The 72,089-nt window shown below is 41.0% G+C and overlaps 1 protein-coding gene across 1 annotated transcript; it reads left to right on the plus strand.

The window, feature by feature from the left end:
- The first annotated feature begins 1,034 nt into the window (after positions 1–1,034).
- LOC148831450 (RNA polymerase II elongation factor ELL2) lies at positions 1,035–51,499 on the plus strand. The gene is made up of 12 exons (XM_088922179.1): positions 1,035–1,172; positions 8,178–8,225; positions 27,634–27,761; positions 30,352–30,515; positions 35,434–35,690; positions 38,243–38,367; positions 40,540–40,654; positions 41,426–41,891; positions 43,565–43,628; positions 45,066–45,237; positions 45,593–45,637; positions 46,326–51,499. Exons 1-12 carry the CDS (start codon positions 1,035–1,037, stop codon positions 46,434–46,436), a joined length of 1,833 nt encoding a protein of 610 aa, XP_088778305.1. The 3' UTR covers positions 46,437–51,499.
- Positions 51,500–72,089: the final 20,590 nt, after the last annotated feature.

Below are 72,089 nucleotides of genomic sequence, written 5' to 3' on the forward strand. Positions count from 1 at the left end.
ATGATCAGTGACAGAGCTTATTTTTCACTTTGGATCTTTTTACAATACCTTCTCAAATGAAAACAGATCAACTCAAAAGACAAGGTGTAGAACGCAGTATTCATTAAGTGGGAGGTAATGCAGATCGCATGTTTCTTGGGCACAGTCCATCGAGAATTAAATGGGGGGACGTTGAGGAGTCTTTGGGGTTAACTCTCTTCTCTTGTAGTGTCACAGTATGATGAACCACTGGGAACAGCCGGGAAAACAATGTGTTGGGGAGCAGAAGGGCTAAACAAAAGATCGCTGTCAATCTTACTCTCAAGATAAGATCATTTAAACTCTCGTCCTCGAATGTTTAACAGTGTTACACAACTGCAACAATTTGTTGTTATTTTTTTCCATGTTACCGGTGTGAGGGACGTCTGTATAGGCATCTTGTTTGAAGCAAGCCTGTTTCAGGCACGCTTGTCACCCTGCTCAGAATTGCTTATAAACAAATTCAGTCGGCCCCCTCTCATTCCACTGAACATCGGTTCTACAGTGGGTATAGTTCTAGGATAGTTTACAATTAAGGAATTTAAACTGGGAGGAAACTGCAGTTCTGTTTTACAATTAACTAGAACATTTAAATTCGGAAATGCACGTTGACCTTTCCTCGTAAATGCTGCAAACGTTTCGATTTGTTTTTAGAATGGACTTTTCAATCAATGTGACAATATCCCAGAAATAGTGTTTTTAAGCCCGTCCGTGAAACGAAACGTTCAGGAATAAGAGTCTCTAAAAAGGTCAGTTAGCCCCTCTGTCAATTGTGGAGGCCTGGTGTTTATCCACCCCCTCTCTGTGACGCCATGCAGGGAAATTCAATAGATATACATTGCATTGTGACGTCGATGTGCGCTCTTGTCTCGATTATTGATTTGTTCACGCTCGGGTCTCGGGCAGCGAGTGTGTGAGCAGTGCGTGACGTGCTCGGAACAACGCAGCCGTTCCACGCCCCGCCCAGGTACCGTGACGTTCACCGAGAATGTCCCCGATGCTGCTCAGTTCCAGACATGGCAGCACTGAGACAGGAGGAGCGATACGGGCTGTCCTGTGGTAAAATTAACAAAAATATCCCGAATAAAACGCTTTATCACGTCAAGCTCACCGACACCGCCATCCGAGCTTTGGAGGCATATCAGAACTTCAAGGTAACGAGAAAATCACGTTTTTCCCCATTTACTTTTTTGGATATATTTATTGTTTTCTTAGGCTAAGCTTTAAAGGGCTCTTCTGGAGCAGGTTTTATGCGCAAGTAGGCTTGGATAGAAAAGGGGGAAAGTTGCCGGTAACTTCCAGAAGTGACAGAATCTGTAGAATGTGAACTGGGGGCTGTGGGAGGAAACTGTAGCGCTTTGCTAAAAAGTGCATCGTATTAATGAAAAAAAAACTTACGGGGGCTATAATTATGGTTTGAATACCTGCGCAAAAATAAACACTGTAACCCCGTGCAATTTTATTAAACACCATGAAAATTTTAGGGAATGAACTGGGAATGTTTCGCTGGTATAGATTAGGAACTACTTTTTTTTTTCTCGGAGTAGAATGATTTTAGCTAGCTGAGCTTTAGATACTTGGTATACCATATCTTTCAGATCTGTTTTGCGCTGTCAACAATATTTCAGTTCTGTTTTGAAATCATTATCATATGTAGAAGCCTTAAATCTCCTTTCAAAGATTATGGAAAGCCTACTGAAAATTAGAGGTATGGGTTAGAGGTATATAGTTTGTACACAAAAAGAGCTTTTTATTATTAAACAGTTTAAATTGCAGTTTTTCACGCCGTGTCTTTTGACTGTGTCAATTGTGTAGCAAGCAAGCAAGCCTTTAGGGAAATAATCTGAGTGCTTTTCTGTATAAATATACGATGAAAGGGATCGTACGGTGTGTGTGGCGCACAGGGTTAGATTGTGTGATATTGGTTACTCTTTAGACAGCTGTATACAACTGTAGATTTTGACTTTAGTCGTGCTTCAAGAATATTCGTGTTTGAACTAAGATACCAGTGCTTTCTTTTAATTCTATGTAAAGTCGACAAGTCGCTCTTCATCGTGGTCCAGTCGGTGTTGACCAGCTCTTGTGGTGTTTAAAATGTGTATATTAAGCGTTCTGGTCTACTAGATAAAAGTAGTATCATCAAACATCTCACGCCGCTAATCTCCTTTCTGCTTCAGAAATCTAGGGTAGAAAGTGTCCTGTAATCTTATCTCGAAACAAGTGGAAGATAACCACAAATTTACGGGCTGATCGTTTCTATATTATGCTACTATTGTATCCAAACTAAGGCAAGTCAGTTACATATATTTCTTATGTAGAACGGTTAGGGAGATGATTAAAATCAAAGGAAATGCAAGATTCGGATGTTAATCACAAAAAAAGATGCATTTTTGTTCAGAAAATCGCTTTGTTACAAATGAAATGAAATGGCATAACCGCAATAAAGACCATTAGCGCAAGGGAACGTATGCATTCGAACAATTTCTGTAACCCGTCTTTCTTAATTTACTGCAGGGCAGATAGCGACGTAAAATGAGATAGTAAGTGAAAAGCTTTTGTGCAACAGGAGTCTTTAACAGTAGCCATAGCTTGAATTCCCATGCAATTAATGGCTCAATGGGAGCTCTGGACGCCAGCTGGACCGTGCGCCTGGTCAGTCTCCCCCAGTCGTCCCCCTCGGCACTCCTCTTCGCTGATTGGCTGCTGGCGCTGTGTTTTTGTGTTGCCGTGCTCCCTTTGTACTGTTCTGCCCTTTAAACGCTTTGTGCCACGCCCCCTTCGGCTCTCATTGGCGCAGAGGTGCGGATCGAAGCGCTCTGTCTGGGTCCATCGCCCAATCAGAAACAGCGGAGCACTTCCTTAATCTCCAGAGATAATTTATCCTGACATGCTGCAAGACCTTTCAACTGGAGCAGCCTGCTTCAGTGAACAATGCCGAAAAACAGAGTCGAATGTCAACACTCTCAAGTAGAAATGTGACGTTTTTGTGCGTGCCCTAAACTCATACGGATCTTATAAAAGCCGTTATTGTTTAGTATTTAATATTTCCGTGCAGGGCAATGTTGAGCAGCAATGGGTTCTCATTTTTTTCGTCGTTCAGTTCGTTTTTCTCGCTCCTGAACGATTACATTCTGTCGTCATGTAAGCGTTGTACTAAATGCAGACTGAGGATCTTCAGCAAGTAGCAAGACACATTCTGCCACATTGTTTTAAACTAATCAGAAAACAAGGTTTCGATAGCTCTGAGACTGACTAGTCAATTTGGTGTAGGTGAGTCGCTGCGCCGAAGATCTCATACCTTTTAGGAGAAACACCTTGGTTTAAGGAGATGAGGCAGTTGTCCCCTTGTAAGCGGTACATTCTTCCTACATTACATGGGGAAGTAGCCCAAGGAAGAATCTGCTCGTTATGTGCTCCTGGTTACCCCTGTAACCAAACCAGGTGACATCGCTGATCTTGAGCAACAGACAGCCACCCAGGAGGCTATAATAGAGCCCTTTTCAGCAAAACACTGAGTATAATCCATGTTCCTTCCACAAGACTTATGAGGCTGATTTACCTGTCAGGTGTGTACATACTGTTTGTATGTTGTCTCCACCCGCCTGAGAGCAGTGATTCACCGCAGGAGGTGAATGCTCTTTCTAATCGTGTCCTCAAGCTCTCTGACCAGAGTCCCCTGTCAGGTCATTCTGGCATTTCTTCTTTTTGTGTGAGATCTTTGTCTAAGGCTTGCAAATGACTTGCTCTGGGTCCCACTCCATCCAGTTTTGACTTTTAATTCTTCAGTTTGTTCATTAATTCCCTTTCAATGAAAACGAAGATTAATTATATCTGCACCCTTGACTGGAAGGTTGCCGGTTTATATCCTGCGGCCGGCAGAGGAATTTTGGGCCCCTGAGCAAGGCCCTTAACCCCAGCTGCTCCAGGGGCGCCGTATAAATGGCTGACCCTGCACTCTGACCCCAAGCTTCTCTCCCTGTCTGTGTGTCTCATGGAGAGCAAGCTGGGGTCTGTAAAAAGACACATTTCTCATACAAGAAATTGTATATGGCCAATAAAGTGATCTTATACAGTTTGTCAGTCTGTAGCTGTTTCAAGAGCGGGGAGGGAGCTAAAATGGAGCTGGCGTGTCCCTTTTGAAAATCAGCTGTAAAATCCAATCTGGATAAGAAAATCATGTCAAGTGTGATGGTGTCTAAACCTGCTCCTAAAATACAAATGGAGCCTCCATTTTCTACCTTGAGCACTTTTCCACCTTGAGTGCTGCCCATTTATCAAGTTGAGTAACATGAGAAAACATGTAGGCTAGGTGGAGCCTGTCTCTGCTCTTAAGAGATTTAGACTTGTCTTTTTCAGAGCAAGTCAACAAACTGTCCGATCAACAAGGCTGCTTTCTGTAAAAGAACATTTAAACTGGGGCATCGGCTTATAGCCAAAGATCATCGTGCAAAACCTAGGCTTTGCTATCGGTGCAGATTTGTAGATGATTGTGGTGTTTGCATGAACCTTCAATTAACAAAATTGAAGTGCACATTTGGTTCTTGGATTTTCTTTTTAACTAAAGACAAAATGTGGGAGTCTGTCTGCCAGCAAATCGTATCCTAGTAAGATGTGGAAAATGTTTGATCTTGCTCAGGAGGGCGAACTAATTCTTTGCTCTGCTAATGGTGGGTGTAGATAGGAGCTGTTTGCAGGTATTAGGCGTTCAGGCTAAAGCAAACTGCTTCTCCCGTTTACTCAGGAAATGTAGGCTTTTGAGGTACAAAAGTAACTAGAATATATAACTAATTACAGCAGAAACCACAGCTGCAGATGTTATTAGGAACAAATGGCATTTGATCTTCTCTATTAAAAATCCCCCTGTTCACAGCACTTGGGAGAGCATTTATAATCAGCAGTTCTTAAAAGAAGATGCACACTTTTTCCATGAGTGTTTCAGCCTCTTTAGACAGATACAATATACAGTATTTTGGTATCAACCCCAATTCTTATAAATTAAGAATATAATTAAACCTTGAAAAGATTTGTAACCTAAGACTAGTATAGAGGTTTGAAAATCCACATATTTATTTATTAAAAAATAACTTAAGTTTTTGATACAATGCTAATTTTGTGGACCAGAATAAAGGTGATTTTTATTTAATGTTAAAATATAGTACCTATCAACTCTAGCATTGGTACTGTTTATATTATTCTGTAATGTGCAGAAGCTGATATTGTAGAAGAAAATGAGTTATCTCCAGTCTTTTGAATGCTGGCAGTCATTGTTTTCACATTTGAGCCTGGTTAAACTTTGGGTGGGAGTGCATAGTAGTTATTGTTCAATACTAGGTGCTCCTTTTTAAGCTCAACTTAAGTCTGTTTTTGTATTTGTTTTTCTTAAACTATAGTTAGAAACAAAGTGCGATGGCTAGGTAACAAATGTAAATACCCTCTGGCTTTGGATGAGATTTAAGGGCTTCTTGCAAATAAATTGTTCTTCTCCTGAACTATCTCTCCCTCCCCCTCTCCCTGTATCTCCTCTCAAGAACCCCGCTGATCAACATGGACAGTCTTGTTGAAATCCAGATTGATTAATCATAGACATTCCAGTGCAGATTACTACAGCATCTTAGATTGCTGGACCACTGTTTAGGTTAGAATGTTAAAAAAGCCTTGTTTGGTAGGCCATTTGTGGAAAACATTTTAGCCAAGAAGCACTTCGGAAGGCAATGCAATCTTGAACAGGACAGGTTGCTGTTTTGAAATAAAATGACTGTTTTAAAGCACTGTAGGTCAGATGATTATTTTCAAGGTAGGATGTTTAAGGTGAATGTGAATTTTACAATAAGTGCCTGAAATGTAGGACAAAAAGTTGAACAAACTTGAAACTGCTCCTCTGTCTTTAACATTGGAGAGCTGACAGTGTGGCGGACACTGGGTGACACTGTATCAGTTTTACAGTCCTGGAATAATTGCCTCATGGGGTAAAAACAACCATGCAGGCTGTACAAAGCTGTAATTGTTATGGGTATTGCTTAGTCTATGCAACTTCCATAGCAGGCAGATGTCTTTCAACTCCCTGCTCTCCTGTAAAAGACCAAAAAGAGAGTGCTTTAATTTATTGTTTCAGTTTCTGCATTTGAAAGGAAGTAAAAGTCTAAATTCCGCCCTGCTGTTTCCAGCAGTAAGGTGAAAATGCTCACATATATTTGTGCAAATCTGTTGACAGGCCTTCAGGAATTTTCAGTGAGATTTGCACATGACATGCATTTACTTACTAAAGAGTTTAGTAGATTTATAGTGTCTTCACCTTAGCATTATGCATGCTCATAAATAAAAATAGCATGAACTGAAAAACACTTTGAAGAAGGTCTGTGTATTGTATAATAAATGCTTGTGTTCCTTTTCTCGTGCTGCATCTTGTTTAATTAGTTGGGTGTGTGGCATGCTAAAGTCATCAGTAAATTTACAGAGATTGTAATTTTCCTATTTGTCTTTTTTTCCAGGACTTTCATGTAAAGTGGTTCTATTTAATATAAACACAATAACCCAATTCCGTCTATAGATTTGCTTATTTTAAATGACACAGGATGAGATGTGCATGTATACAGTTAATCAGATTAGCATTTAATTGATTGTGCTGCTGAAATTCAGAGTTTTGTTATTGCATACATCGTTGCCCTGAGACTACTTAACTTTCAGCTGATATTTCTACAAACCTTTCGTTTGACTTATGAAAGTTACATTTGCATACTGAATTACTGCTTCCTGTTGTTATAGACACATACTCATCATTTTTTGAGAGCTGTTGTGGTAGAGAATCTTTTGAATTGCTGTAAGAAATGCTGCTTTGCCTACTTCAGTGCACATAATAAGTTTATAAAGGAATGCGAATACTTTCAAATATGCCTAATGAGGGTTAAAAGGCCAATATCACATTTTCAATTACTTTTTAAAAAACTTACAATTATTTATTTCCATATATTGTATCAGTTAAACTACTTGTGTGATTAGAGGCATTCTGGTGTTTATATCACCAGTTTTTGCTTATATAAAAGGAAGTTAATCATCAACTCAAGGAGACTGTTAACAGTAAGCATAATAGTTTTTTTACTTTGTATTCTTTTGTCCTGCCCATTATCACAAATCGAGTTCTAAAGTTGCACAAAGAAGGGAAAAGATACAGGAATCTAGTGGCATTCAGTATTCATGTTAAATTGCCATGTCAGATATTAAATGTTACAGGAAAATAGGCAAAATCAGAACTCTATCCAGATCCAGGAGAGCAAATGAGATTAAAGCAGGAAGACAGACTGTTTATTTCAGCCTCAGGGTAGCGACTAGGGAGGTGCAGCACAGTGTGGCGTTGTGAGTTCAGAACGTCTTATCACAAGAGAATTGTATCACTAGAACAAACAGGGCAGCAGTAGAGGTAGGGATCCGAGTTCAGGATGTTTCTGAAGAATGTGCGTGCTTCTGTGAAATATAAACCAGTTGGATAATGTCTTCACACCTTCCCGTTAAGGGGTGGAAAATCTATTTATTTCAAAAGCAGAAGCCGAAGTTCATATGGAAGTGAAAATATGAGGCCTGAAACATCTAAGCTAATTGTATCTACTGTCCAGCATGGACAGAAACCTTCGCATGACTGAAGTCAATTCCCAGAACATAGCTTTTAACCTGGCTTTGTCATAAACGGCTGTGCTTTTTAGAATGACGCTAGGCATGAGTGGATGGTGAACACATAATCGCTGCGGAGAAAAGGATCAAAGTGCCAGATTGCCAGCTGCAGTAGCTAGATTCAAACTGTGGATCTGATCGAATGTCTGCCTAGTGTCTTCCCTTCTCATAAACAGGGGAGGAGAATAATTAGAACGTGTTATTAATTCTTGAAGAAATAATACATGTATTGCTTAAGTGATGTATCCAAACTTAATCCAAAGATAATAATCGCAGCCCTGCTTCTTATTGGCATCGTTTGGAAGTTTAACCAATACGTTATGTCACTGTGACTGCATTTGGAACTGATGAACAGGGGACTTGATTTTGGTTTGGATTGTTCTAGATGTGAAAATCTCTGGGTTTTTCAGTCCATACTCACAATGATTCCTTTCAGATGATATCAGATGATTATACTTGAATATCCTGCCCTCATCTCTATTCTTTCTCTTCCACAGGCCTCGATACCCCATCAGCCAGTTATTTGCTTCAAGGGGAGCCAAGGGGTGAGATTTTTGGGTTTTTTTGGTTTGTTTTAGATTTTGCTGACATTTTAAGTGTCTCAATCAATTCTTTCACTTAACAGAAGCATTTAATTATTCCCCAGCATTTAGCTTGTTCTTGTAGTTTTTTTTAATAAGATTCCAATGTTAAACACAGAACTGTTTAGAGAGGCAATGTTTTTTTTTTACAGCAGCTAATATTTCTAAATGTGAACCATTGAAGAAATTTAGTCAACTTTGAAATGGTGTTTGTGATCATACTGTATGCTGAATTCACCCACTGCATCCAGAAGGAGACTGTGGTGGGTTTATACAATGCACAAACAAGCCACAAGCACATGGACGTTCCAGAGAAAACGCCAACACGCTGAAAACAATTTTTTTGACCGTGCACAAATGAGACCTTGTGTATGAGCACAGTCCTGGAAACCTTAGAATGAAAACTTGATTCCTCTGGGCTTGGAGGTGGGTTCAGGGGTCAAACTGGCCACTGGGAAAGCTCAGTTTCCTAAGGTCTTTCTTAACAAGACGGGAACCAAGTCACTGAGAGTCCCTGTAGTCTCTCTTTTACCAGAGGTGGCCAAGCTGCTGTTAGATCAGGAGGGTATGCGAGACCAGTGTAGAGAGTTTGCCGTTCTCTGCTGGTGGCAGTTCAGTAACAATATCTTTCTGGGAGATGGCTCTCAAGCCAGGAAAACTGGGTCTTCCCAGTGTCACCTAGCCAGAGGCATCTGATGATTTCTGATATACCCGATAACCAATAACCCCATTATCTTATTTCTAAGAGATATACTGCATATTAATAAATGTCGCTTTAAATATGTAAAGCAGAATAAATGGCACTAAATACTCACACTAGCATGTATGACAGTCAGTGTATCTCCTTCACCTTTGAGTCTGAAATCCCCACACTCTTATCTAAAATATTAACGCATTAAATATTCAAATTGCGTAACTTGAATGCACGCCGCAGCTCCTTCTACAGCCGACAATAAGCTGCTCCGCTGGGCCAAGTGGATATTAATGAGGACGGCAAAGCCGTAAGAGAAATTTGATTAAGTGGTTGTTGCGGGGGGAAATTGATGAATGTGGCAGACTTGAGCACGTGTGACTGAGCCCTGAAGTGTTACTAGCTAGGGTGACAGACAGCCCCACTGCTCCTGCATCCTAACAGCGGCTGTCCTGGCAGCTGAGCCAGCCGTCAAATTAAGCAATGTAACCTAGCTAAAGAAATAATTTCTGCGTCAACATCAGGGCGCTCTCTATTGCTGTTGATGATCGGCAGCGTTTGACTGTGCACTAAATAATGCAGTACCTGCGTCTCTCTTGAATTCATGCGCCCTCCAGTGCAAAGCCAGATAAAAAAGGGTTCAATGGAGGAATGCAGCAAAGTTTAAAAACAGGCCGCAGATGCACAGGGTGAGGAAATTCCCATAAACATTTTCCTGGCGGCTGGCCAGAATTTCATGGTGAAGGGGACAGTCCATTTCTGAAGCTGTTTCCTGCTGTGGGCTGGCAGCTACCATTTTCTGCTGCCGTCTTGATCTTCCGCTCCAAAACCAGGTCCTTATGATCCAAGGCTCTTGTGGTGATCCTGAATGAGGAGAAGCAACCTGTGCTAAACAGAGCTAGTGTATGTTTTTCAAAGGGCTGTGTGGTTCTTTGTAACTGAAAAAAACAGTAAAAAAGTTGTAATTATATCAGTTCTAAAGCTTTTTATGGAACAAAATGACCCTTGTACAACAGGAAAAGCACTTCAAAGGAATATAATACTTAGCAATTCTGGGAGATTTTTGAGATGTAGCATTAATAATAAAAAAGTACTCAATAAAAATGCCATTGACGTGATGAAAAGTTCAAGCTGTGGTGATTTTAATAGCTGTTGATTACATGGAAATGCCCACAAGGGGCTTGAAGCAATGATTCAGTTTAGTTTGTGGGTGTTCTCTGGGGCAGCACATGGGCATTCAGGAATTTCACATCTTAGTGCCCAGTTCTTTCATGCTGCTATAGTGTGTGCTGGAGTTTGCTTTAAGGTCATGTGCTTCCAGTGGGATTAGAAATGGTTTACAGGTCTTTAATACCTTTCTCCATAATTGGCTGATTGCTGTGGATGTTTGATAACATTAACAAGATTATACTGTTTCGTAATAAGAAATTAACTCATGCAGTTGCTCGGTAATACAGGTTTCTTGGGTGTAGTCTTTGTATTTTATTGAAGAAAAGTAAATCTCCTTAGTTACAGGAAGAGGTACATCTTAAAAACAATCTTGGGCAAAATAGAAGAAAAATTCAAGGTTTACAATCTAAACTGTGACAAAATACAACATGCACCCCTGCAGATTATACGGTTTACCACTCGCTAGAGTCTAAAAATAGTAATATTTGTAAACCGCAGATGCTAAAGATACAGAGGTTTTTAGGGGGGGCTCAAGCGTTTTGAATATTTTTTGTGTTGACAGTAGTACTCAGTGACAGGATGGTAACCGAATGTTTTTTTTATTTTGATTGTAGCCCTCTAATTCAGAGCACTTGTTGGAGGCCCCTAATTAATGCGGCCGGTATGTTTCAGGCTAAGACAGATCTGACTGGCTGACTGCACCAAGAACAGTGTTTTAATGGCGAGATATTTTTATATTATATCATCAGGCTCTGATAACAGGCCAGGGCTTCCTGTTCACTCCTGAAAATGTTCCTGTAAATTATGGAATTCCTGTTTCTCTCTCCAGATTATTAACAGTGGAACAAAGGACATGATCAAAGGCTTTGCAGCCTAGTCACCAGTATTTTACAGTTTACCACGAAGTGCAGAATGGTCACCTGCACCTGATGGTTAGGGCAGTGTTTTCTAGCCAGGAAAGTGTTCCCATTGGCCCAGATGAGAGAATGAAACTTTAGACTCTGAAGGTAATCAAGATTTCATTATACTCTTTAAGATTTTTTTATGTTCAGAGAAACGCTGGCATCACAAAGCATCCCTAGTTCCTCTCCATGGAAAAGAGAAGGAAGTTATGGTTACAGATTTGAATCTTTAAAAAATAGTATGTTATTTTAGGAAATGTCATAATATGTTCGAGGTCTGCTTACTTGACAAGCTACAATAAACAGTATTTATTGGAAGTAAAAAAATGACCACAGTGTCTTCTTTAATGTTTCCAGTTGGTATTTTCTGGACGCTTCACATTTATTAAAAAGCAAGCATGCTTGTTTTGTGCTTTGTAAGCTGATAAAAAGGGTGGACAATAAGACTGCTGCTGTAGTTTGATTTCGGTAGTATTCTTTCATCTGCTGGAGCTCTCTCGTGAGTGTTTGAATTTGTTCGGTCAGGAGCTGAGGAACATTGACAGGATACAGCTTTGAATATGCTAAGAAAATCAAAGACCGTGCTACGTAATTGTACACTCCTATTTCTACGATCACTGATTATTTAAAAAGTAAATTAGCATAATGTTTAACCACTGATCCAGTGGGTGAAATGTTAATTGCTGTGAAGGCCAAGAATTAAAGTATTTTAGATCATTGAGTTATTTTGATGAGTCTTTCCATTGTGGAGCTGCGTGTTAACTGGGATACATATTCACCGGAAAGAAGGACAAGGGGTCTTGTTTTTTACAGAGGCAGACAGAGTGGTCCTCGGGCGTTCATTGCAACTGTGGAGAACTGGCCTTCTCTTGCAGTTCCCTGCAGGGCCCCAGTGCGCCACCCCGTCTGAGCTCCGAGCGCCACACAGGGCCTCCTCCTTTCCCTCGCCTGGCCAAAAGCCCTAACGGGGTGCCGTGGAGTTGCCCGTCTGCAGGCGGCGGGTGGCTTTGGGAGAAAAAAGAAAGAGCCAGAAGTCCACTCCAGTGACGAGGCGCGTGGCCCTCCTGTTGACCTGGGAGCGCGGAGCGGGGCCTGAGCTCCTCGATGCAGCTGTGCAGGATCCTGCGCGCTCTGGCCACCCTGTTTGCACAGCGCCGTCAGTGCACTGCAGGTCATTCTTCTGTTTCTGCACACGGACCCGACAAGTGTGAGCCGACACTGGGCACAGGAAAGGTTTTCATCACCTCCAAGGCGAGTGGGTTTCCAAAACGCAGTGAGGCACAATAGAAGAACCCCTCTTGGGTTGCAGTGTGTGGGCGAGCAGCGCTGCGGTGGCCTGAATACAGGGCTCTCTTTAACATGAAAGGTTCACTTTGGGAGTCTGACGGTGGAACAGACTGCGATTAATTGCAGAATTTGACGCTGGTTTCATCTTCAAGCGGTACAGCTTTGATTTTTAAAGCGAGCATGGTTTCATAATGCGTGGCTTGTGCCATCCTTCAGAGAAGGATAAAAACAATAAGACAGGGTTGGGCCAGAATTCCTTTCCTCTCATCAACACGTTATGTTGTGCTCTTGTTGCACTGTGCAGTTTGTTTGAATCTTAGGTGTGAAGCAGTTTTAGGTTATCGCATGGCTGCCATTATCTTTCCATTATCTCAAATGGAGTTGTTTTTTTTGCATGCTTGAGGGCCCTCCAGTGGGATTAATGCATTTAAGAGCAGATTTTTAACAAATGCATTTTAACCCTTTATTGGTGCTATATGATGTCATATCTGGAATCAGCAGTATATTTCGTTAAAGTGTATTCCTGTAAGATACTCACGAGTAGATGGAGTGGCAGGTGGATGAGAGAGACCCCTGTGGGGGGTTTTAGTTTTCAGTCAGCTGCAGATCTTTATCTTCCTTTACTTTGAGGTGCTGGCACCTCTGATGGTTATTGAAGGTGGGCACTGGAGTGAGTGCAGCTCTGAAACGACTTTTGATTTTTGGTTCAGAGGAAACTAAACAACTGCAACCTGCATGACTGGTACAGTATCTGTTCTTCCTCTGGCCTGGCAGGGATAAGGATGTGTGTGCGCAGAGTTCTTTAGTTCTTCATAAGGCAGCAGTGGGGATCCTCTTCATGGAATAGTTTCCTCCACAGCTTACAGCTGCTCCCCACACACGCATTCCTCACGTTAATTGGTTGCTCCTCATCCTGATTGCCGGTAATACAGAGGAACTTGTTGGGGCGAACACATCCACTCCGCTTTTCTTTGGTATTTGTAACCCTAGGAAAGCCACCGTTTCTTCAGAAATAATTCCCACTCTGGTCTTTCCCCTGTGAGGAACTTGATGAGGAACCAGAGAAGATTGGTGTCTGTGAAGGATTTACTGAAATACGAAAGATTATCCTTATTGAGGTCCAGTATCTTCCGAGGACAGTTAAGAGTTCTTGCAGGGTATGTTGTAACCTTTTTTTAAGCAGCAATGTTACTCTTAGTCAATGTTCAGGCAATCATCTTTTAAAGGTTTTCTGTTTGAAGCTTTTAATTGTGCGAGTGTCAACAGTCTCCCAGGGTCGCTGAAGTCTTCTCACACATGTATTGTTCTCAGCCTTTCAAATCTACAATGAGGAGCTGCAGGTAATGTACAGTCAATGCTCCAGCCTGAAAAGAGTGCACACAGGGTGGCTGGCTGGAGGTGAACATGGTCACCTCACATGTAAATTCTACTGTTTCAGTTTTAATCATAATAGGTGCTGCCATTTGCTTCAGCAAGTAATTTTCACCCCAAAGGATTTCAAAGCATAAAAGTGCCACTTATGGAAAGGTTACATTAATTAACATTCATTTTTACTTTGCCTTCCTGAACTGCAAAAACTGTAATGCTAATTATCTGAAATGGTAAAAGCAAAAAAAAATGCTTATTCATTTTTGGCTTTTCCTGTATTGTCATCTCTTGTTTGATTTGAATCATTGGGAAGAACATTTGTAGTATGGGAGAAAAAAAAAAGTTTGTGAAAACTCCTCCTTTAAGTGTTTCTAAAAGGAGTACTAAACACTTTCCTGAGAAGAATAAAGGATTTTCAGGAAGTTTACAGCCCAGCGGGGGTCTGGATTTAACGCTGAATAATTTCTGAAGTTTTACTTTTCTCACTCAATAAGATATTTTCAAGTTATTGCATGTTCATACTAATTAAGAGTTATGCTTTGATAAAAGAAAAAAACTACAGCAGTATTATTTTGAGTATGAGTGAACTATAAGCTATAAACGTACATTTTTATTGCTTTAAAATACACCATCTTAAGGCTATTCTTCATTAGATTACTGCGGTGTGAATATTTGTGTTGTTAGTGGCTAATCTGAAAAGTTGTAAGATTCTTCAGGTTTTCTCTTTGCTGATTTAATAATTGCAAATTGCTCTTCTTTTTAATGTTATTTTTTCTGCTTCAGTGGGGCTTACTTTAAGCAGATTGGTTCAAACTTGGTTTGACAAGCACAAAAGCTTTATTGTTGAGGGATTATAAACCTTACATGTAAGGGTTAAAAGTTTTGTTACTGTGCTGCACTGAGGACGGAAAGCGCTGGCTGTTAAAAGAAAGTCTTGTGTAAGATCAGAGTGATTACTGAATGCTTGAAGTAAAATGTGGCTCCACTAAGCCTTTTAAAAGTTATTTTTTCTGCTGTATTAAAGATACATTGAAGAACCTTTTACACTGCTGGATGTTGAACATTTGTTTAGGTTCTTACCATCTTATCTGCAAACAGCAGACAGTCTCATCTTCTAATGGATTGTCTAGGAAGAGGCGACCATCGCCCTCCCTTATGTTGGACTATAACTCTCTTGTGCACAGAGAAAGGTGCTGCTCAAAGTGACCCATTATCTGTTGCGGTTGATAGATTAGCCTTGATGCACTTGAGCAAAAGGCACATTTCAGTTGGCCATTGATGTGGTTCATGTGGGAATATAAGACTATGTATTTTTCCCCTTAACTGTGTCCTGCATATGAACAGCAGCAAGAAAACCCATCCTAAATACTTGTAAATGGAAACGAATGGAATGTGATTACATACGCGCTTGATTCCATGCACTGTCTGCAGCTAATGGCAGCACCATTAATCACCCAGTACCAGTGCGAGGAATTCAGTGTTTCTGTCAAGGCAGTGAGGCTCATGAAGGTTTGTGCATTCATTAACATTATTGTTCTCGATCCACCGTCAAATAAACATTGTTTTGTTCTATTAGATTTTAAGACCTGGGAGAATGGAGAAGAAGGGTGCAGTTTTTGTTACAAATGCGGTGCGTTTTGAATTTGGTTTCCTTTTTGTGGCTGCGGGCAGTCAGTTGTGTAGCAGTGCCTTGAATGTGACCTTGTGGCTCATCTTGGACATCTTATCGCAGTGCAGTGTGGTCGAGAGACTACAGCTCTGAAGCTAGGCTCCTTCTCAGTCATTGACATCCATAGATACTCCACCTCTTGGCTGATTGGTAGGCTTTTGGAAGTACAGATATGAAATGTTGTTGTTTTTTCAGGCTGATTGTTTTGAGTCGCTCAACACAGGCCCTGTTCCAGGACTAAACTCTAGATGTGGAGATACAGTGAGCCAATGCATGGAACTGAAGCTCCACTCATAAACAACAAATAGTCAGAAACAGACACTTCAGTGTCTTTAGTCTTGCTAGAGGTACAAAGATTTAAATGGCTCATCAAGAAATGCAGATCAAAATGTTTAACCTTGGCACCCTCTGCAGTAGGGTCTGCCACTTCTGGGCATGGAGAGGTGTCAGGAGAGCCTATGGAGCTTTGCTTAGCTCAGCAGTTTTAACTGATCTGGTGAGGGGTTTAACACAGTGAGACACTGTTACTCTGCGGTATTAAATCCACATTCATTTAATGTGTTAAAAGTAGAGGGAACCGGGGTTTTCTATAAACAGTCCTTTGCTTAAGACTTCAGGACATGTTCCATCATGCTGTGAAAATCTATTATTGTTTATTATTGTTATTGTTGGTTGATTATTTAAAAAAAGTTAATGCTGTTCCTGGGGCCAGCGATTATTTTACCAGTATAAAGATCTTGCTGTGCTGGTCATTTTAATGTGCAGATACGAGGCTATACATTGATTTCACCGAGCAGATTTTGCTTCCTCTAATTTTGTTATTTTGAACTCAGTCACAGCTATCATTTCTCTGTGACAAAATGCAAATTTGTTTAATTAGCCGAAGTCAGCAATGTCACTACCAGACGCAGATGTCTTTTGTGGTAACAGGCTGCTTCTCTGAGGGAGACAATTAACCTCCATCGCTGAGCTGTCCTGTGAGTTTTCCTTTCTTTGGCAGAGACTGGAACAGCAGTGTTGGGGATACTGCTCCTATGTCAGCAGTCAACCTTGAAATCCTCCCTTTACGGTTAAGAGCACTCTACTCTGTATGTCACAGAGCTGGTAGTTTTGTTGCCCAAATGTAAAAATGTTCAGGGTTTCTGAGGAACAAAAGTTGCGCAGAGGTGCACGTTTCGTTTTCTGGCGAAGGAAGAACGAGAGGTTAAAATGAACTCTTCTGCTCCCTGTCGGTTTTTCTCTTTGGCTGTCTGCGGCGTTGAAGGCGTAGAACCAAGCTGAGCTGTTCTGCTGCACCGCAGTTCACGCCGTATTCCAGCCTGAGCGTATCTGACATTTCCAAACACACACTAGAACCCAGCAGATGTAGTTGCGCTGCCGCCAAAGAAAGAGTTATTGTATCTGACTTTGCGCCCAGCAGGAGGGTGGGGGCTTGACATCGTGCTGAGGATTGTGAATCTTTTGCCATTTGGCTCTGATGACACAGGCAGCAGTGAGGCCACTCTTAACTGAATGTGCTGATTTATACTCGGCCTCTCGATGGCCCTGCTGGTTTGGTAGGGCTGCACTGACAACCAGCTTGTAAACTTTCCATTTTAAAATAAAGGAAATAGTCCCGTTTGTTCTCGGTGAGAACCCCTTGGAACCATGTAGATTGGTGTCCGGATTTCATCAAGTACTTCTAGGTGGGCAGTCCGAGTCCTGTTAAGTAGGTGCTTTGTCATTCTATTTGGAAAGTTTGTTTTTTCCCCAAAAAAGTTTATTCAGCTGAGATATTCTTGTGAACTACCAGCCTGCCAGGTGCTAGCAGGGCCTTGAATTAAGAGTGTGTCTTCTGGCCGTTCCTCGCTGGGAGGACTGGGTGATGTTGAACAACATTTATAATGGATATCAATATCTTGATTTTTAAAAGCATGCCGCACAGATAATTGAATATAGTCTAATGTGAAGAAACATCAGTATATTGTGCCCCTCCCTGACAGAATGCCTACTCAGTAAATATTCAGCTGTATTCTGACACAGTCCTTTCTCTAGCAAAACCATGCAAAGTCTTTAGTGAACAAGCTGCATCACATTTGCACTGTTACAACAAATTGGTGAAAATTGCACAGTGAGAACCCCCCCCCCACACACACACACACACCTCCCTCATTTTCACTTGATTCCAGTTGAAAATTCCTGAGGTGAAGTGAACTTCAATAATGAGATTTTGCAGATCTTCAGTCCCTCCCATTTTCCAGGCTGTCATTAAAATGTAGGAATCTCGGGATAAGCCGTGGGAGGCAGTTCAGGCGCAGCCATTAGAGCCATGTGAGATGACGCACAAGCGTTCAGGGTTCAGATCCCCAGCTCAGGTGACTCGCATGCCCGGCCCGTGTTGTGTCTGCTGACCTTGTTGGCTGTCGGCCCCCCCGGCGGAGGGGATGGCAGAGCCCCGACCACACGGTGGCGCTCCGCGGAGGTCTGCCAGCCGGAGGGCACTGGCTCATCGAGGTGACCCAGTCACACTGCACTTGGGTTTAAACAGGCCCTGCGGGAAGAAGCAGTAAAGCACAGCCACAACACTGGGCCCACAGCTGAAACACGCACGTCAGAGCTGCTGGCTTTCTGGTATGATAAAGCATTGGAAAGAGCTGCAAAAAAAGCTTTGCTATATCTGTGATGTCATCAAGGCCTGGATTAAACAGGGACTTCTGCCTCGCCCCAATTTGCAAAATACGCATCTAAATCTTGAAGGCAGTTTTTTTTTCTTTAGATACCTTAGTTACTTTTAGGGGGAAAAGAAAACCTGCCGTCAGTGTGCCAGGTCTCTAATTCGTCTTCGGCAGATGGATCAAAAGTTGCGGTTTAATGCAGACGCAAGTCGAAGGCTGTTTTTTCCCTCTGGCTCCTACACCGTCTTGACTTCGCCGCCATGTTCTTGCACTGACTGCGGGTGTCTGTGGCTGTGAGGGAGGGGGAAAAAATGGACCTCATCCGTTGAAAAGGCTCACCGGTTCTCGTATTAAACAGTGCCCTCACGGGGTTCGGGGTTCAGGGGCGCGCGAGCCCACCGGTTCCAGGAGCCAAGCGACTGGAGGGGGGGGGGGGCGGGGGCTCCCAACGTCGGGCCCGCATTGTTTTGCCAGCCGCTCGGCCCACGCCGGCCCAGAGGTCTGGCATCTGAGAGACGGGGAGCTGGAGAGATGGAAAGTCCCCTGGAAGAGGAGCTGGGGACGAATGAGTTAAGTGACATCTGGTGACGATGATGAAGGAGGAAGCCGGGCGACAGGGATGTGAATAAGAATGGGGAGTGCGCACGCGGGGGCAGGGAGGAGGGGGCTGGGGGTTGGGGGCTGGGGGCCGCCGCGTTCCGGGGGGGGCTGGGGGGAGCTGGGTCACACTGTAAATTCCGAGCTGTCCTTCTGCCCGGGCGCACGCTGGGGTCTGGGAATGAGCATCAGGACGACAGGGGGCCCAGGCATTGCCATGAGGTGGCCGGGCCTGGACGGGCAAGGGCGCGAGTCTGCCTCCGCATGTCGGGCTGGAGTACGTAGTCTTCGCAATGAGCAGTCCTGCCCCAGTGACTTTTTAAGACTTTTTTGTAGCCGTCTCTGATTTTCAGATTTTTTTTTTTCCCGTTTTGAAGCGCCCCACTTTTAGGACAGCTAGGCCTTTCTGGGTTCTGGCCCCGATCCTGAAGTTCAAGAAGAAGAGAAGAAATCCAGTGGTTTGGGAAAATGGCTATTGATAACAGGAGGTTTTCTTGTTTGCGAAGACTGATAAGCCGGCTGTGGTTTCTCCAGAGCACCTAATGCCCTGATGAGGTGGTCCTGGCTGGAAGGTTGTGCTTAAAAGCAGAATAGCCGGAAAAGGGGGGTGGGGTGCTTTTCTTGGGGTTGCAGGGGGTTGTTGGAAGAGCAGTTATTGGCTGAATGCCAGTGAAGTAGCTTTTGATTGCACTGCATGACTGGGCATTTGAGACAGGAAGAAGCCTGCCTGCTACATCTGCTTATAGTATAACCTTCTCTGAGCCAGGCCACAATCAATAATTCACCTCAGATAACTGGGGGAAAGCTATGCAAATCACAAAGCTGCTGAGCACGAAGATCAGGAAAGCGGAACTTTTCATGCCGTGTCGCTGTGCGTTGCGCGGCAGCACTCGAGCCTGTCGTGTGCGGCGGGGGTCTGCGTGCTTTTAAAATCGAACCGCTAACTAAAAAAGAAACATGGAAAGTTGACTGCGTAGTTCAGTGTTTAGATATTATTGATGACTTTGCGAGGCGGTGAATTTATATCGTATGCAATGAATTTGCACAATAGCCAAAATGCAATTAGTCGGGAATAGTAATAAGCGAGAGCACCTGGTGTTGTTCATCACGAATATCAGTAAGGTGGAATTTCATATTTCATGAAACCCGCATCTAAGCAACATCCAACACTGATCTTAGTTTAGTCGTATATGTTTATATTGCAAAAATGAATTATTCAGTTCTGGGGAAAGGTGATACTTTTTTTTTGCTTACATCTCTTAAATTTCCTTTAAATTATAGATATTTATATTATAATAACTTTGCATACCACTGTAGGTTTAAACCTGATACAGATGGATCTTGAGTCCAGGTTGCTACTCATAGATCCTTTTTTTTTTTAGTCACATTAGTGGACGAAGAAAGATGAAATGCTAAACATGCGCACTGTTACCCGGTGTCATGTGTAAACGGTGTGCCCGGTGATGCTCTGTGTAAGTGCAGAAAGAGTGTTAGTCTTAAGAATATGACGATATTCCCGTCTCTTATGTTTTATGTTTTCTTGCACCTCACGTTGGACGTAAAATATTCAGGCGCGTTGCTTCGTCCCCCAGCCCTGTGAGATAGAATCAGATAGACTATTGACTAAGTGAGGTTTAAAGGGCACCCGTGTTGCGCATGTCTTATCTGCGGAAGTCGGGTGGATGACTCGGTAATTACCGGTATTAATGAATGTCTCCTGTGGGAAGCGACATGTCTTTGACTTTATGACCAGTCCTGGGAATGTTTTCATCTGTCAGTCTTGAGAGCGAACGGGCCTGTGTTGTGAGCCGAGCAGTCTAGAATGAAAGGCTGCGTGGTACTGTGGGTCCCCCCCCTCAAAACTCACTCACATTCTTGCTCTCTGCGTATTATTTTATTTAATATGCATTATTGAATCGATTTATTCGTAGCATATACTTTATGTGTATAAAGGAAAAAAAAGTACTCCTTTTTCATGAATTTAGAGTGTCGGGACGTATTCCAAGTCAATTACTAATTAGCCCACTGTAGCTAAAATGTTGAGAAGGAATTTGTTCCTTAAACCTTTCCACAAAACCTTCCGTAAACTGTTGTAGAGTGAAGTTCTTGATTTTCGTCTTTGCTCACGTGAGGCTGGTTTAAATGTTTCATTTCCTTCCCCGTGTTGATGTTCTAAGTAATACACGAACCGTCATTTCAGGAGACTTGTTTTGTTCCCGGGGTTTGCTTGACCATCTGTGGGGAGGCAGAGGCTGTGTGCAGTAAACAGGCACAAGTGCTAACTTGAGTCTCTTAGGAAGTCTCTTGTTCTTTGATCCCCAGACACGAGAGCCTTTGCTAAAAAAAAACACACAAGATCTCGGCCTTAAGAAGCCCCATTAACGATTTCTCTTGAAATGTGTAACTTTTATTGATACCCTTTCAAGGCTGCTTCCCTGATTAGTTTTAAGGTTCTTTATTCATTTAGTACCAGAAAACATGTCAATGTGCTTGTGTTTAAAACCACATAGTTAGTGGTGAGATGGTGCCTTGCAGACTTGTACTATCCAGTAGATCCTGTAGCTTTGCTGTTTTTTTGTTCCCAGCTAGACAGTTAGGCTTGATGTTGACGTGGCCGGCTGTAATTATGTCAGGCAATTGACTGGGACCTCCCCCCCCATAGTTCAGGTTATTGGTCCCCCTCAGCTGCGTCTGGCTCCGAGCTCTGCGGTGGCACCAGAACACTGGAGAGTTAATGTGGTCGTCTGACACACACATGGGCTTTGAGCAGGCCGGACAGCAAGGGGTCCCTGCCTGGGTTTCATTAATGAACAACACATCGATGTCGAATTAGTTTGCATCTTGGTTCTTGGAAGGTAGTAATAGGATGTTTAAGTTATTATGTAACAGTTTATTAGTACAGTTTTTTTTAAGTAAACGTGCTATAATCTGATTTTATAGCTGGAATAGACCAAAAGAATATTCAGAACAGCTGTGTTTTTTTTTCCCCAAACTTGACTTTAAAACGTCACGTTCCAACTTCGATGCCAAGATAATCTGTGGAGAGTTACTCTGAAAAAAACATTTTCCAGGATTTGCTCTTTCACTGTGTATTTAATGCGACACTGTTAGTGGGCATATAATTTTAATTATTATTTATAGAGATGTCATTTTTGTATTCACATGGAACTCACAGCAGTCATTCTGCTCCCCTTGTCTCTGTACAATTTGCTGACCCCTCCCTTCAGTGGCATTGCCTGTGAAACCTTTCCAGATTGAAGGCTTACAAGCAAAACAGGTCACACCTCTTGTTCTTTGCTTGCCTGTAGCAAAACCACCAGCTTCAGTCTGGTATTAGCAGAGTGGCCTACCTGCTCAGAACACCAGCCAAAGTGCAAATTGAGTTCAATAACCAGAATGCAATAGAAAGTGAAAAGAAAAAAAAATCTTTCTAGGCTCCCTTCTACCTGTAGAAGTCAAGGCAGTGAGAGTTGTTGAGAATCAGCTAGCTGTAGTCAAACGTGTTGCCAATTACAGGAAGGGAAAAGTTGGCAGGATTCAGTTGTTGGAAGGTGGGGATGTACTGTGTCACGGAAGACTGCCTCCGTGTCACGGAGCTCCAGGAAATTTCGCCTTAATGAGGGGAGAGGTTTCTTCACAAGCCTACTGACCAGTTTTTGATGCTTGAGGAGGTATCTTAAGTTTCCAGGTAAACCCCTCGCAGTTTGGAGGAAGCTAAGTGTACAGCCAAGTGCTCTCTCCCTGCGCTGCACCCTTCGAAGGCAGGCTGTCAGGTGAAGGTGAGACACGCCATTTGTTTTGGAGTGCTGTTACTAAGTTCCAGAGTTCTTAATCGGATCTGGCAGCTTTACACCTGTAAGACTCGGAACGCTAATTGAAGGAGTTGCTCGTGGTGGTTTAAAGATCCCACAGAGAGCCACCTAGCTTTCTTTTCCCCCCTAACAAACGCAAGAAAAAGGGAACATCGTGGACTCCTCCTCGATTCCTCTGGCGGAGAGAAAATGAGCGCTAATTGTATTAGTTTATGCGTTAGTGTTTGCCTTGACACACACCAGACATGCACAGCGGCTCACTGGACATCTGTGGAGCTCCGTGCTGCTGCGGAGGGCTGGGCAGCGTGCAGTCTCCTCTCTGGACAAGGCCCTGTCTCTGGCCCACCCCACTGGCCTCAGGCTTAAATGATGCTAACGCCTGTTCTGCAGGCAAGCCTGGCATTAAGACCTGGCATTGGTGACATGCACAGCAGCCTTTTAGCTTTCACTGTGGGGATCTTCTATTCTCTGCTTCTCTGTACTGAGGTTAGGCATGAAGGGCTGTGTACCCTGAACATGTGGACAGCATGTGTGTTCACGTTATACTGTAGGACTAGAAACATTTCTGGCAGTTTTCTTTGCACATTTTCTGGGGCGGGGGGGGGGGGGGGCTGGGTAGGACACTGGTTCAAACGCCTGTGCTTTCATGCTTTTTCAGTGCTGCAGTTGCAGTTATCATTAAATAACGTGTTGCTTTAGATCAGTATGTCTGTTTGGCTGCAATTCTTATCCGAATTGACTTACACTTGCTCCCATTGATACAGCTGGGAATTTTACTGGAGCTGTTTGAGTTCAGTGGTACAACAGCAGCGACTCACTTGTGATTTGAACCCACAACCTTCTATGGACATTATAATTCCACAATAACCATTGCCTCTCACTGCTGTCCACCTTTTCTAGGTTGTACAGTTACAATGTCTTTTCTTATCTACTTTTGCTCCACCATGCTGTAGTACACCTTAATAGTTTGGGACCTCCTAAGAAAAAAAATGAGGATCAAATAGCCTATATGCGCTCCATACATGCACAGTGTCATCTATGCTTTCATGCAACGGTTCAAAATGTTTGGCATTGTGAAGAGATCATTTGGTTACATATGTAAAAGCCATTTTGAATACAAGTATGATGTATTCAAAATGTATGATGTATGATGTATGATGTATGAAAATTGTATGATGGCTTGAACCAAATGTTTGGAGCTTGGTTTTGCAGTCGCTGTATCCCTCGGCCACATGGCAAGTCAGGTGAAGAGAAATTGAGAGAATTAAGTGCTGCATAACAACTAGATGACCAAAGAGCTGCCTGTGAAGTGTAGGGTGTCTGTTTGTGCAGCTTAATAGGAACCATGCACTGCTTCTTCCAAACTCAAAAAAACAGCTGAAACCCACAAATCGTGTGTATTCATGGGTGACTGGAGAAACTGAAGAAAAGAAGCCAGTTTAACACCTAATTACCGAGCACATTTTAATTAGCAACTTTTTAAAAAATGCAGAAGAGTTGCTGGCCGGGTGATAGTCGGTCCTCATTGTGTGAATTTTCAAATTACAGCTGCAGGGAGCAACACCTTTCGGTTTCTTGTCATAATGGAGTATATTACAGTTTTTTGACGTGGCATTGTTTGGGAAGCTGAAGAGTTTAAGAGTTTGTGTTCTACATCGAGAGATAATGTGCTGTTTAACTGGAAATGGAGGTTGTAGCTCCTCCGTCGTAAAGATTTTCACTGTGGTATTTTTCAGCATTTCACTGCATGTGACTTCCCTCAAGCCAGTTTGAACTGTTGTTGTGTGGTGTTGGCTTAAAACACTGTTGTGAATGCAGCTCTCTAAAAAGACATTACCGGTTCCCACTTTCTGCACAAAGCGTTAATGAAGAGGAAGTGCTAATGATTTCTTCTCCATAAATTAGGGGTCTATTCTCAGGTGGAAATTGGTTTTCAGGAGGAAAATATGGTACGTTTGCCTTCATCTCCATAAAATCCTCTAGTACAGCAGTTCCCAAACTTTGGTCCATGGAAACCTCATGGTCCTAAAATTACTACAGACTCCACAGACAAGAAATTATGTGACGTGGAATCTGATTTAAGACTAAGAGCGTTATTGCTTCAACCCGACAACCTGTCTTTGAAGTCAAAGTCAAACAAAACCGTCATCTCATTAAGTTACTCAGCATATACACATTTACACACTGCTGTGATTTGCAAGTATGTTTGCTGAGGTAATGAAAAGGAGTTTCACATAATTTAAGGTATATGCATTACATATGTTTACTGGATTGACTGTGGCTTATTTCTTTATGATGTATGATGTATCCTGTATGATATATTATTATAGATAATATAACCTCTATGTAACGGAATGTAAAAAAACAACTGGTAGCACACAGTGCCCCTTGAAACCTTTGGAAATTGAAAAGGGTTCCTTGTGCTTAAAACATTTGGGAACCGCTACTCCAGGAAAAATATGCATCCTCACAAACTGAACGGAAAAATAATGAACACTGTGTTCACACTTCTGATATTTTCCTTTCAGTGTTGTCTATTAAAAAAATGGAAATTGACCTTTTGACCGTGTTCAAATAACAGTCCTTTTACACTGACAAAAGTTATAATAATGCTTGAGGAACTTCCAGATCACAAATTTGTGATGAAATGAAATAAAACTGAGGGACATTTCACTGTCCGTATACTTGACCCGAGGATAGCTGTTTTAGGAATCCTTTCTGAATGTCTTCTGTAACCTCATTTTCACTTGACATTAAGTGCTGTCGCCTATACACTATTTGCAAATGAGCTGTTTAATTGCTTTTGTGTGTGCATTTGTTTTTAAATTTCTAACCTGACTCCAGAAAGCCTTCTTTTTCACTGAGCGTGCAATCCTTTAAAATTGGTTTGGTTTCCTGGCATTTGACCAGTCAGGGTAATTAGTTTGTTTATTCCTGCGTGGTGCGCGTTTTCAATAACAGGCAACATAAGCTGTTGCTTATTCCAGAAACTGATCCAACAAATGCTCCTGCGGCTTCAACCCTCCACGCGCGCATCAGCAGGACGGCTTTGCCTTGGAGAAGTTCCCCCTTTCTCCCTGGTGGTCGTTGCTGAGCCCTGCTACCTGTTTCCTGGAGAAATGTTGACCGCACAGAGCTTCTCCCTTGAAACAAAGCGAGGAGGGCTGGCCCCTTGCAGCGCGCTCGTCTCTGACGATGTGGTGCCTGCCTGTGCGGCAGCAGCGTGTGAATGGAGGGAGACAGGCTCTGATTATAGTGGAGGGCTCCAAGTGTTGTTTAGCTAATGGATTAAATGGGGAGCTTGTGCTGGTGTGCCTAATGAAAAGAAAGGAGCTTTACCCTGTGGCAGTCCTAGATGCTGGCTCGCTGGCCAAAGCTTTGGTGTGAGCGCCTCACAGCATGTTTACGCTCGGATATTTATTCAGCGCGGCGTAGGTGAAGTGCTGGGTAAATGCTCAACCCCACCCCGACACCGTGTGTGTTCCTGCAGGCTTGTCAAAGATGGGTCCGTTTCAAAACAGGTGAGGGAGGCGCTATGTTTATCCCCGTGTGGGACCCATGCCTCTGCAGGGGGGGGGATCAGTTCTGATTTTCCAATGTTATTTAGCTGTGCAAGAATGTGAGCTCTCTTGGGTAAAGATCCAATTGCCTGTGGAATATAAGTACAGAAGATGAGACTACAGAACAATATACAAGATAATGATGTGAGCAGTGCTCATTATTACCCTATCCACTGACTGAATCGATCGCAGCATCACTTGAGCCTAGACTTGAGTCTCCATCTGTACGGCGTGTCCTGATATTTCACTTCATGCATTGAAAACTCTGCTTTTTAAAAAAAAAAGTATTTGATAATATTAGTGTAAGATTTGATTTAACCAGTGCAGTTGTCCTTCTTTCTTTTCTGTTATTTTCTAACTTACTGATTCCCTTTAAAATCAGGTGACCTTAATTAGGGCTTCCTAAGTTTAGATTTTTTGAAAACTGGGACTGAAGAGATGAAGAACCTTCGGCTTGTCCTCATAACTCATCTGTTTAATCCTTTGTTGCTCTCCAATTATTTTTATCCCCAAATGTAAGGCAAAGAACAGAACTCCATGCAGTACTCCTGATGAAGTCTAATCCACTCTGCACTTTAAAATGGACTTCTTTAGACATAAACCCCAAGGATACAATTGGAAGCTGCAGTGGGGGGGGGGGGGGGTGACAAACTTTTAAAACTGAGAACAAGACACTTCTTTACCCAATGGGTTGTACGAATTATGGAACAAGCTAATCAGCCGTGCTGTGGACACTCTGATACTCTGGCTTCTTTCAAGAAACAGCTGGAGGAGATCCTCGGTTCAATCAGCACTAACTGCCCAACAGGCTGGATGGGCCAGAGCCTCCTCTCATTACACAATGTACTGCGTTACTGTTTGTGGCTGGGCTTGGGAACAGCAAGTTCTGTACTTGCACAATGCTAATTTTCAAAGTCATTCATTTCATTGTCTAAGGACAAGATGTCCACTAGCACATAGTGTGAGATTTAGAGTTATATTAGGATTTCCAGACTTGGATTTTTCTTCAGTTTTCTGCTCCTTCAATTTCCCTTCTTTGAAAACCTATTCCAAACCAAAGCTCTGCATTTTGTTACAACTGTCCACGTTTAACAGAATCTTACCTTTCTGATGTAAAATTGCGGAAATAATCTTAACATCTCCTGACTCTGCTTGGACGTCCGTGGCTTATATTACTAAAGCAATGCACATTTTTAATTATGAATGCGGTTTTCTGACTACATGTCATTGGCTAAATTCAAGTCTGTTAGAACTGGAATTATTTGGAAGGGAATGCAAGTTTTAAATATCCCAAAGATTTCAAGGGTTTGTAAAAATGCAGTAACTGGATTTATGTATTAGGCAAAACATTCCGTCATTTTATACTGTATTAAAAAACTTTAGTTGGCATTTTGGCAGCTTTTCAGAGCCTCAGGGTTACACATAAAACACTTAAAAGTGATGTTAAATACTGTCGAGGCTGAAATTTTGGCAGAGCTGACACCTAGTTGTTCTCTCAAGATTGAGGTACAGAATTGCATATTGGATTGATTACTGATATCTGTCATTTAAGAATTATAGCCCTTTATGCCTGCTTGGAGACAGTGCTTTGGAAAGCTGTTTAAGGCTTTATTGAAACCAGATCGTTCTCTGACATTGGGCCTTTTTTCTCTCATTTTACAGTACATCAAGATTCCAGTCCCTTCTGCTGACTCCTCGGGAGCTCTCCGTGTTTTCTCTTTCTACCTGTCCAGCGACAGCAAAGACAAACCTCAGGCCAGCTTTGACTGTATTCACCAGTATGTCTCAAGGTATGTCTTGTGCACAGCAGTTTGCTGCACACTCAGGCGGGTAGTTCATTTGAGATTCCTGGGATGTGTGAACAGAGAGAGTCCCACACTTGTGCATTCTCCACTCCACGGTCAAGTCACTGGGGTCACATCTCTGCAGCAGGTTCACAGAAAGCACCCCTTTCATTTTGTAGATTTTAGCAAATGCAAAACATGGAATCTTTTTGCTCTGGTAGGAAAAATAAAATGCTGGCAGCTATTCTGAAGTCTTCATTTATGTTTACGAATAAGGAGATTTGGGAATTACCAAGTTATGGGAAGCATTAAGTAACATGTTTGGAACTGATCATTTATTGCGACTTTGTACACGCAAAGTCAAGAATCCGAGTTTCAATGCCACTGGCAGGTCAGAAGCTCACATGTCTTTATGGGCCTCGTTAATTGTGAGACTTCTGCTGAAACAAAGTGTGAATTTAGTGCTTTCATTGTGTCTCCCATCACACGATGTTTCCTCCTGTATTAGAGCGTGAATATCTCATCACTTAATGAGCAGTAAGATGTTCCCGGAGAGGCCGGCGTGAGCTGTCTGTGAGACAGCCGTCTTGGCGACAGAAGCTACAGCTGCAGCCTGAACTTTGCTGTGCTGTACAGCTGGGAGAGCGAGCCAAGTGTAACATTAGGAATGATCCGAGTTCCTAATCAGATCCGAGTTCACCAGGGTCCTGTCAACAGTGTTGGTGCCTAGAGAGAGAGGTTTTAAAGGTTCCGAGGACTGTAAAAGCTTCATCAAATGCTGAATTTTGCAGGTTAGGATTGATGGTTATGCTTACCTGCTTTTCAGAGACATAAGTAAATGAATATATTTGTTTTTTGATAAACTACTGTTCAGAAGATTGCAGCATCTTTAATTGTAAAAACAACATTCAAACAAAGACTCAACCTTAAAACATTTTTTTTAAATCAGCTTTTCATTCTTTGATAATTTGTTTGGAACAAATTCAAGAGGACTGTTTAACCTCTTTTAATTCAGAACGGGTCATTTTGGATTTGTCAGCACTTTGCCATGAGGAGAACAGTTTGGCAGGGCTCTGCTGTTTAATCATTCCAGATGTTTGCTCTGTGCTGGCTGTTGATCTGAATGCAGCAGCAGAGTGATAAAAAAGGCTGAACTGTCCTCACATTATCCACACTGATAAAACATTTTTGCCATGCCTACAGGAAGCCAGCAGCCGAAAGGGCACATTTTCACAAGCGCAGCTCGAGCGTGTTGATATTTTTCTTAACTTCAACATCACGCGGCAGTTTTTATTCTTTAAATTCAGGACTTGATGCAGTTAATAGGTTTGTAAATGGTTTACTGAGCACCCTGCTGACGCAGTCTGGCGACCATTTCTTAAGATACAGATCAGTGCTGTTCACACTCTGGTCTTGACATTCACGGTGTCAGTTAATCATTGAACACACTATAAAGGAAGACCTCAGTCATTAATTGCTGCTCTGGTTAGGCAGGATGTTGGCACATTTCTTTTGCACTTTGGCTACCAGCTCCTGTTTTGCTTTGTTTTTTTTTCTCCGTCTTTTGCTTTACAATTTGGTTTAAGGTGTTCCATCCACAAATCATCCCTTAGTGCCCTTCAGACAGAGCAGCGGCAGAGAGGAGCTCCTGGCGGAGTCTCCTGTCTGTGGACGTGCAGCAGCTGCCCGAGTGGCTCTTGCTAATGGAAACAAAACATCAGCAAAGTTCTGTTTTGAGATTAAAGACTTAAGTTGCAGTGAGGGGGAATAACATGTCTGAACATGAAATGGATTTGATACAGATTCCACTTTTGCCTATTTTTAACCTCCCGGTTGGGAATAATTTCCCAGAATGATCTCTCAGATAAAGAGCAGACCGTGTTGATTAACCTGTGCCATGGTGCTAGCTGCACCGAGCCTGAAGAATTCCTGAAGGCCTTCCTAACACTTCACTCTTTGAATTCCTTTGTACCCTCTGAGAAAGGAGCTTGTAAGTGGTGTTCTGGAAGAGTAAGGGGCACTCTGTCCAGGCCAATGGGAAAGACCAGCAGCTGCTGACCTTCGCCCTGCAGTGCCATCACGGTATTGTGATGGTGGTGCTTGGTGTCAAAGGTCAGGTCAGAGGGCAGCAAAGCACAGTTCTGCTACCCAGCTGCCCAAAGGGCAATGGAATGCTAACGCTGTCTGATGTTCTTGATGCCATTCTCAGAATTCATGATGTATACAGTATGTGATTCATTTAAAAACCGAGAAAGACGGTTGTAGCACTCTTAAATCTGTTTATGTATAGAGCTCTATCCAGGAAAGCAACCTCTAATTAGATTTCTGAGGTCTGGTTGGCAACAGTCACCAAAGCGGAGCGCTATCAGAGCATTATCTGGTAGCACAGCCTCAGAAACCTGCAGGGCCTGCCACAGATTCTTGCTGTTTACCTGGAACAAGGGTGTGGTGCAGGATCTCGGGGTTGTTTCCTCTCTCGGGGGCTCGCTGCACTGTGATCAAGGACCTGGTGTGGGCTGTGTCCCCGCTGGGCTCGGACGAGATCAGCTTGTTTCAGGCGTCCGTTCCCTGACCGGCTCTCCCCCCATCCCGGCAGCGATGGCCGCGAGCAGCTGGAGTGCCAAGGCAGTATTCAGGACAAGATCACCGTCTGCGCCACCGACGACTCCTACCAGATGACCAGGGAACGCGTGTCCCAGGTGGAGAAAGAGACCTGGAGTCGGGCGGCGATAGAAATCAAGCCAGGGACGACACATCCGAGTAAGTGTTAGAGATGATCTTTCCATTCTGGTTGTCTTAGAAGCTTTTCACTAATAGCATACACCAGGATGGTAATTGTGCAGATTCCCAGAAGGAGGGCGGTCAAGGGATGTCAGATCCAACAATCTGTACAGTTCCTCGCAAAAAGACTGATCATTATATATTATCTCTCTTTTCACTGATATTGCACTCAGAACAGGGCCGTTCAACTGAGTGACTTGTCCAAATCATTTAGGAGTGCCTCATCAAAGGGCCCACATATTTGCATGTTTGTAATATTGTAGTTTTGGATTTTCCTTTGCAGTTTTTGCTTACATTAAAATTTCACCCAGTGTTCAAGTGTTTGAGCCTTCGAGATTTGATTACAATTGAAGTGTTTCCGACACTTGTAATTTGACGAAATGGGACATCATTGGAAGGGGGTGAATATTTGTGAAGGGTGGACTTTAGCCGATCTTCGGTGAACTTCTGGCCTTGATTGAAAGTGAAAAGTTTTTTTCAGTTGGCTTCTTTTGTTCTCAGGATACCTGCGCGACAACCCTGAAGTGTAGACATCTGTTATTCGCCATCTAGGAACAATCTGTTGTATTATAGACAGTTATAAAAGATTGTTTGGAGTGTGGTTCATGCTTTGGGCAGGATTAGGGTTTTATTATTAACCTGCAGTAAATCTGTTTCAGAAGTTTATCACCTTTATCACAGATCATATCACATCTCTATTCTTTATTTTGCTTACATACCATTTTGAGTCATACATACCATTTTCAGCCCCAGATCTCAGACAATGTCTGACTGTATATTTGTTCTTCTTCCGCTAGATTGCTTGGTCACTTTGGCAGTGTCCTAGTTTGATTAATGTGATTGAGATTGCCAGAAGTATGCACTAACAAGGATCATAGAATAGATGGAGTGTGCCTGAATTTAATGCGCTTGGTATTCAATTAGTTTTTATCTGTAAACTAATGAATTATACATGGGTTCATCTGATGCGGAGTCAGTAATTCATATTAACTCATTAAGACAGAGCTCTGGGACTGTCCTGAGCACCATATTTAGGGATGTTTTCTCTGTCTGATATTGTTAAGAGGAGGTGACCAGACTTTTCTCTAAAAAGAACCGTTTTCTGTGAATCTGAAGCTTTTCTGCTGGGGAAAAACTGACGCATGTTATATGGGGAAACTACTGTGAAAATACTAACAGGGTATTTCATAAGATGACTCCTTAGAGGAAACTGGAAAATCAAGTTCCCTTTACTAAATGTTTGTCTTCATTTTATTTCAGTTTATCTTTTCGAAGGTTCTTAGATTTGTGTACCTTTCTCATTAATCTGATCTTGAGTGACTGGAAATGTTTTGTTTATGCGCAGATTTCCAAGTATTGTGGAGCTCCTTCAGCTCACAAAAAAAAGCCAATACACAGGACAAGCTCGGCTGCTGAGCTTTGGTGTTCACAGGACTCTTGAGTTCAGTCAAAAAAAACACATGGCTCTACTTCCCTTTCAAACACAATCTAATTCTTCTCATTTTCATTTGCACATTCAGTCTTCTGCTAAACATAAATTACAGAACTTTTATTCTGAGCCCTGTTTTTGTGACACTGTAATAATATGCTGAATTCCTGCCGTGGCTCAAAATACCACCTCATTTTTCAAAAACTCCCACCCATGAATTAAACAAAATGCATCACAGTAATTTAAGACGGCGTGAACCTTTTGAAGGAGAAAAGAAAAAGAAACTTGTGTGCAATCATGGGAATTTTGAGGTCAGTGCTAGCTTGAGAATCCTCCCCAGTCTAAAGGTCATTACACAGTCTGAGATAGCTCACATCATCTTAACCCAGTGAACAGTGTGATGTGACGTACATCTTGTTTTCCACTGCGCAGTGCTGAATACCTTTGGTCGGTTCTGTTACACAAGATGTATAATTAGTCACTGAAGTTAGGTTAGCTCTAACCATACTGAATTCATGGTTGTCTGCGACTCATTCAGTTCTCTCCAGCCACTATGTCTTTATTGCACTTGGGCTTCTGGTCTATTTCCGGTCATTCCAATCAGGATGAGGAAGATGACCTGATTAGTGTTTAGCAATTGAATGCTCAATGCCCCCTTCTTACCCTCACCTTTCCTGAGAAAGTGTTCAGAAATAAAGTAGGAATAGATGTGTGTTTCAAGTCAACTTCACAAGTCAGTTTGTGACATTCTTAAAAGATTGCACTAAGCAAGTAGGAAGAAACTGTGCTGCCTTTCCAAGATAGGAGCACCAGTGACACTGAACACAAGGAGGTGATTCGGTGGTCAGTTTCCAAAGAGCACCAGCTTGGTCAAAAGGCTTGTCAATATGGAAAGCACAAGATTTTGCAGAAACCCATGTGCACATACTGTATGTGTACTAAAATATACTTAAAAATTGAATGTATACACTGTTAATAAACTCAGTGTCCAGTAACTTTCACTCAGGTCTAATTTATGACATTACAGGTTTTAAAGAACTTTTTCTTAAACAAATGAGGCCTTAATCTGACATCAGGATTTGGTTTTGAATTGAGTTGCTGTACTAACCTGTCCTGCTGTATGAGAGGTTCTGTTCTTAGTTCTGTTCTGGTACCTAGGTGTTGACAGGAAACAGTAGAGGAAGCTGTGGTTTGGCCGAATGGTTTCAGGGTGCAAATAAAACCTAACTTTGCTTCAGGAGCACAGCTGTTTATGAAAGCTAAAAATTCTTGATGGTTTGTAATAACTAATCTGCTATTTTAGAACAGCTTTTTTAGTATGAATGTTAGCACTCTAACATCCTCTTTCCAAATTTGACACCTTTTGGTGGATTTGACAATGTTCAGCTTTCAAAAAACGTAGAGTAAATAGAGCAAAAAATCTTTTGAGATCACCCTGATAATGCTCACGTCCTCTGTGGGTTTTGAATCATTTTAATGAGATGTACTGTCAGGCTTTTGTACTCTTATTTGGGGTAAAAAGTCCTGCTTTAATATAAATGTTGTTGCTCTTTTAGTGTGAGTAGTTTTCCACTTCATTTGTATGCTCATATCCATAGAAATCGTAATTAGATGCTGTAGATCTGCAGTGTATCATCCCCAGCTACAGTACACCTGAAACCAGCTTTTTGTAATAGTATATGTTCATTCAGGATGCCCTCAGCTCTGTGATTCTATGCTTTAATCTTAGAGACTATGTACGCATGCATTTAGTATCCATTATCATTCAAAATTCGAACTCTTCTTGTGAGGGCAGATTTAATCTGTGTACTTCAATAAAATGGGACTCCATGGTTACAGAAATCACTTTGGAAGGAGCTTGGGGCATGAACAGTCATGTCCATCATTCAACGAAAGAATGCATTTTGCTGCACTTGATAGAATAGTTTATTTTTTATTTTATACTGTAAATACAGTTAAGTAAATGCCTTGGCACCAAGCTATTGCCTTGACATGCTTTAGAACAGGATTTGAAAATGTGGGGTCCAGGATGTAGCTTAATCTCGTGCCTGCAGTGACACTGTCCCATCTTGTCTGCACTGCATAAGGGAAATGTGCCCATGAGCATCAATTTAATGTCACCTGAGTCCCTGACAATGTTGCAGTGATTGCATGAACTAAATGAACGATTCACTGTAGCAGAATCACCGTAGCTAGTCAGGAAGGCAGAAGCACACTCTCTGGTTTCTAAATGTTAGAATTAATTCACATAAGACATTCAATTTAAATGAAAATATAATAAAGTTTATAATAAAGGCTTAAAGCATCTGCATTCAAAACCTGTTATTGAACACTGGTAATTTGGCAGCGCACTTTAAATGCCCAAGTAACCCATTGACCTGCCAGCAATGAAAATAAAAGGTCTTTAACTCCCTGTATTTGTGTACCATTAAAGTGTATAACTATTTAATTAGGTCATATACAATAGTCCAAAACCAACTTTGCATGTTTTTTTTAGTTGTGTGGTGTTTTAAAGGAATGCCTTTGTAGGGACAGAATAAAATGGAGCTGCTCTGAAACACGAAGACTGAGGTGGGCCCAGAGTTCTGAGCCAAAGCAATATTCTGCCCAACAGTCCGAGAAGGTTCTGCCGGGCCTCTGTGTCCTCCGGTGACCTTCAGAGCAGAGCTTAATCTTTAATGAGATTATGACTGCAAGATATCTGTAAGAACTGCCTTGTCTCGTTACAGTGAGCAGCTGCCTTGAGTTCAGATGAATTAAATAAATGGTTTTGATGGAAGGAAAAAAGACCAGTGATTTAGTTGCTTTATTTGGTCTACTGTTTGCACTGGAATGAAAGGTAAATGGCACTGTAGACCCATTCTCACCTTCAGGTCTACAGTCCCACATGGTACATTACAGCCCTGTTTCACAGTTATTCAACTGCTTTCTAAATGTGTTTGTTCAGCAGTGTTTTCTTTGTCTTGCTGTGTTTGCATACTGTACTGCAATATAAAAGACCCTGTCTTGTCAAGGTAAAAGTCTAGAAGCCCCTGGTTACTGGGAATCTCGTTCTGTCTCGGGTTCATTCTTTTGGTTTGTGTAACAGTAGCTGAATCTTCGGTTCCTTTGTCATGCAATATATAGCTTTGTTTATTGAGAGCAAGCTGGACCAGTCTGATGAGAATAATCTCCACCAGTTCTGAGCACAGTCTGTTCTGTGCCCTGCACGGAAAAGAACCTCAGGAATTCTCCTTACGGACACCCCGTAACATTTTAGCTTTTTCTTTTCAGAGAGCTTTTCTGTGCTGGATTTTTAGAAGGTTGCAACACAAAAGTATAATCCTGTATTTCATGGACTTCTTTGGTTGAAAAGGTACCTTACCTTGGACTTTTATCTGATGCATCTTGACGCCCCGTTCTGTAGGAAAATGAAAGACCTTTTTGCATTAAGAGGAACAGGTCTTAATTTGCCCTCCCCCTTTTCAGGTAAATGTGTCAAAATTCAGAAGAAGCACGGCGCGCCCATGCCGGGGGACAGCTTCCCTTCCCACAAGCACTCCCCGACTGGCGCGGGGCCGAAGAGGAGCAGCGCCCCCAGCCCTGTGGCTCACAGGCCGCTGCGCGATCGCATCATTCACCTGCTGGCCCTGAAGCCCTACAGGAAGCCTGAGCTCATCCTGTGGCTGGAGCGGGACAGAGCCACGCCCAAGGACAAAGCCGACTTGGGCTCCGTGCTGGACGAGGTAAGGCCCGGCCTAGTTCGCCCCAGTGGCTGGCTGTTGCAGCGGAAGGGCCCACGTGAAGCCCCAGCAGCACACAAGGCCCTCTTAAGAGCTGCACTCTGTTGCATGGCAGGTGTGCGATCCCCGCGAGGTCGACAAAAGCAGTCACAAGAGTTAAGGGGGTTCCAACAGCTAATGCACGGTTCAACTTGTAGACTCTGAAGCAGTGGTGAGCATTGCTGCCTCGCAGCGCTGGGGCCCTGGGGTGCTGTTTGTGTGGAGCTGTATTTTCTCCCCGTGTTCTCGTGAGGTTCCTCCAGGTGCTCCTGGTTCCTTCCACAGACCGCAGGCATGCTGGCAGGCTAGTTGGCTTCTGGGAAAATGGGCCCCGGTGTGAGTGTGTACGTCTGTGTGTTCCCTGCGATGGACTGGCGTCCTGTCCAGGGTGTGCCCTGCCTTGTGTGCTGGGATAGGCCCCCGGTTCCCCCACAAGCCTGAATTGTATAAATCAATTAGAAAATAGACGGATGGAAATTGATGCATTACATATCTAATGTCTTTTGATCTTAATAATGACCACTGAAACGAGTGTCCGCCACAATGAACAGGACCGTGCATATTTGTCACGGCGTCGATTTTCATATTTTCGGCACTCAGATGACACGCACATTGCTGGGTCCAGATAGCCCTCAGAGCGCCGCCACCACGCCCTCCTGTCAAGTGTGTGAAAACCACAAAACCTGGTTTTAGCTGCACCTTGCAGCCAGACAGTAGTGGTGTAGGTTTTTTCTTTAGAAGGCAATGAGTACTGTCACTTCCATGTTATCTTGTGTACTTAAAGCAACACATTCTCCCTTCACCGCTAGGCAGTAAAGGAAACACTTGCCTGGTCATGTCTGGAGCATATTGTTCTGTTTATTAGTCTTTGTGGTATAGCTCTGTACAAAACACAGGCCTTTCACTCGGCAGACGTATCGGAATTGATTTTTCACCAGTATCTCCTGTCAACAAGAACGACATTAGAGCATGTGCTCTTTTGTCTTGTTAAGTAATTGGGAACATTTTCAGAAAGATGATGTCTGAGTACCTGAACAATGGTTGGAATTCTTAGATTTTTTTTCTAGAAAATATATTTTTTTTCCAGAAACAAATCTGCTAAGTTGTCTGACTCTTAACACAGCTGAACTGAGTTTAATACCAATATAATGATGCTCGGTTGTTTGCTACTGGTTTAATAATTGATCTTCCCCGTGTTACAAGTAAGGCTTAAAACACATGGTTTAAAATTTGCATGTTGTAATACAAGAATCAAATCATGCACTTAATGCCCAATATCTGTAGGCAAATTTTCATATTGATAAAAAAAATATAGTATGTGTATTGTTTTTGCATATACATTTTTAACAGCAGTCCATATTAAACTATAATTAGATTTTGAGCTCTGAAAAATAACTATTTGCTTAAAGGAGGAGATGTATTAGAGTTGTAACTAAACTCATCTGGGATGTGCATTTTCCTTATTTATTTTTCCTGGTTACTTTTAGTGAGCCTGCTTCTGTACTGATTAAGGGGAGGACTCATCTCCCTTAATTAAGGCTGTGCTTTAATTACCTCTAGAGGGGAGATTGTGTTTTGACAGAGGAGGGGGGTGTGTGCTCTACTGAAAACAGTGTCTCTCTAGCCACCAGACTTGTTTGCCTTGTGTGCACTGTGACACTGGGAGTTTGTAGAGATTAATGTTCACTGCTTCAGTCCCTTATTCTTCTGGGAGACCATGTTCGGGCTGTCTGGTTATCCTGTAAACCTGGGAGTGGAGGGGTGGCATTGTTTCACTAACTTAAAGGCAAGGAGCAAATCATATCTGGGGAGAGAGCTTGACAAAAGAGGCAATAATAAACAACATCATCTGTTAGCTTCCTCCTGCGAGAGATTTTCTTATTTTGAAAACGGAGATGATTTGGAAAAAAATCTCTTCTACTGAAAGCAAACATATGAAATGAGTTCAGTTTTTTTTTTTTAGATTTCACTCTACAATTCCTGATTTCTTTTTCAGGACACCATCTATTTTTGTTATCCAGCAAGATAATCATAAACTGTGAACAATGTAATCGCAGTGCTTGTTGTGCTGAAGTAATTCTGTACAGGCTGGTGTGATTGAATTACTCAGCAGAAGTATTAATCCACATTACACTAACATGTTTTTATAATCATAGCCTGAGCAGATGAAATACAGAATTTTTTACAGACAGAAGGATTCTCTCTCCATTTAGGTGAAAAAGTATCTGTGGTTTGTATTTGTTATTGTAATGTAAACCAGTTGCATAATGCTCAGGCCCTGCTGGGGGTGTCCTTGCAAGCTTTGACATTAGTGGAAGATTAAATTACTTGCACATCCAGTTATGGTAATGCATTAACTCATCTGTTCCTGTCATTAAGTCAGGTAGCCGTGCCAGGAACTGTCACAGAGAGCGTTTTCAAACTGATCAGCCAGATATCCAGTTTCTGCACGATCATCCTTCCAAGACACGGCTTCTGATGGCTAAACCGCATTGTTGATGTTCTTGTTGCTGCAGGTGGCGAAACTCAACCCCAAAAACCACAGTTTCACGTTAAAGGATGAGTTCTACCGGCACGTTCATCGGGACTGGCCCGGATACACAGAAGATGAGAGGCAGCACATCCATCGGCTCTTGGCGAGGTGGAGATTTTCTTTCCCTTTGCGTTGATCTTTCGGCTCATCAGAGGCAGGGGCCACCTTTAGGTTACACTGGCATCCCCCTATAATGGGATTAAAGAAAAAGCTTGCTTGCAAATTTGAAACAAACGTCATTATTGGACTATGTGTAAAACTTCAGTTCTCTGCTTTCCTTTTGCCATTACGGAGAAAGAAGGAACCTTCAGTTCAGTTTCTTGAGTGTCATTGCATTGTTATGTTTGTTTTTCTCATCTCCATTCCATCTGGTCCACTAGGGAAAGAGACAATGAACCATTTGCACTTAGGAATCCCACTGCCTGTGGCTTAAATCCCGTTTGTCTGTTCTTTGCAATGGAATAAGTCCCATCTTTCACTATTAGCAAAGAATACATTTCCACACATTGTTTTGTCAGACTTTTCGATCGTTAAGATGAGTGTTTTTTCCTTATTTTGGCGAGAGGTTTATATCAGAAATCAACAAGTGAGCAGAATCCAGGACTGTTCATCATGGATTGATAAATCCTGTTTTTGCTTACATGTGTTGTAAAGAAAGGTATGCAAAGATGGACTTTCTTAAAACCTATTACAGGAATAACATTTAAAAAACTATGAATCACCTAACTTAATTACAAAACATTTACTTATCGGATTTTCCAGTAGTCAGGCAGACCTGGGAGATGAGGAGAGGGAAATGCTACACTTGACGTAAATGTCTCTTTGTGCCAAATAAGACTTTGGCTTTATCTGCATTTTTAAATGCTTGCCAGTTTTTGCCCACTAACTGAGCTGTGCTATTTGTGCAAAGTCTTTCCTGCTTGTTAGCGCACAGGATTGTAGCCTGTGAACCTGCAACACGTCTCACAGGATGTTAATCACCTTTTATAATGATAATAATTAATTAATTACTACTACTACACTTAAAACTAAGCCTTTCTGAAATGAAAAAGAGTTTCGCTTATAACGTGCGCTTGATCCCTGTGTGGGCCGACATGAGTAGTGAGTTAACTTTAAAGGCGTTGCGAGCCCTGGACAAGCTGCTTAGCAATACTGTTGGAGCCGATAACGAGCGTCTTTTAAGCAGTGGCAGAATGAGATCCTTGGATCGATCTGATGCTGACTACTGAACAGGCTCGATGGTAGTCGGTATGAATGGCCTTCTCTGTAAGCTTTCGTATCTTCTTAACAAGTAAACCAGGAAAAGTGTGGCTTGCAAACAAGACAAAAAACAATTAGCAATTAAAAGCTACCGTCTGAAGCAACTTTGCTCCGAATGGTCACTCTGGAGGCTTTTTCACAGCCTCTCTGTTCAGTGCTGGGCAGATGGATAAAACTTGCGTTTGCAATCGTCCCTATTGATTAATTCGGTTATACGGTTGTCCCAAGTGGGAGAGTTTTTGTTTTCACAAAAAGGCAAAAAAGGTTCCTAGTCATTTTTCTCCTTGTTAGGCACTTCCTCTCAAACAAAACCACATCCACCCAGCCCCCCCAGTTCAAGATTGAAATGACAAATATGGGTCATAAGGGATGAAATATTTCCCGTTTTTAATTACATTGTGTTATATCTAAGGAAGGGTCTGTAGGAAGCAGATTGCCTGATGGAGAGTTTTGTCTGCGAGAGGAAAGAAGTCGGGCACCATTGTTCGCCTGCTGCCTCCGACTTGCTCAGGCCAGCGTTTCACACTCACAGATGTTATCTCTGTCGGGCCTGGGGCGGCACTGTGCTGTCTGCGTCTACGTCTGCGTCTGCGCAGGCAGGCCTGTGGCCTGTTCGTGCTTGTTCACCGAGTCCTCACGAGGAGGCTGCGGCCAAGCCTACACCCACCATCCCTGGCCAGCACAGGTGTGCTCCTGATTTACACACAATGAGCCAGCTGACCTCGCGATTCTCAGAGCTGGTCAAGTGCCAGACCTCCCAGGGGTCACTCAGATAACTGAGAGTCAGAGCGGCCTGAACCTTTGCCCCTAAAGTTGACAAAAGTGAGAAGAAAGATCTCCTTTCCCCCCTTTTTTTTCTTTCTTTTCGCCCCACACTTTCTTTGGTCCCTTCTATTGAGAAAGGTTTTGTGTTCTCCTGTTAACAGGTTTATTATGTATAATATCCGAGAGCTCAGCCAAGCTGCCAGGCCAGCTCGGAATGGCTTATTCATTTTCCACCTCTTTTTTTTTTCGTTCCAGGAAGTTGCATCCACTCAACAATAGCCAACAGAAGAGTTTCCAGTCAAACCCTTCATTCCACAAAGCCTCAGGGGATTCTCCTTCACATCTGAGCCCTGTTAAGAATCTTGCAGTGGTAAAATACATGCATAAATAAATACACTGTGTGTAAAGTAAAATATAGTGTATTCATGTAAAACTCCTCATTCATTTAAACTGTGGAACATTTTTTTTTCCGAAACAGTGGCTAGCAGGCATGAAAGTAAATTAGTCTCAAAATCCTCATTGAAGTAAAAAAAAAGTGCATTACTTGCTTTTTCATAAGTTATAATGTACAGAAGCCACAAAGTAATAGTGTCTCTGACCCCTCAGCCTCACTACATAACCAGTACTGAGAGAAATGCTCACATGACTTCTTAAAGAGAATAAAGAAATAACTGTGGGATTAGTAACTCATTCTCCCACCAACACTTGGTTTAGAGCCAGCTTCTATTTGTTATTCACATCTAGTGTGCTGTAGTTCTTTCTGTCGCAACTTTGCTCAAGAGCCAGCTGACAATGTATATATTCAGAGCTCCGATTACCAGAGGGGGCTGGGACAGATCTAAACCTTCTCCATTTCTTCAGCTGGTTTTATTTCCAAGTTTGTCCTTTCACGCATTTTAAAAACAGGATTTTTTTCTATTAAAAAAGGTCCCAGTCCCATTGTTACATAACCTTTCCCTAACCTTTATTTCCAGTCCGTACACTTGTTCAGTATCAGTCGGTGATAATGACGGACTTTTATATGGGGTTGAAAAATGTCAAAGGCAAAAATATGGAAATCAAATCCTACTTCCTTCTAAATGAAGGCAGAAGGTAAATCGAGCACTTTATTTAGATTTCTTCTGCTTTCTTTTCCATTCAGAAACGTCCAGTGCCTTGCGAGTCCTTGGAAAGTCAGGCTAACAAGAAGCCGAAAGTATCGGATCAGAACCTGCACCAGCAGCCTCTCTCCAACGAACTTGTCCCCTCAGCTAGTTCTAACACTTCCACCCCAGTCAGCTCCAGTTTGCACACCAAGACTGAATTTCAGAGGACAAGCAGGCACCTCTCAGAGAGTCAAAATGGCTTCTTAGCTCGGCACACGGTCAGCGACTCTGCAGGCACACACAGACCAGAGAGGGAGGGGCCAGGCCCCCTGTCCACCGTTCTGAACCCGGCCCAGACCCAGTTCTCCAACCGCACTGAGCTGAGCCTTGCCAGCAGCCAGCACAAGAAGAAGAAGTCAAAAAAGCATAAAGAGAAGGAGCGAGAGCGATTGAAAGACACCGAGAAGGAAGAGTGGCCTGAACGGAGTCCTGATCTGAAGAACAATGTGGAGAATCTAAAAGGTCAGCAGTATACTTGCAGGGGCAGATACCCAAATCTGCTGGGCGCCTGTATGCTTTTCCTCCATGCACCGATTGGCAAGTCACAGAGAGGGTACTGTAATAGATGGCTCAAACATAATTCAGTAAACCCTCGGGTCAACAGATTTATCAGAGGGAAGGGTGTGCCCATTTTCATCATTTGTGGTCTGGTAAACCACAAATGATGTTTTCAGCCTGAAAACACAACATTGTATGGGAAAGTATATATATATAATGTTTATTTGCTCTCTGGATCTTTTGAATGACTTATTTTTAACTACATCAATTAAAAATGCTCCTGTGCCTTTTGTATCATAAATATACAAGCTCTGTATATTATGTATTATAGATACGTTGTGTAAAGTTTGCTAAAGCATCTGAAACACAACACACATCATAAGCAGTTTGTATTCATGGGAAAAGTCCTTGATTTTTGATTTTACAGACAAAATTCCCCTTAAGCTAATTTTGTCCGTTAAATCTGAAGCCTGCTAAAGAGAAGTCGGTTTAACCAAGGGTTTACTGTTTTCTGTTTTGCCATCATATCATGGTGCTTCCATAAGGATATTCAACAGCGAATGTTTTAATGATTTTTACTATTTAATCAAATATTTTCATGACCGCAATACCATACTGTGGAATTTTGGAACCATTTTCTTGCTGAGGCGCTGGTCTTTGATGATATGAGATTAGATCATTGGATAGGTTTAAGGTTCAAGTGATTTGGCCTGAATTCCCACTTCAGTGACAGGAAAATCTATTTGTCCACTACCAGCAATCTGAGAAGATCTAGCAGGATTTCTTTTGTTGTTTTAGGCATTAGTCTCACTCTGTTGGCTGTAGCGATATTCATATTGGTTTTCATTTTCATCATAACTCACAGTACATGTTGCCAAGACAGATGGAATTGTGGATCAGTTTTCTGCTGTGGCTCCTTTTACTTTAAGCTTTCATTGAAAAGGAGGAGATTTTATTGACTACGTTCTGGGCACTATGTAAAGGCAGTGGCAACTTGCGTTGTGGGTACTGTTCATTGTAAGTCCATTGTATAATGATTCTGATGGCCAACATGAAGGTATGAATCATTTTTACGAAAGGCAACATGTGAACTGCCGTCCATTATTGGTTAACAATGGAGTTGTTCCTTTCATATTCCTCAGTGCCATGTTAAAGTTTCTCTTGTCTGAACTTGGCTTTCAGATTTGTTACTGTACCTGAAAGTGACCAAGGCAAGCTGCCTTTCTGTACCAACCCAGCAGTGTTGTCTTTCAAATCGAAATGCTCCGTTTCAGGGGTCTACTGTCACCCCATGCCGAGTTTCATTTGTGTGGAGTCAAGAATAGTAAATCGAGTGAGAGCCATTAGTGAGAGCAAGGTCCTTATGAGAACAGAAATTCAAATGAGTGTGTATTTTTCAGTAGAGTCTGTGTAAGCCTGCCCCCCACCTCCTCACTCTGTGGACAATTGCCTAACATCTGTGGAGGTGCATTAAGACACCTCCTGATGGCCACACACCGATCCGAAATCTGTTGCCACTGCAGCTTGCCTGAAAACAGATTGGCGATTGTTCCTGATGAGAGATAAACCGGGGTAGTTCCAGGCTGTGGCTCGAGTGCAGTGCTACACTTACCCATTTCCTCTCTCCTTATCTGCAGACCACGAACGTGCAAATACACCTGTCACCCCTGCCTCCCCTGCAGAATTGTGTGACTATTTGCTGTGAGTATTGAAAACGCAGATGTCCATATGAAATTTCAGTTCTTCTCGAACGGGATATTCTGTACCCCTGTTTTTAAAATTAGCGATTACAAGGGCAGCAGTGAGTTATTGTTTGAGATTTGAACAGGAGGACCAATCCTTCAGTCCTATGAAGATAAGGTTTATAAATAGTTTAGATCATGTGCAGGACATTCACAGAACTGTAAGGGAAAAAAATCATAGTCATTTAATGCAAATACACAGAAATGCTGAAGTTGCTGAATACCTCATTATCAGCCACTGTTCTAGAAATCTTGCATATTAAAACTGCACAAGGAGGAGATTCCATCTTTCTCATGGGATTTCTAGTAGATTATTAATCCAAGAATGTCTTCTAGCCATATCTTGAAAGATCCTATGTCTGTTTCAACAATATGGATGGGTAGAGTAGACTTAAGCAGGGAAACAACATTTCTGATGTGCTGTGAATGAAGAACACAATTATCTTTGTGGCAGTTTTACAGATTTGCACTTTTTTTTTTTCCTCTGCTGTACTTTATAATATTAATCAATTTTAGAAATTTCCAGCTCGGCTGCATAATCAGTCCTGCTGGTAGTTAATTTGCATTAAGTACAGAAACTACTGCAGCGTGTTCACTAATCTGAGCAGTTGAAAACACAGCAACAGTGCAGGAGATTTAATAGGCTTGTAAAGGTAATTATGTGGTATGCAGCATCTGTTTCTGTGCATCACTTAGAAAGGCAGAGCATTTTGAAATGTGTTGACTACCAGCTGGGCATTATCTCTGTGCCCCATCAGGAATACATCCATCAAACTAAATATTTAATAATTAGCTTCATATGAAAAAGTCAAGGACGCCGATTTTTTACTGAAGTATTCACTGTAGATTTCCAAATTAATATGGAGTACAAACCCATCCATCCAAAGCTTTTAATGGCTCCTCGTGATTTTCTTTCATATGTGGGATCAGGATTAAGGACTCTAGAGGGGATTGCTGGTGGGTTTACTCCTCACAAGATGCCAAAATCTAAATGAAATGGAAAGCAGGCCTCGGAGGGGTGATGCTCCCTGCCAGTTGGGAGTGGAAAGGCTCTGTACAGGAAAGCAGAAACATCCCCTGCTCAAACTGGGGTGTTTGGATAGGGAGACAAAAGGAAAACAGACTGACATAAAAAAAGGCAGTGAATAGTGCCACCCACTGGCAAGACAAAGAAGTGTAGTTTCAGAACTCAAGTTTTCAAGGAGTCTCGCAGAATTCCTGGGTGTTAGAAATGCTGAATTATCATCCAGTATGAAATTACTGAATGTCTGATTCAAAAGAAATTGTTGTAGGTTTGAGCAAACCCCAGTAATCCAGGGACTGCAGAATTCCTATGGTATCCCATGACCACCATGAAGAATCCTAAAGGATTTTTAATTTTGCTCCCTCCCCTCAGAAAGTACAACACTATTACAACCCCCGAGCAACGACAGAAGTACAAGGAAGATTTCTGTGCTGAATATGACGAGTACAGAGACCTGCACTCCAGAATAGGGAATGTCACTGAGAGGTTTGTTGAGCTGGGATCCAAGATAAAGACTCTCTCTCCGGGAAGCCAGGAGTACAAGGTATGGGCCTGTAACTTCTTCCTTCTCTTGTCACTTTCCACTTGGTGAGGAACTCAGCTTTTCCCATCTGTAAGGAGATGCTAGGATTTCGACCAACTCTGTACCCATGTGTTTGAGTTGAGAACCTTCAAATAATTGCATATCCTGAGATTACAGCAGCTGTAGGAATTATTCATTTTGTGAAGAAAAATGTAATAATGCCTTTTGAGAACTTTTTGAGAAGAAAAAGTTGTCAGATGGAATTTGTATAAAGAGTACAAAGGCCCATCCTAGTCTTGCAAACTGTTTTTTTTATATCAGACTTTGCATATGCTTGATCATCTTAAGTTTTTTTTGTTTGCATGTTTTATTGCAGGACATGGAGGACCAAATATTTGAGGAATATAGGAAGTACAAAAAGGTAAGGAAATTCAGATAAATATAAATTCCTTTCCTGGTGGTTTAAAAGTAGTCAGTATAATAGATGCATGGTAAATAGGCCGAAAAAAATAAATCCACAAATCTTCATTCAGGTGAAGTTAGTGATGGTTCCTTGCTTAAGATGTGGTTGAGCACAGATGTAAATTGTTTTTCCTTTCTGCCTGCACTTGCGCTGAGCCGTTGCTGTTGTGTGTTAAAAATAATAAAATTAAACCTTTATATTTATATAGAGCTTTTCTGGACATTCCAGTCAAAGAGTTTTACAGGTAATGGGGAATCCCACTACCGCCACCAATTTGTAGCCCGCACCTGGATGATGCGACAGTAGCCACAGTGTGCCAGTACGCTCACCACACACCAGCTATTATTATTGAGGCCATGACTGGTAAAGTCCAATGGGAAATTTGGCTAGGATGCCGGGGTAACACCCCTACTCTTTTTCGAGAGACACATTTTTAATGACCACAGAGTCAGAACCTCCTACTGACCCCACTAACAGTAGCAACCTTAGCTTTCCCCAGGAGGTCTTCCATCCAGGTACTGACCAGGCTAACAGCTGCTGAGCTTCAGTGGGCTGCCAGCTGGGAGTTGCAGGGTGATATGGCTGCAGGCATGTGTTGGTGGCATTACGTGAAAGTGTTCACCCTGTCTCTCCTGTCCCCCTGCAGAAGTTCCCTGGCTATCGGGAAGAGAAGAAGCGCTGTGAGTATCTGCACCAGAAGCTGTCTCACATCAAGCGCCTCATTCTGGACTATGACCAAAACCACATGCCTTCGTAGAGCCGGCACGCCTCTGTCGCTCTCACCGACCAAAACCTGCCCAGGGAACACTCCCAGCTCTGACCGTGTACCAGAACGAATAGGAAGACGCAGAACAGCTCTGTGTTAAGGAACTTCAGCGAGATGGTTGCTCATGTGGGATGGGCAGAACTCACTGGTTTGCAGTCAGATTCAAACCTTTTATTTGATGAGATTGGTCTTTTTGAGAGTGGAAGGTAGACTTGAACTCCAGCTCTCTCTGGTGCAGTAAAGGAGTGAAAGGACAAAGAGAAAAAAAGCCAAAATGCCCTTCTTTGCCTTCAGGTTCCTTCACGTAGATGAGATCTGCATCCTCCTCCGCTCTTTAGCCCAGGCGTTAAACTGTATTTCATCGGCAGGAGAGCACGTTTCAAGTGAACAACTGACGGTTGACGGTCCACTCTTTTATAGACCCCACAAGGCACCTTATAGAATATTCAAGTCATAATGCGGCTTTTGCTAGGAAGACTTTCTTGGATTTCCTGTAAAATTTCAAAACAAAATTGATACAAGAGCGAGTGATTAAAAATTGACATTCATTCATCTCGAACAAATCTCAACCCCCCAATGCCACTAAAAAGTCCAAGATCTGATCCTTGTAATCAGGTGCAAGGATGATATTGAAATACAGCCACATGAATAGTCGTTTCCATCACTCTACACAGGTCTCTCTCACTCCCAAGCATCCCTAGGGGCAAACATCCCTGCCTTAGCCAAGCAATGTGCAGTCTTGTGGTGTTCCAGAAACAGCATTAAATTATCTTGACAATATAATGCTTCATTTGGAACCAGGATTTGGGTCAGGGTAGCTTATGCTATTGGAATCTTTCTCCAAGGAGAAATTAAGCATGACATTAGTAGGCTAAATATTGTGGAAGTGGAGAAACAGCGGTGGTTTGCAGAGCGGGTTGCCTGGGATGATGTACGAGTGAAATCACAAGCTGCCATTCCCCATCATTGACTAAAATGTATTAATGTTTGGTGGTTTATTGCACCATGCATTTTGAAATACTCTCGTTTTTTTTGACGAACGTTTTTTCTTCCTTTTCAATGTTTCTCCTGTCATCCCGGCAGGTACCTGATTGGCTCTGTGGAGTCTGATAAGCCACTTTGACCCAATCTATGAACATTGCCTGCTTGTAACAACAACTGACAAATTGCTCCACATATTGGCAGTATGGCAATACGTTGGCTATATATCTAAATCCCATAACATTACTGTTAAAAAATTTTAAAAAACTAACTGTACTACAGTTTTCCCCATTCTCATTTCAAACGAACCAAATGATGAACTTTTGTTTTCAGACAACACTATACCTTTTTGGCATTCCCTTAAATCTTTTGATTTCTAAATAGGGTGTCTGCTTACCAATTTCCAAAAACATATAATTAAGAGCAGGAGTATTGAAAGACTTGGGTAGACTGATGTTCTGCACGATAAGACATGACCTTCATTGTTACAAAACAGAAGGCACGAAAAGAGCCGAGCTCCTGTTTCATCGTCATTCAGGAATTGCTTTCTCCTCAAAAATCGTTGAAAACAAAGCCGGACAGGGTGTAATGAAAAAAGAAAGGATTTATCAATCTCATGGTCACAAAGGTTTGCAGACACAAACTCATGAACAAAAGTCCTTTTAACCATCAACATTCCAGGCCAGACTATGGGGGTGCAAAAATAAACACCACGTTTTCTGTAATTGGTGCTATAATATAAAAGCACGATGTATTGTGCAGTGTCCCTTCAACTCAGAAGAGTGAGTCTATTTGAACTCCTTTCCCAGGAAGATTTATATTTATATGGCCATTCAATGATGAAAGAATTCCTTCCTTCTCCAACACAATCGAAATGAAGAAGGAATAATCCAGACATTCGATACCAGGCTCATTGATGATTGAGCAGGTTGTTCCACTGGAGTGTTCAAAGTTGCGGTCTGATTGCCATTGCTGGGCTGGAACTCTGGTAGAAGAGGCTTAGTGAAATGAGATGACCAGACTCCTAGCTGAAGAACTGTCCTCTGTAACGCACTGGGGTCTCGGGGCTCTCAACAGAGGGCAGCGTGTGCCCACGGGCGGAGGCAGTCTGGTTACGGCTGCTATCCCCTCCGTGAGCAGAGCCTTTACTTTCCGCCCTGCCTCTTCCTCCATCGGCTCATAGAAACGCATCGGTTTCTGTTTTTGTCTGTGCTCAAAACCCCATCTCCGTCTGAAGTTGTAACAAATGAACTAGAGCTGGGTGAGCTGCGATTGGTTTCGGGCCCATGGATATTCCGCACGTTCTGGAGTGAAATGGTAGAGGTAGCCATTCTCTTCCTGGATATCCAGCAATCCAACAGTCCCAGTCCACTACTGTAGCTACGCTGGTGCTCCTTCCTGCTTTGATTCACTGTGTGAACCCTTTCCATGAGGCCTTATTAGGGCCAGTTCCTCTATCAAAGAGATCTGTAGAAACACATTCCTGCCAGACTCCACATTTTCCCAACAGCCAGTGGGGGGAGTGACTGCCTTTCTGTAGACAAACTGCCCCGGAGGAGTATGCTGGTTTTCAAATGCACTTCATCAGCCCTACTTGAATTTTAAATCCAGCTATTTTGAGATTATGTGGCTTCTTATTCAATTCTGACTGTAAGGAAGAAAACAGACTGCATAGATTTGGTAAAATGGGATAGTAGTTTATTTTTTATAATGTTCTTATTGTTCATGTTTTATAAACCAGGTTTAGAGATGCCTTATTAATCCAAACCACACAAACAAAATGAGACTGCCAACATATGAAATCCCATACAATACACCATAATGTGTTCCTTTCCGTCTCTGGACTTGGAAATGTAGCGGCCTCTTTTACAGCCAATAGGTCAGTTAGCATGAACATCTCTTCCAGAAAAACAAACTGCTTGCAGCTTTTTCCCATTTCCAAAAATTCAGAAATGTCACAATCGTATGTTTTTTTTTTTTGCCTTAAGCTGACAGTCACTCTAAATCCAAAAGGCTGGGTTTTGCTTCTGCCTTAGGTCTCAGTCTGAGGATCACTATAGAGTGTGCCAGTAAGCGTTAGTCTGTATTACCTGTTAAATGTAAAATTGATTCTGGTTTCTTCAACTGGAAAATAACCAGATTTTGTCCGTCCAGTTTCAGCTTATCAAGGGCTTAGCACCTAAGTGTTACTTGAGAACCTTGTTTTGCAACAAAGAACACACTAAAAACGACATCAACATCACCCTAATTCATCAAAAAGTGACATTTCAGACTTTTTACTTACTATTCAGAATCAGCACATAGTACGTATCCCATTGCTTCTAGGACACAACCTAGAGGAAATGAATAAAGAATTCCTTCTCTGCTACTGACATTCCTGCTTTCAAAGGATTTTAAAAAGTATTTTTTTCTTTAAGTTTGTTTGGTACGTGGATTGAAGTCTTAAAAGTAATCCTGCTTTGTACTGGTTTTACATGTGCGATCAAGAGCCAGAATGGTCTAAATTGACATCATAACAGGAACGATAACTGGATAACATGCTGTTGGACTCCTCCTACTGTATATGTTCATTTTGTAGCAGAACAGGCATGTCCCACAACTGTTGGATCCTTGGCAAGCAAGTCTTCTAATGCCGAATCTAGCTTTAAGAAGGATGCATCTCAATGATGCCCTATTTCAGTTCAGATCTCTATCTTCCTCTCCTTGCTCAAGAGGAAGTTTTATTCATCTGAGTGATGACAGGGTGTATTTTTCAGAAAAGGAAAATCCACTGCTGTCTTGGTCATGACTAAAACCGCTTGGTCTATCTGTACTGTTTCTGATATGTGGGCACCTGGCCACGTGTGCAGTTTGTAGGTCTGTGCCACTATGCGAGTCCAAACATGAGCTTTTCCAATCCAGCTTTAGAGTGCTAAACTACATGTTGGGGGTGATTGGGGAATTGTTTTTATTGCATTCCCTGCATGAATGGGAGAAATCTGCAGATCTTTTGGTCCTGGCTTATACAGAGTCGGGCATAAAGAATGTAGGTTACATAATTGTATTGGGCTGGTTTCACAGCCGCTAGTCTTAGACTGCCATCCCTGAATTAACACTAGATAGTCTTAAACTCTTAGGAGTCTCTGAAACAAAGATGTCAGTGTTTCAATCTGTTAGCCATATGCAAACGTACAGTATGGGAGGGTATGTTCTCATACTAACAAGATGGTAATGGCACATGGAAAAAGGAGTAGGTATTTCCGAAGAAGTTTCTGGATCATAATCTTTATTTTTGTTGTAACACTTTCAGACTGTACTATAAAACTGATATGTAGTTATGTACCTTTAATCCAGCGTGGAGGGAGATATTTATTTTGTCAGCCATGCAGGTGTCAGTATTTAGGTGCCTATCATGAGAGATTTCGTACCACATGAGCTCTACATGGGATTTGTAATCTTTAGAATGGATTTCCAAGCACGGCAAAGTGAAACAAATTTAATACCGGCTCAAATGCATTGTCTTTAAATTGCATTTTAAAAATGCATCTCTTTTCTTCTACAGTTTGGTGTAGCTAGCTGAGGAAATGAATCCTTGTTACAAGCTACCATAATATGTATTTAAAATTTTTAATATTGAGTGCAAAATATAAAAACACAAAAAAATCTAGTATTCTTTAGGGGGGGGGGGTGTTTTCGAAATTATCTTCATCTCTTTGGCTCGTGCATTATGTGTTTAATTTTATTTGTTGTTGTTGGAATACTAAATGTCTTTATAGAAATGTGAAAATTTTATTTCAATTGTCCTGTACAACATCTCTGCATTTTTGTCTACCTGTAAGAAAAATCTGTGTAAGAAATAATTTATTGCTTTTCACTTTTTTTGTGTTTTCTCTTGGTTTGATTTTTATCCTTTGCACAAAATTACTGTCCTCTTTAAGGTAGACAGGAGGCAACATATCCCTTGTCAGAGGGTAATGGGATATATATTTTTGCAAATCTCATTTTAAAGGGTATGTACCAACTTTTACTCTTCTCTTTGAGAAAAGAAAATGTATTTTAAATGTTTCTGTAAAATAAAGTTCTTTTCATGCAAATTTTTCAGTTTATTTGTAGTGTCATCTTTGTGATTGTCACTCCACAGCCTGACCTGTTGCACAGGGGCTGCTGGTGCAGAATAGCTACTTTGTGTTCCTTAAGTGGAGTTAAACTGCAGGGGTGGTCAAAACAGACCACTTACTGCCCTTTTACTAGTAAGTGGTCCGTTTACTACCTCTACTCTCAACGAAAATCTGAACTCTGTGTGAAACGTGATCATTCATAATACAAAGCTGCTCAGGAGATCTAGTGTTGCAAAGCGTTTAATTTATATCACTGGAAAGCAGGAAACTAATTTAAAATAGAAAAATGAATCAACCCAAATCAGCAAAATAAAATCAATAGTAATTCCACAACACTGAATTTCTAGATCATACTTAATATTTAGAACTGATCGACGGGCTCCAATGAAGTTATTAATCTATTTGATCAGTATCTTTCAGTTTAAAAGCATGACGTTGCAAGATCTGTCCAGCAGAGGGCGGTCTAACCTCACTTCAGGGAGGCTTGAACACTGCTGACGCCACTTCAGTATTCAGTGTTGTGGCTGAAATCCTCTGAAAATCCCGTTTTCAAAAATCTTGATTTGTTCTGCTGTGAAAAGTTTCATATCCACCTTTAGGAAAGAAAGTTGAACCACAGGCAGGTAAAAACAGCCGAGGCCTATTGAATAGAATTTTATTATCCTGTGTAATCATTAATGGTAGGTTTGCATAAACATAAGATCTCTTTATTAGCCATATACAATTTCTTGTATTAATTTGTCTTTTCACATACCCCAACTTGCTCTCCATGAGACACACAGACAAGCTTGGGGTCAGAGCGCAGGGTCAGCCATTTATACAGCACCCCCGGAGCAGCTGGGGTTAAGGGCCTTGCTCAGGGGCCCAATGGAGTAGGATTCCTCTGCTGACCATGGGATACGAACCGGCAACCTTCCAGCCACAGGCGCAGATCCTTAGCAAACATTTCTACGATGTTAGATGGGAGAATTATTTTGGTATTTAGTAAAGAGAATTTCCAAAGCAAAGGCCACATTCAACTGCTCCCAGCTATTCTGATCAGCTTGGTCGTAGAGCCTGAACGTTTGATAAGGGTGCCGTTTGTCCTGTGCGGCCTGAGGATACGTCACATCGTATTGGTGATATCTTTTAAGCCCTTTACTCGCAGTGAATGATGCTGGTGTCTTTTTACGAACACGCACCAAGTGTCACTGCAAGACAAAGACTGTCTTAGAAACTCGATTGGCTATCACACTCGGTCGCATCGCTTTCACCAATATTACCTTCATTTGCCTTCAGATGGGCCCCAGGAGAAACCAGCTCTTTTCTAGTGGATAATTGCATAATCTGTTCCATCATGGTGCTGGCTGAAGAAACTGTAGAACCGACTGATGGGTCTGAATTGGGCAAGATAATTCAAACATACTGCAATCACGATCACTCAAGGGGTAGGGAAGGCTGCTGTCTAACAGGTTAAGTAAAGTCCTCAGTGAGTAAAGACCTGGAATTCAATCAATTATACTTGTTTTTTTGTAAATAAGTAAAGGACTAAAACCTTAGTATTCTTCATCCTACAAGGAACAGCGGCCTCCTAATTGAAAAAGATTACTTGTTTGATTCATCATTGGTCCATGAGTGTTGCCAGTCTTGGTGACCCACACCTTGTTTTTGTGATGGCTGATTTTAAATGTTCTCTTGAGTAGCATTCTTAATCGGTCCTGCTACATAGTTATATAGAATAGCCTACTGAAGTATATGAGATCACTAAGTGACATCATGCTTTAGAGCATTTGACAGCAAGTTTCTTTTTACAGAACGGGAACCACAATGAATATCTGAAATTATAGGTGTGAATTCACCTTTTACTTTAAGAACTATTTCTTCTATCTTTTTCTATCTGCTAATGTGTTATGTGAACTTTTAACTGTCCTTATAAGATCAGTTTTTCGGGTCATCCTCAAGTAGCAAACTAATAACGTGATGATGAGCCCTCTTCTATAACCTTTCCTCCCTTTTCACCAAAAAGACCAATCGTGAAGCCACCGCCCTTTTCAGAAGATTATGCGGCAGGAGCCCGAGGATATTTTTGGTATTTCCTTACTCAGTTTCAAAGGCATATTTTCTTTGGAGATTTCTTCTTGCACTTAATCACTTTCATGCTGCTACATGTTGTTTAACACCTCCAGAATTCTCATGTTTACGCACAGTACATACCTTTATTTGCAGGTGCCAATTCAGCCTGTAATCCCTGATTTTAAAAACATTAACATTTTCCTTCTCTCTATAGTCACCTCTAGTATTGGTTGTGCTTTAGGCCCTTGACAATTTTTGTCTGAATCTTACATCCAGCTATCACCTGTTTCTAAGAAACTAATTCGGACTTTTTTCCTTTGCACTACTCCTAGATAGAGGAGACTATTGCACCGTTTCTTGAAAACTGAAGTCACTTCCCCTTTTTCAAGGGTCTCCAGTCTCCAGAGTGCATGGCTACAGTTTACAGAACTCAGTTAAAATCAGACAAGTTCCCAGAATGCAAGTGGAGAGGCTACTCTGTGAATTCAACCTCCAGAAACACTGCCAAACTAGACACAATTGCTTTTGATCCTGTTGACTACATTCATCACCAATCTGCAATGATCTTCCTAATTAAGACAGGCACAGAATAGCATTAGTCTCACAAGGAAACACACGTGATGCACTTAGTCTCATTTCTGTCACCTTATAAAAACGATGTGCCTGCCGGTTTATTTGAGACTGTAGCTGGCATGTCTAACAGGGAGATGGCAGTGGGCCACATTGACCACAATCACCAGCGAAGGCAGCCAGGAGCTCTGCCTAACATGAAGAGTCCGACACTCTGGGAATGTTGTTTTTAGTGACAGATGAAATTGCAGCCAGTCAACCCACCTACTCATCTGGACAACATCTTTGGCAATGATGGCCTTTCAGAATGTCTCTCCATCTAACAAATGCCAACAAAGTCCCTTCAAACCTGAAACACACGAGTTAAAAAAAAACAGTTTATTAATCTAAGAACAGAACAATCAGCCTAACATTGACATTTGTCACTTTTGCATAAGGTAATATAATAAGCCTACAGATCAAAGCGTTCAGGTCAAAAAGTCAATTTGAGTATGAACTCAAGAGCAGCTCAAGAATAATAAAAGAATAAAAAAAAGAATAATGAGAGCCCTACCAGCAGGATAGGGCAGCATGAGATCACAGAAGATGTTGCTGAACAAGACAAGAGCAACAGGTCCCACAAACATTCAGGTGTGAAATTTGCTGCACTCAATTTTTAACTTCACCAAAATTGTAAAGCTTGGATTTATTCTGAGAAAACAAACAATGAATATTTTGTGCTTTGCCAGTTTCATAGCTTTTTAAAAAAAGGCCACTGGCAGTGGAAAATCCAACGTGAATGAAGGAAAACGTGAAATGTTTTCAACAAGCTTGACGTGTGTCACTGTACAGCATTACAAATGCAAACTCAAATACCGTAATTAGTTCTTGGTATTCATGAATATCAGCTATTTACTGCCAGGCACTGAACGGCCATCTGGAAAGCATAACTTACCATTTAAAACAAAATGAGAAAACTGTAGATTTTCAATAATTACATCAATAAACCGAAGTTCACGAAACCGATTAAACACTATTTTCAACATCCGTAGAGTGAATTCCCAGTGTTGTAACAGACAAATAAGTTCTGGATCCCGAGATGAAGTTTAAACAGATGAGTTTTATTGCATGCAAGGAACAAATAACCAAAGTAGTGTTCGAAGTACCGGTACAAAACTTCCAGTTTATATAGCCCTTTTCTGCCGCTTCTGACGTAGCTCATTACCATGGTAATTGGGGGAGGTCACGGTGTTCGGACAGTCCCCCAGGGTTTGACCACTCTTAATGGTCAGTTTTAGGTTTCCTTCCTTGGGGGGGGTTCTAGCCGGCATCTGGAATCCTTATCAGTTATCCCCCTTTCCTGCCATAACTTAGAGCCTGGAATGTCTTGTGTCACAAGAAGCCCAGTCCTTGTGCAGAAAGGAATCAGTTATCCCCTTCTTCACATCCTATATCTTTCTTCACTGGGGAATAAAAAGAAAAGAATTATGTTCACTGTGAACAGGTTTTGGCAAAATAATTCCCCTTTGAAGTGATTTAATTCAATTTGTGGGGTAAATACAGTGCATTCATGTTACCCATTTACTTTATTTAAGCAATGCAGCTTAATCCAGAGCCTCACAGGTTCCCTATAATAACATGTTCATATTTCTCATAAACAATAAAGCTGCATTACATAAGGTAATGTAATACAGTACATATATAATTCATATAACAAGGGCTGCTCAGCAAATTGAACTGCATGGTGGGATCTCTCTTGTTAGGAGCTGGGTAGGTATCACGCATTGAATGTTCTATCTAACTGAAACTCAAGAGGGAACAGATAACATTACTGCACTGCCCGACTCCCTGTCATTTATAGGAGCCACTTCCCGACAGATCCTGCTGCGTTCTTTCTTTAGCAACCGTCAACAACTACCCATTACTATCACTGCCAACCAAATAGCTGCCCTTAGGGTTGCTAATGTAAGAATACAAGAAAAGCTAGTGACTTGGCATCGGAACAGCTTGCCCCTCCAGACTACAAAAGCTCGAGTCAATCTACACCAGTATTACAGTATGTTACTCTAATGGTTTCATACACATTCCTTAAGGATTCAAATGCCCAATATCAGATGAGAACTCTTCGGAACGCAGCCTTTCCCACAGCAAACATCATGATACGGCTGTACGAATCCTGGGACAACTAGAGTCCACTGGAGTCAGCATTTGTATTCTGTGCATGTCTCAAAATGACTCATCCTTCACACAATTACTTTCTCTTTAAGCAGACAAGATTGCATGTTGACATCAAATTATATGTAATGTAGTCCTCGGGAAACAGTATCTACAGTATGTATTCTTTAATTATATACTACGATACAAATTACAGATCTAAAAAGAGATATATATCTACATTTTTCTCAGAAATGATGTTCAGAGCTGGTAAAAATGACAAAGACAAGAAGCAATTGAAAGGGCTTCCAGTTTTTGGCATTTATCATTTTACAAAAATGACTACTTTTTTGTAATGCTGCAATAAGCACCTAAACGATGCAGATACACAAATTAACATTAGTCATTCTAAATTCTAATCCTAATTTAAAAAAAAAACACGTTAAATTCTTTCAACCTTATTTATTTTGAAATGCAAGCTGTAGACATCAGTTACATTTCACTACTTTCAAGGTCACTTTGTTATTTTTATAGAACTTCAAACAAATGTCTTATTTCAAGGCTCAAATGGTTGATTCAATTATGTGGAGTCGTGGTGTGTTTGCATGGAGATGGCAAGTTTTCTTGAGGAAATTATTCCACATGTACTAGAAAATATTCTCTGGCAAGTTCAGATAACTGATGCAGACAGTACTTCAGATGCCTGGTATTTATGTTTCAGGGATGAAAGTGTTGTGTTTTGAAAGCATCACTTGAGTAGATAAAAGACTTAAAATTAGGCAAATGAAAGGGAAAATCCAAGGGGCTTTAACTCAGAAAGAAAACTAGATAATAATCTTGTGCTTTGTTAATGATTTTTTTAGCTACATTGGTGTTGTAAATGTAGAGGCAGTATCCTGCCACTCTCTAATGTCAGCTGGGTGTTGAGGGTGGCAGTTTGTTCTTTCCCAAGAGAAAAGATTGACTTATTATCTTTATTAGCAGAAAGCCCATGCACATTCCTTGGACAAACTGCACATTATGGCAATTGAAAAGCTTGCTATAATAGAACAATTTATGGAAGATTTTGAAGTTACATTTTTTTATAGGACTGTTTTTTTCCACTTCTTGCTGATTTGATGAACATGAACACCAGGGATTAAAAGGGACTGAACTGTTCTTCATTCTTTCACCATCATCACATCACCTGCTTTCAGAACGTTTAGACTAATCAGAGCCACAGCAAGCCAGAAAGCATTGCTCCGATGTGATAAGGCACTCAGAAACAGAGGAAAATAGAACATTCTGAGTGCAGCTTCTAAATCTGCTCTTGAAAGCAGATAGGGCCAAGCTTTTCATTTGATTTCCACTGCAGTTTTCAAGAGGTTTGTCAAACTTTATTCTTTTCACTGGGCACATACAGTAATTGCTTCATAAATGATCATCCACAGTGGTTATCACAAATATAAGCACTATCCAACTTGTGCAGATTGCACAAAATAATACAAATCTCACAAAACATATGCTAATAAATGATATGCAAAACAGCATCGATGTGCAGTACACATACCTATAAACAGTGATATATTTATTTGTTTCTGGCCAGGTTACTGACTCTTCTTGTGGATGAGTGAATGGCTCTGAAGTCCAAGCATGATACACAAGTGAGGAGGCACAGGACATGCACAAAGCCATAGGCTGAAATTCCCAGTAGTGCTGCGTCACTTATCCTTTGCATCTATGAGCCAGTTGTCGCAACTTTCTGCACTCCTCACTAGCCAAGCAGACTGTACAAATGGAAGAACACCAAGAACACTTATCTGACGTATTCTCCTCCACCTCTCCCGGCTCAACTGTGCAGGACCAAGGGTCTGTATGTGCTAGACATCAGAGCTTTGCTTAGCAGTTGGCTCCTGTGCTTTTGTGTTTGTTCTTAACCTTCTTGCATTAAAGAAATACCCATCATGTCTGTATCCATGTCTTGATCCTGGTTGGAATGGCTGTGGTCTACAGCACAGCAAGATCACAGCTCTTTTTAACATTGTTGAGGGTTAGAAACACTTGCACCTCCACGAAATAAGATGATATAAAAGTACTACTCAGTTAGGGGTACTTCCCTGCTGCCCAGTGGCTCAGAGGTGAGCAAACAGCAACACAGAAAACCTACAGGCAGGTTCATGGCCACAACTGTCAGTGATCTCTTCCTGTTGTGTAGCCCACCTTGTCACAGGAATTGGGGAGAGCAAGGAGAAGAGATGTGTAAAGTAGAAGACTGTGCACGAACAGTGCTACACTGGAGAAACCCCACTCCCCTGGCACGAAGTCATTATGACTGCAGGCTTCCATAGCTGCCAGGAACTGTACAGTGTCAAGCCAGGCCTGATGATTTCCACAGTGCTTTTCAAGTTGTTGGGTGGGGATATGGTCTTGTCCTTTGGATTACTGGTTAAAAATGTAAGGAGATATCTCTCCCTTTACTTTTCCATGAGAAAATCAAAACAGAGTCTTTGACCACTTTTTGTTCTGCAGAAAGTGATGGGAGAAGCCGCAAGGTGGCTGTTTACTAGCCTTGCAATGTAAAACCAATTAAGGTAGAGGAGGAGCTCTAAAATATCAATTAGGAGCTTTCTTGAGTGTTCTAGACATTTTAAAATGCTGATAGGATTCAGTTTCTCTAAACTACACTGCCATGAAAATGTAAATGCCACCAGCTGTGTCCAAAAGTGCAAGGAACTTTCCATGTCCTGTGCACGCTTTTCCTTTTTTACATTTATGTTATAATTCAATACTGGAAAATTAGATACAGCCTCTTCCCACACACTCTGACCTCAAGACACTGTTGGAAGGGTAATCACAAAGTCTCTGACAACCTGGTGTTATTATTTGCAGCTTCTATTCTCAGCAAGGTAATTTTCAAGTCATTATTTCCTGGGTTACATCAGAACCAAACTTGTCTGCAGCCGACCTACTCCCGGTCCGTCCTTCATTCAGCGATATGAAATCTTAAGTCTCCGGGAAAACCTACTGCAAGAGCTGTAGCTCAAAGCTCAACTCTCTGTTTCTGATGCATTGCCATTCCGTTTGCAGATTTTAGAGATTTGTTAACAGATTTGTTAATCAAAGGTGCGTTAAGGCCTTAACTGAGGAATCTGGTGAAGGGTGTAATCACTGCTGTCCAAACCGCTCCCATTAAAAAAGCTTTGAGCCTCGAAGTACAGGGTTCAGCTTGTCAGACCTTCACCTAGTGCAGCAACAGTATGGCTTTCCGCCAGAGAAATTAACTGTGACCCCTTCTGCCTGCAGGGGGGATATGAGGACTCCCAGGACACTTCCAGCAAACTTCATTCAGCTGAGGCTTGGAAGCAGCTGGATACAGGGACAGCGAAGTATTGGGCTCATTCACTACACGCAGCAGGACACATTGACCGAATAGTTTCTGAGTTTCCATTTGCTCCAGAAAGAAATGTGTCCCACTTTTTCAGTCATCCAAGTTAATGCCGGACACAATTCCAAAACTATGTAATGTGTCATAGCAGAAAACGCAAAACTTGCAGTGCATCGCGTTGATAAAGGTACGAAAAAAAATGTGAAAGGGTTCTGAAAGGATAAGGCTATTCTTGGCACTAGCTGGATAACCAATGGCTCACATCATAAACAAATAAGCTGCGGACCAACAAAGGGAAAGACAATTGCATATCTAGTAGTAAAAAATCCTATCCTCTGCAATTTTATCCCTTTCGATGATCATGAGTTGGAAAAAAATATTTAGAATCCCCAGATCTTGCATGCAATTTAAAATAACACCGGACCACATGAAAAGCCACATGCATCACATCCTCACTTCTGCCGAAAATAAGAAAACACAATGTGAGACAGAACACAAAGACTCACAGCGCACAAACTGCACTACATCACTCTTTCATTTGCTAAAACCGGGTCGCCAAGCCAATTCAGCAAACCAGGGATAAAAACTGTGGGGTCACACAGAAGAACGGGGTGACTGGCTCGTTAGGGGGGGCCTCATTTCTGGAAGTAATTTGGTCTCTTCTTCAGGCAGAAAAATCCCTCTGTCTTCACACTCAACAGAGTGTCATAAAATTTCAATCGTTTCCGGGTCCCTGTCCAGAGGTAATGTAATTTAGCCGAAGCTGGAAAAAATCAGCCATATTTAACCGTTTTAGAGTCTCCTAGTATAGAGGGATCCAAAAAATTCAACGAACCGCCCACATAACACAACAGCCTGAAATCTACTTTGTTTTCCGAGCATCATTTAAAATTCTACATCTGTTCATCGGATTCTTTATTCGTTATTACCTTCAAGCACAAAGAGCTTAAGTACTTAGAAAACATGAATTTTCAAAGATTTCCTATTTCTCTCTGATCTAGGGAGGAAACACATGCATATCATTTTACTAATACAAATCCTACCTAGAGCCTTAGTTCAATGGAAGAAACTCCTGATCTTTTGATTATTAAATAGCTGAAGATCTGGTTGAAAATGAATGCCAGAGACCTAATTCCCATTTTGCATAAAATCTCTTCACACACTTCGATTCTTGCTTTAACAATGTTTGTTCTTTGAATACAACCTGAAATCATATTATTGCAACTTTAATTTATTTTTGCCACCCAGTAAGTAAAGAGATGTTTGTGTGCCGCATAGACCTTCATCTCCATTTGGAACACATCTATATTCTCCGTAAGAGCTGCCAGAAAGAATAGTTTTTTTTTGGATTAGGTTTCAAGGAGTTGAAATTATTGATTGGCAACAATGTATGGTTTTGTTAAAGCTCTGCATTACTTGTCAGTTGATTAAAACTCTACAATTAATTTCAAATTTCTACATAACCTATATTGAAACTGGTTTTACAATATAAAACTTGAAAAATAACAGAATCCCCTTCTCTACTCTTAGGTACATGATTTTACTATAATGTAGATGTTTTGGCAAATAATGGAAACTACCTCAGAGCAGGAGTTTCTCACCAAAAGTAAACAGTGGTCATTCATGATTTTAGTCCTTCAGCTTTGATGTTTTAGAGAAAAATATTAAGAACAGACTGGGATAGGATAGACTACATACTGTAGTGTGAACCTTTTAAGTATTCCGGTGTGATATCTGTTATATGTTAAATGTACATTATGGAATTCTACTAATGTTCTAGCACAGGCGTGCCCAACCTTTTTAAATGCAAGATCTACTTTTTCATTTGCCACCCCAGTGCGATCTACCCGTGTGAATTGGAAGCTCTGATATACAGTAGGAAAAACAGACTGTGGGCACATACAGTATGTACAATAACGATAGCCATCACTAAAATGACAGCAAATAAAAGCAAGAGACTCATGCTACAGTGAACCAGTAATGTTCCCCATTTTAGAAAAAAGAATATCATACCTTCATGTGAGCATTGGCACTGAGAAGCTTACTTGAGAACATTCACAACTTGTGATGACACTGCTGATCATGTCGATGACATTTTGTGTCCCTGCAGCTCGACATTCAGCAGTTCAGTCAGGTCTGTGAGGACTGCTAAATCCAGAAGCTACTGGTCATCCTCTAATTGGGCATTTTCACCATGTTTCGATCACTTGAGAAACTCTTTGATTTCAGGCAACAGCTGTCTGAACCTCGTCAAAAATGTTTGTTTTTGAAATCTCCAAACAGCAAGTCAGCAGCCTCAGCAAACGCTTTTTTTAAAAATCACTTCTGGATCCCTGAGTGACTTGTTGTGTTGAGCCAGGACGTGGCTCACGCGGAACGATGCGATGATTGCCGCTTTCCCTCTTGTATTAGGCCTCGTGAAAACCGAATGCTGCTAGTTCAGATTTGAATTTTTCCACTTTTCTTTTCCGTAACTCACTTTTAGCGGGAGAGTCCACAGCATACGTTTTGTGTGCAGTTTTGAAATGTTGTTCTATAGTGCCCTTTGTCATGTAGACGCTAGCATTGCAGATGCAGGTAAGTTTTCGGTCTCTTTGTTTAATCATTTTTGCTCAAACACTACAACTATCAAATAAGCAATCAAACTTATCAAACTGTTGGCGAATTTGTTACGACCAGTCTGTTTCGCTCCAGTATGCGCTGTAGCGAATGCGTGGTTTGTGCGGCAACAACCAAGAGACCGTTCTTGGGGAGCACACACAACACTATTTACGGAGCTCCTGTAGCCTTTTTTCCAGTGTCATCCAGCATTTAGGGAAGAGACTTTTACAACCCATTCGACAAAGGGTTAAACACACACAAGGGCAGTTAAACGTATGACATTACATGCAAAGATCTGAATGAATTTTTAGGCTACTGAAAAAGGTAAATAGTCAAATTGCCCATTTATTTTTTGCCAAACATTATTGCGATCGATCGACTGGCAAGCACTCGGCGATCGACTGGTCGGGCACCCCTGCTCTACAATCAATTAAAAGAAGTATGACCAGAAACATTTCTGGATTCCAAAATTCTAAATTGACAAGGATTGTGAGGGGACCCATTTCAGAATATTCAAAACCCTCAAAGACGCTGACAAAGCCATCTCAGTGGACTTCTTCAGCACCAGCAGTGACACTTCAGCTACAACCACAGAACACGCGCTGAAGCTGCTGAGACGTGCATCTGAAACTCCTGAGGATAAGAGGGTGTTAGTCCGTGAAGCCTTACTTGCCATTGCAACCACTTTAAAATCATGTCAGAAAGTGACTAATGACTAGTGCAGGAACCCCAGCTGGGGAGTAATACACATTGTTGAGCAATCTGGAGCATTTTAGCAATACCACTGATTGAGCCTAACACTAAATGAGGAGGTGGTTTAGACAAGACATTTAGAAAAATATCAAATGGAATAAGGGTTTGCCAACTAAGAATCGTTTTCAATATGAATAGTGTTTAGCTATTCAATACTGTCACAAAACTTGAGTTCAAGAACAAAAAATATATTCAGAATGGCATACCATGTGAAAAGGTTATTTTACCATGTCTTTTCTTGGTGCTCACAAAAGCTAAAAAATGTAGAGAAAGAGCTCCTAGATAATACACAATTACATTTATACAAAACAGTCGATCAAATGGTAATTATAAGAACTTACTAAAGACTATACTTGTGCTGATACCTCCTAATGCGTAATAAAGGTACTGTAGTAAAGGCCCCATTTAAAGCCTAAAAGGTGCAGGCAGGTAGACACACAAAAGTATTTCTGACAGCAGTCGTGTAAATGGAATAATTTCATAAGCAATCCAGTTCATATACAGTATGTAAGGATTTTAAACCTCTGGCTATTTGCCTCTGGGCCATTGCAACACCTATCACAAGCAGAACTCCCATGAGGTTTAGGAGATTATTTAGCAAATTCTGCCTTGCATTACAATCTAGGTTCGAGGGGAAATGTGTTGATTCAATCAAACTTGAGCAGTATACTCCAACACCCCTGGTTCACTTGGTTAACAGTGAATATTTGTGGCAACACTCACGCATCTGCTGTGACTCAAGAAAATATATGATTGTCTATTTGTTAGGTGCACTCTCACTTGCAGATACAGGTATTCCTGATCATAATACATTGTTCTTATAAAGAGCATAGACTCTTTATTCTGTTAGTACTGTACAGTCTCTCCACTGGAGGAATAATTACCAATCATCAATTGATAATCAACTACAGTTATTTTAAGATACAATTTTACTGTTGCATGCAAATATATTACACTATCCACTGTATCAGTAGGTTCAATTCATTCTTACTTGAATAACCAACCACTGCAGCTGAGAATAATGGAAACTGTTCAAAATGTGCACATTATTGATTGTCAACTACAAGCAACTTAGTTTCATTTAGATTTGGATTCCCAACAAATTTAAAAAACCCAACTACCTTCCGCAATAAATGAACTGTTTTGTGCATAAGGTTCAGCAAATTTCAAAGCTTGAGATAAAACATTAGATAGTGTTGAAACAGAAAAAATCGGTTAATCATAATCCATACTATACAGTTGAAAGCAATATTAACAGTGAAAGATCCCATGGCTGTTAAAAGAGTCAGCTCTAACATGAATGCTGTCTTTTGCATTTTGATCTGTAGCTCTCATATAAACCCATGCTGTTGTACCAGGCATGAAGCCTCCACTCATTTTGAAGATTGTCTTAGCCAACTAGAAAAGACACATATACAAGATTCCCCACTATGTTCAAAATATAAGAACTTCCTGATTGCTTCATACTGTACAGCACAATTGAGGTACATGGATTTAGATATAGCATTTCTGCTATGAAAAATGAAAACTCAGATGATCCTATTTATTACCACATGATCTAACTATGGGTTGTTATACATCTTTTATTAGAGAAACAATAACCCAGCACCTAGAGTCTCATATAGCAGCAAGCATCCACCTCCCTTACAGAGCCACTGTATTTCAACATATGCACTGAGCTCATTTGTGCTGTAGCAACCACAGTGTCCAATTTCCTTACCATGAGTGCACAATTGGTGACAACAGGTGACAACAGGTGACAAATTATGTTCAAACTGCTCGGTGGATTTTCAGTGGAAAATGCAGGAGAAGGCAGAAAAGTGTTCTGTGTGAATATGTAAACAATGGCTGCTTTCGGGTGAACAATAAGGAATATTTGCTGGAAGACCTACGGTATTTGATATGTGCTTTCAACAAATAACTTGCACATAGATCTGCATATCCCTTTTATTCACTGACAAAAATGGAATAATGTATGGGAGAAATAATAATGGCAATAATAGAAACAGTCATCACAACAACATCAAAGTTATTTGATTCTCATGTTCATCTATAGCAGAAATTCTTTCTCCTGTCAGACACATGAGATACGTTTTGCCTGTGTGACAGTGATACTGTATCTAATTGTGTGAATGTGCCCATGTGCCCAGTGGTGGTCTTGCAGAAGATATATATATTTTTTATCAGTGCAATCAGTGTTGTAATAGAGAAATTCCAGCTAGAGGGCAAAAGGGATATGATGTTAAAATGTTAAAAAAGAAATAATCTAATATGAAATTAGTTCCTCTTCTGCCCCAGTTCTTTCGTTGATGGATATCTCACGCATGAGTCACCTCATAGTTTCAAAAGGTCCTTTTTTGTCTGGAAGTTCAGTCAAATTGTAGAAACATTTGGTTCACTTCATTCATTGCCATATTATCTCACCAGGGACTATAAAGGGTATAAAAACATGCACAATCCATTTTTAATAACTCTTAAGGGAGACTATGAATCTTCCAGTTTCCCTTAGCTCCTGTCGTCTTCAGTGGTGAAATTATGAGTGTTCTAATTTGCCACGTTTTTGTGTTGATTTTGTGCTACCCAGCCATGAGTAAATAAAAGGGTTTAATTTAAGTTGTACAAAAAAATTCCAATCACTTCCATGCCTTGATTTTGCTAACCAGTATTTTCAAAGATCTTATAATCACAGTCCAAAAGAATACACTAAATGAAAGCACATTAAACACAGCATTTACCCCTCAATCCCTGATTTTCTAGAGTAACTTTTACATGTATGCAAACTGGATCAGGTCTGTGTGCCTTTAACTGATTCTAGCTTTGACATACAGTACCACTTGAGTGTGTAAGCACGAAGCAGGTCTAGGTACTGCTGCCATCTTCCAAGTGTTAACAAAGTATTTATTCTACTTAATAAATTAATAACCTTCAATTAAATTTGATAACCTTATTTCAGAAATACTATGCACCTTCAAATGAAGATACAAAAGGCATCTGATAACATCACAAAAAATAGTACATTATTTTCACAGGGATTTTCAAGGATTTGTCAGACATTTTTCCAACGTACAGCAGAAAATCATGACCAAAGACTAATTTAATGCATTATATTTACATAGCTAATGTAGGGCTTCGAGGGCAGCACGATGGTGCACTTGTTAGCATTGCTGCCTCACAGCACTGGGGCCCTTGGGAGTTTTATGCTCTTGTGTTCACGTAGGTTTCCCCTGGGTGCTCTGGTCTCTTTCAACAGTCTAAAAAACATATCGTTAGGTCATGCAGCTTCTGGGAAAATTGGCCCTGGTGTGAGTGCATGCGTGTCTCTGTCTGTGTGTGTCTGCCCAGCGATGGACTGGTGTCCTGTCCAGGCTGTGCCCTGTCATGTGCCTGTTGCTTGCAGTGATAGGCTCCGGCTCCCCTGTGAAACTGCTGCACCGTAACTCTGAAATGAATCACTAAGGTTGACCGTATTCACATTGAATAACCATCCCGAAACATGAATGGAGAGATTTTTGGAGGTCACAGAGAATACAAACTGCAATCGTGGTTCATTGAAAACAAACTCTGTGACTTCCGGTTAGGATGCGGACGGGAATGGCAGCATAATACGGAACACCGCCTGACAGTTTTGTAATAAAACCCTGAAAAAGTTTTTTTCTCTACGTTTTTTTCTTGAAAAAATAATAACTATGGCTGAAGGGGCTGTCAGGAGAAGCAGGAGAAAACTACAGACTGTGGAAAATGTCAAAACTGCGACTTCTGACCGCAGTTGGAGCAGCTCAGCGAGTTCTGAACAAGATGGCGCAGACGCCAGTCTTCAGAAAATATTATACGAACTTAGAGACTTCAGATGGGACAATAAAGAGCAGCTTACAGATATTAAACAGGAGCTGAGCAAGGTTAATAACAGACTGGATAAGGCAGAATGATGGATCGAAGAAGTGGAAACAAGGGTCATAACAACAGAAACTGTGATAAAGAAACTTGTGCAATGACAAATTACTTTGGAAACTAAATTAACAGACCAGGAAGGAAGATCGCACAGAGAAAACATTCGGAATCCCCAAAGAATCGGAGTGTCGCTGCATGGTCACCTTCCTTGGAAATCTGCTGAGGGGGGAACTTGATTTACCGAAGGATGTGGAACTGGGAATTGAAAGGGCACATAGAGCGTTAGCAACGAAACCCAGAGGCCCTGACGCCAAGCCACGCTCCATTGTTGCCAAGTTCTTAAGTTACAAGATGAAAGAGGAAGTGTTGCGTAAAGCTTGGCAAAAGAAAGAACTTTTCCATAATAACAAAAGATTTTACGTAGATCATGATTACCCCCCAACAGTACTCAAAAAACGTATGGAATATTCTGAAGTAAAAAAGGTGCTGAAATCGCAGAAAATAAAATTTCAGACTCCAGCAAGGCTACGGGTGTTTTACGAAGACGGCACCCTCCTATACCATTCAGCAGCAGAAGCCACAAAGGACAAGGCAGAGCGGGGACTTAAAGTACAAGTTATACCTCCAGCGCCTACACTGGAAGAAGAAATCATGCGACTGTTTAAAAGTCGCATTTAAACAACTTGCAGGTGGTCAAAACTGCCCAACACATCATAGGCAGTGCCTTACCATCCATCCAGGAAATATACAACACCAGGAGTCTGAAAAAAGCCACCAAAATTATGTCTGACCCCACTCACCCCAGTCATAACTTGTTTGTTCCCCTATCATCTGGCAGAAGGTTCCGGTCACTCCAGTCGCACACAACTAGACTCCAAAATAGCTTCTTCCCCAAAGCTGTCAAGTTGGTGACGCCCCCACCCCCTCCCACCATATTATGATCTCTCCTAACGTCTTTCTGTACCCACAATGACTGTACTCCTACACCACTACACACACATGTAAGCCGAAATTGTACTGTCCCCTCGATAGCCCAGTAAAACTGTACTGGTCGTAATAATATTTAATATTCATAATTAACCATACTATTTTTAACCATACTTCTTTTGCACTGTTCCAAGAATTACCTTGCACTGTTTTTGTCCTGTTATATTTTCTCGGTTTGCGGAATTTTGCACAGTTTTGATTACTTGATTACATGTTATTTATGTTATGTTATTACATGTTACTGTTATTGCTATTGTGTTACTGTCTATTGTCTTATCTTCTGTCCTATTTATATAATGCACCTGAGTGACTAATGAGAAACACTTTTCATTATACTATGCACCTGTGTAAGTTTAATGACAATAAAGTTGAATTGAATGCGACTGTTTACTTGGCAGAAGGTTGGCAGATGGGGTGGCCCTGGGAAAGACCAGTCCTCGAAGCAGCAATATGAGGAGAAACTACAGAGTTTCAGGCGGAGATCCACCTTGCAAGATTGAAGAAAATGGATACAGTGAATTGTTAAAAGTCGGTCAGGATTTAATTGTTTAGGTTTTTTTAAATAAGTTTAGTGCGATGCTTAAGAGAATTTGTAAATGTCAGGATAGATATCTGATGATTACGACTAGAGTGACTTTTTATTTTTCTGGTTACCCTCTTTTTTCTTTTTATAATATATGTACAGTATATGTATTAATGTATATGCCACACCTGGTTGTGATTTTAATTTTTATAAAAAAATGTTCAATTTGATGGTTAATGCACAAGGGATACTGATTTGTCTAAGTGATTGGAGTGTGCGTCTTAATCCCAGGCTTGATTCTACAAATATATCTTCTCAGAGAGAGAAGTCATTGCATAAAAAGATTAATGTACTGATGGGGGAAACGGGAATAATAGATCTTTGGAGAGATTTCTATCCAAGTGGGTGGGATTACACTCACTATTCCTTCCCTCATGCAGTATATTCCAGGATTGACCATTTTTTTATACACAAGAGAGATTGAATTGATTTTTCAGACCATGCTCCTATGTCATTGTCCATACGACTAAGTAATAACTGTGGAAATACAACATGAAGGATGAACTCCAATCTGTTGAACGATCCACAATGTAAAGCACAGATAAAACAAGAAATAAAAATATTTTTGGATAATGGGGAATGATAATGGGGAAGTGGGACTAGAGATGATATGGGACACATTAAAGGGTGTTATAAGGGGGAAAATTATTGCTCTGAGCAGTCATAAGAAGAAGGTAGGCAATTACAATGATCTAATCTGAATATAAAGTTAAAAGAGTTGGGGATAAAACATCAAGAAAAACATGATTCAAAAGTCATGCAAGAAATAAAGATTAGAAACAAAATAGATGTCTTATATACAGGGAAATTGGAAAAAATATATATTTACTAGACAAAAATATTACGAGTCACGGTCAAAATCACTAAAGCTGTTGGCAAGAAAATTAAAAAAACAACAGACCGATAGTACAATATATAAAATAAGGGACCAGAACTGTAATGGTGTATTATATAAATGGGAAGAAATCCAAAACACTTTTACAAATTATTACATAAAAACCATATACACAACCCCATTAAGAAAGTGAAGAAAAGATGGATACTTTTTTGGAATCTCTTAGTTTACCAACTCTTACGGAAGATCAAAATAATATATTAAAAGCGACGGTAACACCAGAAGAATTGAATTCAGTGATTACGAGCCTCAGAGCTAATAAATCTGGAACTGATGGTTTTAATTCAGAATGGTATAAAACCTTCCAAGCAGAATTAATACCAAATCTTCTTTCTGCTTGTAACTCGGCATTAATTGATGGAAAAATGCCCTCATCATGGAGAGAGGCTATCATCTCAGTTATCCCTAAGGAGGGGAAAGATAGATTAGATTGTGGATTGTTCAGACCAATCTCAGTCCTTAATGTGGTTTATAAAATTTATACAGCAATATTGGCGAAAAGAATTGAATAGATTCTCCCTCATTTGATACACTATGATCAAACAGGGTTTATTCAAGATAGACAAACCCATGATAACATTCAACGCACATTGCATATCATGAACCATATTCAGCAACATAATTTAGAAGCTTCTTTGATGAGCCTAGATGCTGAGAAAGCTTTTGACTCTGTTAGTTGGAAATAGGTAGGTTTGTTTTTTGTGAAAATATTATCAAAGGTATTCAAACTTTATTAGATAGACCAACAGCACAAATTAAAATAAATGGTTATTTATCTGATAGAATAACTTTAGAACGAGGGACTAGACAAGGCTGCACTTTATCTCCATTGCTTTTTGCTCTATATATAGAGCCACTAGCCCAGTGGATACGACAAAATAGCAAAACAGGTATTTCTATACAAGGAAATGTAAAAGATAGCACTGTACGCAGATGACGTTTTGTTATATCTGGAGGATACCACTAGTTCATTTCTAGAACTAATGAAACTCTTAGATAGCTTTGGCTTGCTGGCAGGCTATAAGTTAAATGTTCAAAAAACACAAATTCTAACTTTTAATTACAGCCCTCCCAATTTATTAAAAAGCAAATACCACCCTAAGTGGGACCAAAGTTCAATGAGATATCTAGGAGTCTATTTACCAAAAGATATTTCTGTATTAGCAACAATTAATTATGAACCCCTTTTAACTAAAATTAAAGCAGATATATTGAAATGGAACCTAATCCCCTTTTTGAGTTTTAGTTCTAGAATTGAATCTGTAAAAATGAATCTACTGCCTCAATTACTCTTCCTATTTCAAGCTTTCCCTGTAGAAGTCTCTGCAAAACAATTTTCAGAATGGGATAAGATCCCTAGGTTTATCTGGCAGGGGAGAAAACCTAGAATTAGATTTAAAACATTACAACTTTCAAAAGATAAAGGGGGTATGGCTTTACCAAATTTGAAGGATTATTATTATGCATCTCAAGTTAAACTTCTTATTAATTCTTGTAATCCAGAATATCAAGCCAGATGGAAAGATATTGAATTATCCCTTGTAAATAGCCCCCCAATTCAGGCATTATTAGGTAACAGGAATTTAGACAAAATTACTGAAAAAATATTCAATCCATGGATAAAGTTTCAACTAAGGACATGGAATACGATCACAAAAGAGTATAATATAGGTGAAGCAGTAAAGACACCCAGATGATGCACCTATGATACAGAGTTTAAACCAAATAAATTGGATAATAGATTTAAAATTTGGATCACAAAAGGAATAACTGCATTTTGTAATATAATGGATAAGAATCAGTTACAAAGTTTTCAGTATTTGAAGAAGAAACACAATTTGGAGAATTCAGATTTTTATAGATATCTTCAAATGCGCCAGTATTTTAATAAGAAGATTATAAGGGGAGATGTAGATATTGTTAATGACAGGGTAGGGTAGTGAAATACAGTAGTTACAGAAGCCTACAAATCAGAATTAGGTAAAAGTATTATATCTAGATTATATATAAGTTTTATGGAAAAGAAGGCATATTTTACAGAGTATATAAAAGATAAATGGGTGAAAGAAAGTGAAGCTAGAATTTCAAATGAAGAGTGGCTTAAAATTTGTGAATTTCAATGGAGATGTACTAACTCGCATTTATGGAGAGAGTTTTACTGAAAAAACGTTGTTCGATTTTTCATTACTCCAAGTCAGAAGGCGCACCATACTGAGAAAAACTCTAAATGTTGGAGACAGTGCGGAAACCAAGGTAATCATTGGCATATATTCTGGAATTGCCCTAAAATAAGGCTTTTCTGGAAGGAGTTACATGAGGCCCTGGAAACTATATTTGAAAGGAATGTACCCTTTACATTTGAGGCTTTATATTTTGGTAAACTGGATTTTGATTGGAGGGGAACTGACGAATATTTGTCTGGAATCCTTATCAGTAGGGAAGAAAGCTATAACAAGATAGTGGCTTCTTCCAGATTTACCAACAATGACTGATTGGATTGAATTAATAAAGGATATATAATGGAAAAAATAACATTTTCACTAAAATTACAAATAAAAAAAAATTGTCAAATATTGGTCTAGATTTAATGTACTGGTTCAGTACATTAAACCTTTAAGGTCGGATTTTGTTGAGATAAAAAATAACTGAAATTTAATAAGGTACAATTATATAGTCTCCTCCCTTTTCATATTCATAAATGTATACATCTTTCTTCTTTTGAATGTATATAGTTTTGTTA

The sequence above is a fragment of the Atractosteus spatula genome, chromosome 7 (assembly GCF_055471065.1).
Source record: "Atractosteus spatula isolate fAtrSpa1 chromosome 7, fAtrSpa1.hap1, whole genome shotgun sequence".
NCBI lineage: Eukaryota > Metazoa > Chordata > Actinopteri > Semionotiformes > Lepisosteidae > Atractosteus > Atractosteus spatula.

Bases quoted from the DNA above. Each gene is read 5' to 3' on its own strand.
- LOC148831450 (XM_088922179.1), top strand. From the start codon at position 1,035: ATGGCAGCACTGAGACAGGAGGAGCGATACGGGCTGTCCTGTGGTAAA. The intron at 27,762-30,351 runs GTATGTCTTGTG...CCATCCCGGCAG, and splicing joins ATTCACCAGTATGTCTCAAG to CGATGGCCGCGAGCAGCTGG. The intron at 43,629-45,065 runs GTGAGTATTGAA...CCCTCCCCTCAG, and splicing joins GAATTGTGTGACTATTTGCT to AAAGTACAACACTATTACAA.